Source organism: Quercus lobata, chromosome 12 (assembly GCF_001633185.2).
Source record: "Quercus lobata isolate SW786 chromosome 12, ValleyOak3.0 Primary Assembly, whole genome shotgun sequence".
NCBI lineage: Eukaryota > Viridiplantae > Streptophyta > Magnoliopsida > Fagales > Fagaceae > Quercus > Quercus lobata.
In genome coordinates, this window is record NC_044915.1 from 18,339,721 (window position 1) to 18,411,809 (window position 72,089).

Here is a 72,089-nt window from a genome sequence, read left to right on the forward strand (position 1 = left end):
CCAAATGCATACTACAATATCAAGTCTATATCAAGCTTATTTTCAAGCACACTACTGAGCTTATGCTTATTTTGTTTTTGATTTTTTTTTAAATTTTTTTTATCAAGTCCTACTGTTAACAAGTCTATTTAGGAATAATTTATTTCACATGAGCTTTACTCATTTATTAAATAAACAAAAATATAAGGTTTGAGCTTAGATTGTTTAAAAACAAACAAACGTGAGCTAGTTTTTTTTATCAAGTTAAATCCAAGCATTTTATGAACAACTTGGTAGCCCAATTGCAAGCAATGCTAACATTGTCTCCATGGTTTGGTCTTTCATCACCCTCCTCTAGATGATACCCAAAAGACTAAATGAGTTGAAGTCACCAATGAACTTGCCTTGTTTGCCTAACACAACAATAAAAACAAGATGATCATTGTTGAAGTATAGGCATAGAGGGATTCTATTTTCTAGGGTTTGGGTTTTGTTTAATACATGTGATCTAGAGAGGGTTGAGGAGATTGGAGAGAGGAAAAAAAAAAGGAAAAAGTTTAGTTACAAAACTGGTTGTAGCCTTAGGTTACAACCTTACTCAATAAAATAAGCATTACTACATATTTTGAAAATCTAACCGTTAATTGCATATTTTTTACGCTCTTAATACACATGTCAAATTTTATGTCAATTAAATATTATTTACTATATGATCTATAAACTTATATTTTATGCATAATTTTCAACTACAAAACTTGCAATTTAAATAATTTATTGATGGCATAACTATTGATCTTTAATTTTTTAGAAATTTTATAAGCATGAAGGATATAAAAAGAAGATGTAATCTAATAGCAAATTTGTCAAAATTCACCTCCAATAAAAAGATATTAAGTAAAGTTGTAAACTTTGGCTACAACCAATTTTTTAGCTAAGATTTGTCTAAAAAAAAAAAAATATAGAGCAACAAATATAAGTCTAATATAGGTTGATATGAATTTAAGTTTCTTAAAATAACATAATTACAAATTTTAGACTAAATTTAACTAAAATTGCATTCATGATGAAGTGAATTCTCTTAATAAAATGAATTTGATAGAGTTGAACAAAATGTCGATTTATAAAAGAGTAATACTACAACTACAAATTATTTTATAACATTTTTACAAACGAGTTCTTACCGGTTCTTATCTGACCCTATGCTAATAACCATTCACCATGTTAGTAAGTCGATAAAAAATGTTGTAGGATTTAAAAAAAAAAAAAAAAAAAAATCCTTCAAAGAACTGAATTAACATCATGGGAAAGGTAAATGCTATTCATAATTTATTCACTCTCTTTTTTACTCATTCCTCCCAATATTTCTAGGCAAAATGAAAATGAAAAGAATAATTGTAGCAGTAAAGCCAGACCCACCAAACTATAACTCTACGTCTACGAACCTACAGTACTAATATTACTATACCATCTTTTTGTCTCTCTCAAGACTTCCCAAAACTTTGAACCAATAATATCACTCTTCGTATCCAAACTCACATATGAATCTCTCACTCTACACCACACAAACAAAACCCAATTTCAAAAATTTCACTTTCCCATTAAAACATAATGTCCGTTACCTTATCGCCGTTAACATAAACCTCTATCTTCTATCTCCATGAAATGGCAAACAAAAAATGTAATCTCCCTCACTATAAACACTCCTAAGCTCTCTCTCACACTCTCTGCAAATTTTCTCTCCTAACTTTCTTGAGAAAAAAGAAATTCACATAAAAGGAAGCGAAAATGCATGAGATTATTCACATCCAGGGAGGTCAGTGCGGGTACTAGATAGGTGCGAAGTTCTAGGAGGTGGTGTGCACAGTGCATGGGATCGATCCAATGGGTCGGTACACCCAAGACACGGATCTGCAACTAGAGCGGGTCAACGTGTACTACAACGAGGCTAGCTGTGGTAGATTTGTACCACGCACGGTGCTTATGGATCTAGAGCCTAGGACTATGGATAGTCTCAGATCCAGCCTGCACAACTAGATTTTCTAACCCGATAACTTTGTGTTCGGGCAATCGGGTGCGGGTAACAATTGGGCCAAGGGACACTATACTGAGGGAGCTGAGCTCATCCTCGATTCTCGATGTTTTAAGGAAAGAGGTTGAGAACTATGACTGCTTGCAAGGTATGTAATCTTGGATTTGCTAGTGTTTTCATTTATCTCTCGGTTTAGGTTCTGTTTGGTTCCCAAGAAAATGAGTGAAAGTGTGTGTTTACTATTGTTTCTTTTTTAGATTTTCGTTTTCCTTTTGATTTGTGTTGTTGATACAAGCGCAATGACATTTTTGTTTGGAATATGCTTGGTTCTTGGGAAAATGAGGGGAAAAAGTGTATTATTGTCTGTTTTAAACTTTTATTTTCGATTTGAGCTTTGTTCCTTTCTCTCACACTCGAACTTTTTCAAAGTGAAATTTTGTAGGTTTGGAGCCTATTTGTTTCTCAAGAAAATGATTGAAAAAGTGCATTATTATATGATTTCTATTTTCATATCTTTTTTTTTTTTTTAAATATTTATTTATATAAATCTAATATAAGCTGTGTGTTGGGTTTAAATTGAAATGTAGGGTTTCAGGTATGCCATTCTTTAGGGGGCGGCATAAGGTCAAGAATGGGGACCCTATTGATATCAAAGATAAGGGAGGAGTATCCTGATCGTATGATGCTCACCTTCTCTATCTTCCCTTCCCCAAGGTCTCTAACACTGTAATTGAGCCTTACAATGCCACCCTTTCCGTCCACCAGCTCGTTGAGAATGCTAATGAATGTATGGTACTCGACAATAAGGCACTTTATGATATCTGCTTCCACACCCTTAAGCTCACCACCCCCAGCTGTAAGTTCTCCTTTCCCTTCTATACATTACAATTTACATTGCATTTTAGCTTAATACTAATGGTATTTGTGTTGGTGTATGAGATTGCTATTGCTTTTTATTGCTAAAATGTTTGGCCCGTGGGTCTTAACATGAGCGTTCTGCTTGGGGGCTGGCGTAACTTAGCTAACTCCCATTTCTGTTTACCAAAATAAAAAAAAAAAATGTTTGGACTCAATTCAAACTAATGACTCAAATGACTGTGTTAGGCTTGCTTTGGTGTGACATAGTTTTTCTCCATATTGTGTTAGAGAAGTTTCTCCCCACTTTTAATCAATATGAGATGATTTGTACAACTATTAAATAGGTCATCTGATTAAAATTACATGTGGGTAATATTCTGAATCATCACATAGCATTTTGGGGGAGAATTTTAGTTGCATTTTTTTGTTTCTTCTATGCTTTCTCGGTTGGTCTTGTCTATGGTGTTAACCTTTGGTTGTTTGGTTAGAAGGAGGTTTAGGGGTTTCAGATTCTATGTAGAATTAGACACACTTGGTTGCAATAGACAACCAAATCTTGCGGTAGTTCATAGATTATGATTCTCTATTTTTGAATGGGTACATTCCCAGATTCAAGGTAAGGATATTGTTCTTTATGCAATAGTATTGTCCAATTTTCAATTTGTTTGGATGGACTGCTTTAGTCACGTGATTCAACTTCTTTTCTTTGTACTTGGTGCACATAAACATTTGTTATATCACATGGGTCTCATTTCCCAAAGCTTTTAGACCAAGGGAAAAAGTAATTTATGTTGCAATTGTTTCATTGTTAATTTAGTATGCTTGGGTTGCTACATTGAGTTTTTAAAATTAAAGAACAATGATCTAGGACTTGTCTGTGTGAGTCATATTAATTTAATTACAAGAGTAAGTGAAAGAAAGGCTGAACTGTTTCATGCTTTGACCTTGCCTATGTTCCTGACTTCCATCTACCAATAACATAATTTTATTTATGATTTATTTTGTGAATTGAAAAACTGCCAATAAACTAGCACTAGGATCTCTTCTTTTTTGATTTGTTCACCTTGATGCAAGATGACCTAGCTGATTATTGCCTTCGTTTTTCCTGGGAACTAACTAGTTATGTTTGTGTGATTAGTTGGGGATTTGAACCATCTCGTTTCTGCTACCATGAGTGGTGTCACACGCTGCCTTCGCTTCCCTAGTTAGCTGAACTCCGACCTTCGTAAGTTAACTGTAAACCTAATTCCATTCCCATGACTTCACTTTTTCATGGTTGGCTTTACTCCTCTCACGTCTCATGGTTCCTAGCAATACTGGGCTCTGACAGTCCCTAAGCTCACTCAGCAAATGTGGGATTCTAAGCATATGATGTGTGCAGCTGATCCTTGACATGGCCGATACCTCACAATGTCAACCATGTTCCGTGGCAAGATGAGCACAAAAGAGGTTAATGAGCAAATGATAAATGTGCAAAACAAGAACTCATCCTACTTTGTGGAGTGGATTCCTCACAATGTGAAATCCACTGTTTGTGACATCCCTCCCATTGGACTGAAGATGGCTTCCACATTTATTGGCAACTCCACATCAACAAGAAATGTTTAGGAGGCCGAGTGAGCAATTCATAACTATGTTCCGCAGGAAGGTTTTCTTGCATTAGTACACTAGGAAGGGGATGGACGAGATGGAGTTCACTGAGACTGAGAGTAACATGAATGACTTGGTTTCTGAGTACTAGCTATGAAAAAACTGATTTGGTGAAAACTGATTTCTTAGATTCATTGATTTGAGTAAGATCCCTATATATACAAGCTAAGCAAAACAAGCAAATATGCTCTGTAACTAACTTAACAAACTCACACACGTACAAACAGTAAATAACCAACCAAAACACGTGTGTGACTAAAGCTAACTAACTCTAATAACAAAACTACAGGTTGTTCACTATACAGGCATGGACTAAACTACACTGCTGTTTAAGTAGACTTAGGTGCAAGCTTGATTCCTCTGTCTCTAGAGCTCGATGCTTGATTCCTTGAGGACTGAGCTGTTTGTTCATCATTAGTTGAGTCTTTAAGCTTTGCACTAGCTGCACTGACTAAGTCTTAAGCTATTTTGGTGCAATAGCTTCACTTTCTTCATTCCTTTGCCTTTGATACTCCCCCTCAAGATGGACTGAGGAATGATATATGTTAATCAGTCCCATCTTGGATATTAACTCAGAAAACTGCTTGTATCTCAAAGCTTTAGTCAACTAGTCTGCCAATTGACATTGAGTTCTCACATGATTCAACTTGATGACTTTAGCTAGAACCTTATCTCTCATAATATGGCAATCAGTGATTGGTCCTCTCATGAAACATTAGATTGGATCCCATGTGTAAGGCTAATTGACTGTCACAAAATAACAAGGCTTCTCTATCATGACCAACCTGCAAGTCTCTCAACAAGTAAAGAATCCACACAATTTCACTTGTTGACACAGCCATGGCTCTATATTCTGCCTCAATTGAAAATCTTGAGATAGTGGACTGTTTCTTTGACTTCCAAGAGACTAATGAATCCCTAATAAAGATGCAATACCCTGTAACTGACCTTCTTGTATCAGGAAAAGATGCCCAATTTGAATCACTAAACCCTTTGACATGGAATTCTAAACTTGCAGAGATGAAAACACCTTTCCTTGGTTCATTCTTTAAGTAATGCAAAACCTTCAAAGCAGTTGCAAAATGGGGCTTCCTTGGCTTAGCCATAAATTGGCTCAACTTGTGCACTGCAAAGGTGATGTCAAGTAAAGCAGCCTACCTACAAGCCTTCCAAACTGACATGGATCATCAAGCAGCTCACCTTCATACTTGCTGAGCTTCAAGGTTTGCTCCATAGGAACCTAAGTAGGTTTGCATCCAATTAAACCAGCATCCTCTAATATCTCCAAGGCATATTTCCTTTGACATAAGGAAATTCCCTTTGCTATTCTAGCCACCTCCAAAACAAGGAAATATTATCCTAGGTGTACAAGTACAACCAACCAACAACCCACAAACCCAAGCCCAAAGAATTTTAATCTTGTTTAAGAACCAACCTCTTTTCTTGGGTTCTACCGTTTATCCTAAACGAAAAAAACCTCTTTTCTAGGGTAATTTTTTTTATCACCCATGACTCAACAAGTAGTTCCTGTTTTTTATCCGGTACATTCTCTTCTCAATTCTCACTCTTGCGTTCCTTCTTTCTCTCTCAGTGTCTCAGTGTCTCACTTGTTAAAGCCCCTCAGCGCGATCCACCTTAATTATTTGCATTTTCAAAACTTCAACATTTAATTTATTATTTTCAAAACTTCCCCAAATTATTGGGTTAAAATTTAATTTTCTCAAAATTTTATATCATAAACTTATTTGACTTTAAAATAGGCAAAATTTGGAAACACGAGATGAAAGTGATGAAACATGATCTTCTCCATTTCATTTTAAATGGAGTGAGACAAATTTATAGATAGGATTTTATTTCATGAATTTAATTATATATGTATAGATGATCATTTTCTTATGAAAGCAAATTAATTAATCTTTTTAGGAAGAGTGATTTTTTTTTTTTTTTGGGAGATAAACAATAAACAATAGAATTTGTATTATTGAATCAAGGGTAAAAAAAACGTATAAAAAGGTAAAAGCTGTGCTGAAACAACACCTAGATGGCGAAGAAAACATTAACTATTTTTTTTTTGAGGATCAATACGATGAAACTTTATTAGAATAACTACTGATCTGAAAGTACAAAGGGAATCACATCCGGTGGAACATGCTCCATCCAGACTAACAATGGAAATGCAAATCTTGCTCTCTTTGCTAAGGCATGAGCCACACAATTACCCTGCCTCCTAATATGAGAGAAAGAGAAAGTTCGAAGCGAACCGGAGATAGACATTATGTCTTTCACATACTGACCAAATGCGGAGTGACCCACATCACCTGACTTCAATGCCTTATAGACACTTTCTGCGTCTCCTTCAAATATTGACTGTGCCATGCCCAATTCAACAATGAACTGGACAGCCCTTCTTGCAGCTAGGATTTCCACCAACTCCACTGTGCCGGGGTAGGGTATTTTTTCTGAAAGTGCAGCAATTACTTCGCCATTTCCGTTTCGCACCACCACACCTATCCCTGCCTCTCCTGCCTCCTCAAAAACTGCTCCATCATAGTTGGTTTTATACCCCTCGCCCAATGGTGGACTCCACTTCGTTGCAATCGCAGGGGACTTTGCCATTTTCTCCGGGAATTTCGACTGGAACGCCGAGAGGTACTGAGCTGCTGCATTGAATAATCTGCTCTTGTCCAAACTGGGTTCTTGGAGCCATACTTTGTTCCGGCGATTCCAAACAAACCAAGCCACAACCGCAAATAGTTCCAGCCTCTGCTTTTGTACTCCAATCAGGCTAATCAGTTCCTGTACTTCATTAAAATTCGGATACTCTGTTCTAACCCCGCTGAAACAGGGGAGCCAAACTTCTTTCAATTCTTCACAATTCCATATTGCATGGAGGGTGGTCTCTTGAGCAGAAAGACAGGCGCTACATCTCGTGTCTTCAAGGATTTTTCTTTTCTTCAAATTCACTTTTGTAGGTAGTGCGTCGGAGCAAACTCGCCAAAGAAAAGTTTTAATTTTGTTTGGCACCCGTAACTTCCATAGACGTTTCCAGAAGGCTTTCTGAGCTGAGGCATCCGACGCCGATGCTTCCAACATATTTTCCTCTTCACACAGCTGCTTGTACCCAGATTTCACTGAATACTCCCCATTTGTACAGCCCGGCCATATTAACACATCCCGCTGGTTTGTCAAGCACAAAGGAATGGACATTATGCGTTGGGCTTCAAAGGAGAGGAAATGTTAAGTTACCAAGTTCTGGTCCTAAGTTCCTGTGTCTTGGGATATAATAGCCGACACCTTGGCCCCTTCTAACTCAGGAACCCGTGGAGAAACTACTTTAGCTGACCCTCCGCCTGGAAGCCAATTATCATAGTACAGACTTATATTGTTGCCATCACCAATTCTCCATTTCATTCCTCCAGAAAGTACCTTCCTGGCTTTCATGATACTTTGCCATGCATATGACCCCGATGAAGTTGAGGCTTCCAAGACCGAACCATTTGGAAAATATTTGGCCTTGAAGACACGGAAGAAAAGAGAATTCTGATCCCGTAGTAGCCTCCATACCTGTTTAGCTAGCATAGCATCGTTGAATTTTTCCAGGTCCTTGAATCCCATGCCTCCCTCCACCTTTGGTTTGCAAAGAATTCCCCATTTTTTCCAATGGATCTTTCTTTGTTCCCCCTTCTGCCCCCAATAGAATTTTCGGATCATAGCCTCAATCTCATTGCATAGGCTCACCGGTAATTTGAAGCAGCTCATTGCGAAGGATGGAATTGCTTGCACTACCGCCTTCAATAGGGTTTCTCTACCCGCTTGGGATAATAGTTTTTCTCTCCACCCTTGTATCTTATTCCAAACCCTTTCCTTTATGTATCTTAAACTCTCCTTTTTATTCCTTCCTACCACCGCCGGCAAGCCAAGATATTTTTCATACTCTTTTACTTCCGAAACCCCCAAGAAATATGAAATCTCTTGTCTTCTTGCAACATTTACTGCCTTGCTAAAAAATATAGAGGTTTTCTCCCGGTTGAGCTTTTGACCTGAAGCACGTTCATATAAGGATAGAATGGCTTGGATTTCCTGTAAGTCCGACATGGTAGCTCTACAGAACACCAAGCTATCATCTGCAAAAAATAAATGTGAGATTTTTGGGCCATTTTTGCATAAAGAAAAGCCCCTTATTTTGTCATTATGGGCTGCCCTTTGAAGCAACCTATTCAACCCCTCTGAGCATAGCAAAAAGAGATAGGGTGACAAAGGGTCGCCTTGTCTAATTCCCCTAGTAGGTCTTATATCTCCCTTTGGCTCTCCGTTCACCAAAATCGAATAAGACACAGTGCTAATACACTCAAAAATAAGAGACCTCCACTTTTCACAAAATCCCATCTTCTCCATGATCATCATCAAAAACTTCCATTCAACTCTGTCATACGCCTTACTCATGTCTAACTTCATAGCCATAAAGCCATTCTTTTTAGATTTTTGTGATTTCATATGATGTAGGGTTTCAAAGGCCACCAATATATTATCAGATATAGCTTTACTAGATTGAAAGGCAGTTTGAGATTCCGAAATAACACATGGTAATAATTTCTTAAGTCTATTTGCAAGGACTTTAGAAATAATCTTGTAAAGAGTATTACAAAGAGCTATAGGGCGGAATTCAGAAACTTTTACCGGGCTCTTCACCTTCGGAATGAGTGTGATGAAGGTTCGATTGATTGAAGAAGGGATCGTACCAGAATTAAGGCAAGTTAGGATTGCCTCTGTCACATCCTCACCAACAGTTGGCCAGAAATGTTGGAAAAAAACTGGAGGCATCCCATCCGGACCAGGTGCTTTTAGAGGATCCATCTGCTTTATGGCTAATTCCACTTCACTTCTTTGATAGGGGGCAGCAAGTTCATCATTCATCTCTTTTGTAATCACCAATGGAGTTGCTTCTAAAGCTTCCTCAATCAAATCCGGAGAGGATGAGGTAAATAAGTTGGTGTAGAATGCTACCAATATATTTGCTATCTCCCCTTCTTCTTCACACCTTTCCCCAACCAGATTTTCGATCACTTCAATTCTGTTTCTTCGATATCTATGTGTAGCTTGGCTATGGAAAAATCTAGTGTTTCCATCCCCTTCATGTAACCATAGGGTACGTGATCTTTGTCGCCACATTTTTTCCTCTTTAGATAGAAGATCATTGATCTCCCTCTTAAGCCGAAATACCCTACCCATGGATTTTCCATCAATAGCTGCATCTTCAGCCTTACGTAGCTGCACCTTTTTTTCCTTTAGTTGTCGTGTTATATTTCCAATAGCCATTCTACTCCACCATGTCAGTTTGGATTGACAGCGCCCTATTTTGCCTTCAACCCGAGCCATGGCATGCCCAGTGGTTTCGTGTACCCATGCTTCTTCAACCACATCCTTGCATCCTTCTTCCCCCATCCACATGTGTTCAAACCGCCATGGTTTTTGACGGATTTTTGGTATCCCGTTCAAACAAATAAGGATAGGTTTATGGTCCGATGAACCACACTCCAAATGCATCACTTTAGTGGCAGGAAATTTTTCAATCCACTCCATCGTTGCTACCGCTCTATCTAGTCTTTCCCAAATAGTGAAACCATCCGGATGACCATTACACCATGTGTATTTTCCTCCCACAAAACCAAGATCTCTAAACCCACACTCATCAAGGACATCCCTAAAATCACCCATCTGTCTTTCAGGCCTCAATCTTCCTCCTTTTTTTTCATGACTGCGTATAATTTCATTGAAATCACCTGCACACAACCAAGGGATTGCATTCCTCCTTTTTAATCTCCGTAGGCAAGTCCATGATATATGGTGATTCTGTGTTTCTGGCTCCCCATAAAACCCCGTAAACCTCCATTCATCCTCCTTTCCAAAGTTCAAAATGCCATCGATATGATTTGGAGAAAAGGTGCCTAAGGAAAAATCGACATCCTTTTTCCAAAAAATTACAATACCTCCTCCTCTTGTTTCCCGACATACTTCGATCATGCCACCAAGTTTCAACTTCACACGTATCTCTTCTAGCCTTGCTTTATCAAGCCATGTTTCGGCTAAGAACACGACTGAGGGATCTTGTGCCCGGATCAAATCCCCAAGCTCCTGTTCTGTCTGAAGGTTCCCAAGCCCCCGACAGTTCCAACATAGTAGATTCATTGTTCTTGGCGGGGCTGACACTCAGCCTCCACCACTGGTAAATTCGTTTTGCTCTTCGAAAGAGCCAACCTTCTTTTCTTCTGCCCCTCACACCCTTCCACTTCCATGAAAGACCGTTTGATGCTATGGCCACTCCCTCCTTTTCCTTCATCATTCAAAACTTTAGCCTTCCTACTTAACCTTATCCATGTTCTGGTAGAATTCTGCTCACTGCGTGCACTGCCAGAAATTTTTTCACACACTACGGGTTGGAGTGTTTCCTTTGTAATATTAGGGTTTTCACTTATAGTTGGCACGTGCTCAGCACCCTCTTCAGTTTCAAACCCAGCGCCGCTTTCATATTTTCCCTCCTTCTTGTATGGAGCGTCCAGATCAGCCCCTTTATTATCATCAATAACTCCCCTTATTTCCTCCCCTGAAATTCCGATCCCATTTAATTCTCTGTCTATCTCTAATATCTGCTCATCCAATAACAATCCTTTAATTCCGTGATTATCTCCCTTAGCCGTTTCAGCACTTAATGAATCTGATGCAATCATTGAGCCCGTAATTTGCTGCTCTGTTGTAACTGTCTCTGCCCCCTGCACTGGTTTTGTAACGTCTGCCCCTGTTTCTGACGCCGGCGATGAATAATTCCCAGGCACCGATTTGGTTGGTTTTCCCTGCTTTCCTTTTTTATCTTCATAAAACCCCGGCACCACCACCACTGTCTTGCGACTCGCCGGAGCGAAGGCTGCTCTAATCCACGCTCCATACACCCGATCGTCATCTTTAAGCGTGCCTTCACTCTCCAGCCATCTGTCACAATCTTTGTCCGAGTGATCCAAACACCCACACCAGTAGCATATGTTAGGGAGACGTTCATATTTGAATGTCACCCAATGATCATCACCGTCTTTTATGGATAGAACTCGTCCCCTGCATAGAGGTAGGGAAATATCCACTCGCACCCGAACACGGAAAAAACTGCCTCGGTCGACCTCCCTATCACTCGCATTGCGATCCACTATCCCCATTGTATCACATAAATCCTCAGCTACTCCCCTGTTCAAGAAACCCATCGGAATGTTGTGGACTTGCACCCAAAGCGACACCGTATTTAATGGCATTGCATGTACTGGGACTGCCTTGTCCAGTTTCTGTAGAACGACCAAATGTCTATCAAAGCTCCATGGTTCGCTTGCCAAGATTTTTTCGACCTCCTCTGGATTATCAAACACAAACAACAGAATGTGGTCCTCGGCGCAACGTACCTTAAACCCGTTCCGTGAGCGCCAAAGTGGACTGAAAGTTCTGATAACAGCATCAGTATTCAAGGCTCTCTTCGTTAGGAATTTTGCCACTATTGTATGCTCATGTGATGCTCTATCCCTTTTCACTGCTAGTTTACCTCCTTCCCTGTCGTTTAGCGATAAGTTTCGCCAGTTGTTCATTAGATTGTCCATCCTAGCTATCAGTGTTTCCCAAACCCCAAAACAAACAGACCCCACTAGCCCTACAAGTAACTCTGTTACCTTAGGGAACAAACTTCTACCAAAAAGGAACAGCTAATTCTACTGACAAAGAGATAAGAGTTCAAAGTCTCCCTTCTCTATTGGCAGAGAAACTCACTTTCTTTTTTTAGATGTCCCGAAGAAAACATTAACTAAGGTACAAAAACAAAGACCAAAAGGGGAGCCTAGCAGGACCAACTCATGACAGGCCGAAGAAAAGCAACTCAAACATTCCTTTGGAAGGCCAATTAATGATACTACATAATTTGGTGATGTAAAACTGATGTTAATGATACTACGTATCGTTTATAAATTAATATGTTACCACTTACCAATCATATAATTAAAAGTAAAGCTAATATTTACTATGTTTTTAAAATTCATTAATCACATCCATTGTATTAAAATTTATAATACTTGTACCTTAGCATTTTTCATTTAGACAAAGGTACTTGTCATGTAAGGTAGCTCTTTGTACAATATGCGAGTTACAGGTTCATTTACAATAAGTCTACTTACACAATAAATTTCATTGTTACTTTTACAATTGTGGAATTGGTAATTAAGTTATAATTAATATACAATTAAAACGATGTCAATATTAAGTCTATGTAAAATAATACTGTCCTAATAAAATTTATCACCTAAAAAAATTGTAAAAATTGTTATTTTTTGGCATTGCACGTTCATTTACTATCTCCTATTACCAAAAGTTGATGAATGGTCAACCAAAGAATTAAACATAGAAGCAGGGACGGACCCAGGCCCCCCCCTAGGCCCAAAAAAAAAAAATTTTAGCAGCTAAAATTTTCCGAAAAAAAAAAAAGAGAAAAGAGCTCGGCCCTCCTCCCAAAATATGAACCCCTGCCCATCATCCGGCCAGCCCATGACCAATGTAAATCTAAAAAAAAAAAAAAAAAAAAAAACTCAACTCTCAGCAGTACAAAACCGAACCAAATGGAGAAAGCAAAAAAACGAAGGAAAAAAAAGAAAGGAAAGTGAGACTTGAGAGCCGTACCGGCCGGTATTTACCGTTTCGATGCTTAGACCGGTACAAAAACGCAGCTGTTTCGTACCGGTTTATATACCGGTTGTACCGGGGCCGTTTCTTAAAAAAATCTTAAAAAAAATTAGCTGTTAAAAGGAAAGTCACATCACCGCTATTTCTGCTAATTCCGATAATAAATTTCATTTTGCCGATAATCCATCACCTCAGATCTCTTCCTTTTCTTCATCATCTTCTTCTTCTTCTTCTTCGCTCAAATACTTCTTCTCCGCTCAAAGCTTGGACCAGTCTACCAAACGCTCTCTGCCTCTACCTCTCTCTAGTCTTTACTTATTTTACTTTTTCATTTCGTAGCCAGAAGCTCCTTTCAATTTTGTTAAGTGTGCCCTTGAATGACAACACAGTAATACTCCCACTGACAGCACACATTAACACTGCTGCTACACGTTAGGCTCAAATTTTGTACTACAATCCAATTTTTTTTTTTTTTTGATGGGATGTACTGCCATCCAACGGTAAACAAATAAATGAAGTGTGTAATTCACAGTAACTTTCGATAAGTACAAATGGTAATTTAAAATTTTCTACAATCACACTTTTTTTTTTTTTTTTTTTTAAGATAAATTCTACTATCATTTTTGTTAGACTTTAGATAAGTATAATCATTTCTTCTTAAAAAAAAAAAAAAAAAAAGAATAAGTAAAAACTTACAAATTATATAGATTTTGACCAACGTTTAAAAAAAAAATAATTTAAAAGTAAATATTCTTATATATTTATCTATATATATACTTAGAGGAATTTCAATTTAGGTAAGGATATATAAAATTAACAGTAAACCCAAAACGGTACACCAGTATTGATCGGTACACGAAATATATCGTACCGCTGGCCAAACTGATACAACCTTAGGTACGGTATTGATTTCCTTGCTTGAGAGTTGAGAGGCGAGACAGAGAGATTAGAGATAAAGAGGCGAGACAGAGAGACCCACCCCGTGACGCTGCTGCCGCCCACGCCCACACCCACGCCGTGTCACTGTGACGCTTGTGAGAGCAAGACCCATCTTGATTAGTTGATCTTGCTACCAAAGACCCACGCCGGCGAGACCTACTTGCCGCTGCCCACTTCAAACCCACTTGTCGCCGCTGCTCACAGGTATTTACTCTTATCTTTTCCTTCAAAACTTAATAAATATAAAATGTTTGTGATTTGATCTGAGAATCTGAGATTCACAGAAACTGTGCTTGTGCCTTGTGGACTGGTGGTGTTTCATGTTTGTGTTTTTACTGATGAACTAAACTAATATTGGTGATTAACTGATAGTGAATTGAATCTGTGCTATCGGTGGTTTTTTTTTTTTTTTTTTTTTTTTTTTGGCTTTTTGGCTTTGTGACTCTGTGTTTGTGACTCTCTATATAGATAAGAGAGATAGAGAGAGAGAGAGAGAGAGAGAGAGAGTAGAGTTTGTAGTTGTAGAGATTAGTTTTTTCTTTGTTGATTGGTAGTTGGGCATAATAGGGACAAGTGGAGTTGGGCAACGGACAAAAGGTAAAGTTAAAATCTTTAACTTTACCTTCTTCTTTTTTTTTTTTTTCTTTTTTTTTTCCCTGTAAGGTCAATTAGTGTCGGTAGTGGCCAGTGGGATTCATTGGGTTAGTGGGTCAGTGTTAGAAAGAGGGAGACAACACAAACACATAAATAAAGGCAGACCAAACACAAAGACATAAATAAAGGCAGAAGGCAGACCAAATACAAAGACATAAATAAAGACAGACCAAAGACAAAAAGAAAAAAACAAATCATATAATATAGAAAATTGTCACACAAATTTAAGAAAAAAATGGTGATTCTTATTTTATTTGTAGATCATGAAAAAATCAACTACAATGCTTGATTTTTTCAAAAGAAAAGGTTCAACTTCAAATTCTTTCGAAGTCAACGTGGAATTGCCAACAACTAATGTTGTTATTCCAATTTCGGAAAATGTGGATGTTCCAATTCTGAAAAATGTCAATGTTCTAATTCTGGAAAATGTCGATGTTCCAATCTCTCAAACACAATTTTAAAGAATTGATCTTGATTCTTTGGATTATGATCCCGAAACACGCAAACAAATATGGAATATCATGTTAATCAACGTGATGAAATTCGATGGGTTTACATTAAAAAAGGTCCACACCAACCTCCTCTAGAGACATTCAAAAAAAGTGGAAAGCGCAATCGTAGCTTTCAAGTTTCTTGGTTTAGAAATAATTCAAAATGGCTTGACTATTTACTCCTACAACAGATGCAGCTTATTGTCTATTTTTCTTTGTCTTTCATAATCCAAATGGGGTTGTGGGACCAAATGCATTCATTGTTGGTGGATTTAGATCTTGGAAAAAGGTTGGGGGCAAAGATTGTTATTTTCAAGGTCATATAAGAAAAGATCCTAACTCAGCTCATAGAGTTGCCGAGCAAATGTGTAAGGATTTGATGAACCAATCACAGCATTTGCAAAGGATAGTTAATCATTTCACTACTGAATAAATTGCAAATAATCGGTTGCAACTGAAGACCTCAATTTTTATTGTCTGGTATCTTGCCTTTCAAGCTATAGCTTTTAGAGGTAATGATAAATGTTTTAGTTAATTAAATCATGGGAATTTTTTTGAATCATTGGGTATTATGACTTTTTAGAATGAGAAAGTTACTGAAATAGTAGTAACATAGAGTTGCAAGCATGGTAGTAAATCAAACGAAGCAATGGCCAGGTTAAGCTGCAAGATAAAACTTTGAATTACCAATAAGCACAAACAGGAGGTTATATAATCGTTATGTTAATATTTTCCATTCTTCATAGAGAATTTTCTACAACAACCGCACGGGCATACGTAAAAATACAGACAGCACATACTCATCAGCTCATGCAAGCCCTCAAGCTTTTATTACCCCAGTTATTAATACTACTGGCTGATAGTTCTATGTCTCTCACCAGAAGAAAGAACTGCTTCGAGGGTGCAGATATTTAACCGCCTTATAAAATGGAATATGCACAATACTACAGGTGCTCAAAGCTCACAAGCCCTCAATGTTTGGAATAGAGGGAGATTAAAGGGAAAGGTGACCGAAATTTACTAAAATTTAGTATATTCTAGTTATCTTGCCATATCCTTTCCCTTCGTCTCCTTTCATTCAAACATTTCAAGTTTTTATTACACCAATTATTGGATTTGGATATACTAGCTACTAGTTCAATGCCTTTTACTAGAGGAAAGAAGTGCTTCAAGGGCAGAAAACTACCCTATAGTTAGACCCACCGTTGCATGTGAATAAGCTTGTTGGATCATCCTTAGGATAACTATAAGCATCGGGGCACCGATCCTTGAAAAATCTGGAAAAATTTGTAGGTCCACAGCTCCCAGAATTGCAGCAATATTCATTAGTTTTGAAAACAGTACAAGGGTTGTTACAGTACCCGCTAGAAGTTTTCAACTGAGTGGGGCACTGCCCGTTGATATCAGCAGTACATCTCATTCCATTCTTATTGCACCCACCACCAGAGGTGGCACTAAATTCCATAGGAACATTGAATCCATCAACAAGAGAGATGTCAACGAAATCCTTGTTTTGAAATTGGTTTAATGCGAATTCGGCAAGGGTGTTTGGGGCTGCACCATAGCCCTGACATTGAAGAAGGCCACCACAGTCACCGGTTTGACATCTGCCACGACCAGAACCATCAAAACTACACCCAGTTCGGGCCCAAATGCGAGCCCCTGCTGTGCCAGCGTTCACATCAAGGGGCCAAGACTGACGTGAGTTAAGCTGCCTACCACCACCAGGCACAGCTGCAGCCCATACTGTATAGGGGCAATTGTTTGTTATATCAAATCTGGCTGCATGGGCTAAGGCAATGAAAACAGTGACAAGAAAGTAGAAGGAAATGGGAAGGTTTTTGAAGAGGTTCATTTTGGTAAGTGAGAAAAATAGTGGTTTGTGGTTATGTTTATGAAGAGATAGGTATGGGTTTATATAAAGTTTGGGATTGGTTATTGCCTGGTGTGGTGAATTTACAGTGTGTTTGGCTAACGGGTTAAGCTTCTTGCATTGGATCCACTACGTACTGCCGACGCTTGTTTCTTACAAGTGTTTGTATTGTATTAGATTGGACCCATTGTGATGCGGACACTTGACTTGCTTTGGATAAGTGTATGTATTGTATCAGATTCAGTACTCCATCATATCCTTGCCTAATTGACTCTTTGTTGGAAAATTGGAAAGACGAATATGTCTTGGAGGGACTTGAAGACTTGTCAAATAATTTAGTATGACGTGCAACTGCTTGTGGAATGAGAGATCATTTGCTACGTACTAGGATGACGGAGGACCGCATAATAGTACTGTTGGTAGTTCCTCCCACTAAATAAAATACAGTCACTTGTTTTATCGTGTCGGATTTAGAGCTGTTCAAAGCAATTTACATTTCACTTTCCACCTTTAAATCCTTGATACCTATGCCACCACCTTTATCACCTATGCCAAAGTCCTAATTATCTTTTTGTGATGGCTTGACTTGAACACTTCTCTTATTCCAATGGATCCTAGGATATTCTCTTGGACTAATAATGCAATTGCGGAATTGTGGACCTTAGGTTTGGATTAATGGCATCTTGGAGTAGAGGATTTAACAAATTATTAGTTGAAACTAACTCATTTCTGGTTTCAACTTGGCTATCTATTTCCAAGCATATTCCACCTCTGATATATATTAAGGGTCTGTTTGGATAGAACTTATTTTGTTGAAACTAAAAACTGAAAACACTGTAGTAAAATAATTTTTAAATGTGTAAATAGTATCGTGGAACTCATTTTTAATGAAAAAATTGCTGAAAAGTGAGATTTGTGGGTCTCATATACTATTCACGGTATCCACTAATATGTTGAAAAGAGTTAAAAAGTCAATTAGTACGGCTACTGTTCATGATCAGTGCATGAATAGTAGCCGCACTATCTCCTTAAACGCGTGCCCACAAAAAAAATAAATAAATAAATAAATAAAGAAGAAAAGAAAAGGAAAACGCAACACAGTAAACGCTGTATCCAAACCCCTCTAAGTGTACGTTTGGATTCGGCTGAAAGCGTCTACGTTTGGCGTTTTTTTTTTTTTTTTTTTTTTTCACGCGTTTTAGGGACAAATTAAATTTATTGTTACGGCTACTGTTCATGCACTGTTCATGAACAGTAGCCAAAATATTTGACTTGTCAAACAATTTTTAGCCATATTAGTGGGTCTTGAGCACTGTTCACGGGATCCACAAACTTCACTTTTCAGCAACTTTTTATTAAAAATGGGTCACACAGTACTATTCACACATTTAAAAATTATTTTGTTACAGTATTTTTCAGTTTTCAGTTTCAATTTTCAGTTTTCAACTGTATCCAAACGGACCCTAAACCTCGATTCTGATTGTCACTTAATCACCATGCACATATCCAAGGAAGCAAACCAATGCAATAATGTTTTGACTAAAGGGGTTATCAACAACATATAAGTGGGAAATTCTTTATGATACTTGGTCTAGTTTTTTGTATGGCTGTTTTATTGGGAACAATACTGGAATCCCAAATTTTGAGTGTTTCATTAGAATTGTTGTTTGTTTTCATTTATTTTGTTGGTTAATATATTTTTATTTTAAGAGAGGTGGAAGAGGGAAAGATTAGTGTGACGTGAAACTTGTTAGTTTACGTTTTTCAGAACTGTGGGTTAGCCTGGTTGCAGAAAAATGTACAAAAATCAGGATCTTCATTGTCATTCAATTATGGTCCTATATAAATTTATCATTATGGGAATATTTATTCATGTAAAAACAAATCGTTTGGAAAAGTCCTACTTTGAGCAAGTTGGGTTTATATTGCTTATCAAGCTTTGTTGCTTCTGAAAATTGTCAGGTTAATGTTGCTTTCGAAAATTGATTAGCTTGCTATCAGACAATGTGCTAAGAAGAAAATTTTCAAATGGTGTGACCATTGGGACGATAAAGCTCGTATATAACTGGGGTACGGCGGCTTGATGCATTTGGGAATCTTAGGTAAAAATTGAATTACCACATCTTATATATTTAAACATAATTTTTTTTTTTTAATTTTAAATATTACTTAAATTCTATCCTGTTGTTTTAGATGCAAAATTACTAATTAACCATGTAGATTTTTTTTTTTTTTTTGAGCAATCTTATAGCACAAAAAATTTGACAATTAGAATTTTTTTTTTTTGGAAAGTCTATAGACACAAAAAATTTGACAAAACTTTTCACTCTTGTTGATGTGGCAAATTGATAGTGGTGAATAAAAATGTGATACTAGTGGTGGCCTAGACGAAAACTAGTAAAAGTTTGTCAATTCAACTATTGTTGGTGGATCTAGATAAGAACTAGTAAAAGTTTGTCAACTCAACTATTGTGGAAAATATTGTAAAAAATTTTTTATATTGCTTTTTTTTTTTTTTTTTTTTTAAGAAGTGTTACATTCACAAAATTTTCACAATAAATTCTCAAGTGTTAAGTTCTTACCAATTTTACTTTAAATTCACCATTAAAATTATTTTTTTTGTCCAGCAATAACAACCAGTAATGATTTGAAAATTAAGATTTGTTGTGAAAAATGTTGTAGACTTAGCACCTCTCTCTCTCTCTCGTACTTTTAATTTGATAAAATAAATATTATTTTATCTATTGGCTAATATGTTAGTTTAATTAATACAATTACAATGAAAGAAATAACCCTATTAAAATATGGGGCATTTTTCTACTTGGGGCCTTAGGTGACCACCTCATTTGCCTATATAATAGAGCCGGCCCTGAGCTGGAGCAAGCCAAATCAAGGACAGAACTGATTCGAAGTATTTTGCTGTTAGTTCTTAATAAACTAACTTCAAAATGTAGAGATGAAAGGAAAAGGGGTTTGATAGTTGTGAAAGTGCTAAGTCGGAGAGAAATTACCTAAGTATTTCGAAGATAGTAATAGAATATATAAAAAATAAATTATAATTGATATGATATTCATATGTATAAGAAATTTAAAGTACATACAAAGACATTTGTGGTGGGGTGTAAGTAAAATCTTTCTTCACTTCTTCGAAGTGAGGAAAACCCGTGTAGAGCGAAGTAAGACAATAAAATACAATGAGTAGGACGGAACAAAGAATTTTTGCCATTCCTCTGTGAATATGTACAAATAAATACTTGTGAACTTTAGTGGGAAGCCAAAATGTTAATTTAGAGAATAAGACTAAGATATGACATTGAAATTAGAATTAATTTCTAAAATATTAATTAATATAAATGATAAAAGCGATACATTAATAAATAAAATTAATTGTTCTACAAAATATACTAGAAACATAACATGTAATTGAATTGAAAATTAAAATATTTTCCTCAGGGATTTGCACAAGATTACAAAAAACCATCTATATACAAATTAACTTAGAACTCAATTATGACTCATTATTATAATCTTATTAGATTCATATTTTTCTATAATCTCAAATAGCTATTGTAAGGACCAAAAAATCTAGCAGTCTAGGCCCACTTAGAACAACGGGTTTGTACAGTTCAAATATGACCCAAATCAATAGATTTGTAAGAGAGGGAATCAAACAACAAGAGAGAGCCTTGCCCGAGGACGAAAATAAGGAAGAAAGGCTTAATATTATAGAATACGTGAGCAAATGTCTAAGTACAAGACTACTTGAGGAAGCCGATGACACACAAAAAAAATACACTACTCACTATCTTCTTTCAATGTTCTTCTTGTTACTCTTTTTTTCTTGATATTTGTGTCTCTTCCCTTTTTTATGAGAACCATCTTTTTCTTATATACTCCCTCCACTTCACATCCTAAATCCCCATCTTTACCTAACAAATTTCTCCTAACGACACCTGTCCTTTTAAACATATGAGGAAGGTGGTAGAATGAGTTATTTAGCTGTAAATTACACTGTTCAGGTCACTTCTTCATCAATGCAGCTGATAAAGCTGTTGCCACCATTTAATGCGGAGGCAACATGCTACTTCTTGCTGGAAACTTCCCTTAATCATGATTCTCTTTCTTCAGCCAATCCTTCCCACCTGAAGCTCCTAAGAACCTTTTGCCTCTTCTCCTTTTATCCTCGGGTAACCTTCCTCTTCAGACATGTAATGCCCCAATATCCACTCTATAGTTCTACAAACCTTTCCTCGGTCCTCAGGCCCCCACAGCTATAATAAATATTTTATACTGTGAAAAGCTATAAATAAATATGATCATTATATAATCATTAACAAAATGATTTAAAGGGTAAATTACACTCCCTTCTCTCTTGAGATTTTATGTAAACACACCACCCCCTTAAACGTTTCATGAAATGATAATCTCTCTTTATGATTGTATAAATGCAATAATTAAGCCTATATCTTCTCAAATTGTTATTTTATCAATAAAATATTTCTTTAAAAAAAAAAAAACACTCTCACCCTTAACTATGGACAAATGACACTTTCCTCCATGGTAGTTAGGGGTGTCCAAAACCGACCACGACTTGCCGGACCGACCAACCCGTCTAATCTCCACCCGATTTCAGCCCGAATCGACGCCACCATAGGTCAGTTTCGGGTTTCTACGCCCAAGGCTCGACGCAGGTTTGTCGAGTGGCAGGTTCTCTCCTCCAAAACCCGAGTCACCCGACCCGATGGAGGTTATATACAAATCCAGTGAAATCAAGCTCAAATCCGAGGAGATCCAGCAAGTTCTCAACCATATTTGGTGAGATTTAGCCAGATCTGGCCATTCCCAGTAGATTTCAGCTATTTTGAGAAGAGGCTTGCTTGCTCACTCCCAAGTGCAAGAGATCGTAGCAATATAATTCTCGGAGTACCGAGGTCGAACCACAAGGAGCGGGGTAAATTCAAAGACAATGTAATTAAAAAAACTTTTGGTGAAGATAAAGAATAATTTTTGTCTGGTAATTGTAAACAAGAATAACAATGATAACTTATTTAAATCAATAATGTAAATACTAGGGCATCAGGGTGTTTCCCTATATTGATATGAAATTCTTTGTGATCTAAGAAAATATCTATTTTATAATTGATTGTTCTTATACAATTAAAAATTTATGATTTGGTTGAACTAAGACAATTCAAAAACGCATGATAACCTCGATTGATATTGCGGTTAGAAAAGTTTTTAGAAAAACCCATTCACTTTAAATCCTGATTTCTATTTGAAACTATTAGAAATTCATCTAAACAATAAGAAAAACATGATTGAACTTATTGAAAGCATGAAAGAACTAATACATCAAAAGAAATCTAATTGAACAATCAAATATGTTGTAGATAAAATCCTAGAAAGAATCACATTGAATATTCATACCGTATAGAAGAAACATAACCCCTAGCCCTAACAAAGAGTTTAGGCTGCCATTGGAAAAAGAAAAATACAAGGTTTGGTCTCCAAAATTCGTTCTCCACAGCCTCCCTTCAAAACCCTAATGTCTAAGTGTCCAAAGAAAATAAAACATTTACTATTTTTAATTTCCGTCCAGGTTTATAGCGGTAACTTGTGAGTTAATTTCGGCCATCAAAAATTGAGAATTTCGAAAAACTCAAAAATGGAAAGTTGTAGATATTTAAATCACGGTACCAACCCATCTAGCCTTGTGTCAATTTGATTTTTGAGGAGAGAGATACACCCAAAATACTGATCAGTGCTCAAATCAGATTTTTCCTTTTCAGATTCTGCTTCTTTGATTTCTTTCCTTATTTGAAGCTTCCAATCATGGTAGACGATCCAAGCACTCCAGCTATACCTCCTTAGACATTTAAGCATGGTCCTTTAGCTCCACTTAAATTCTAGTTTGGTCTCCATTCTCTCACAAATTCCTGTAAACTCATCTTTCTCACATAATTTCTTGAAAGTAGAAAATTACACACAATGAATAGCATTTTATTCAAGAAATTATGTAAAGATAAATAATAGGGACTAATGCAAATCATGGCTTAATTATACAAATTAAGCATAATAATAAGGAGATAACGTCCATATAAATATACAACAAGTATACATTTTAAGGCGTTATCAAGGCTTGGCAATTTTGATGTAGATCTGGTGAGTTTTTACATTTTTCGGCGATGATTTTTGCAGATTCCGACGCTTTTCTTTTCAGATGTCGGTGACTTTTAAAGCTCTGACGACGACCTAAAACCGACCCACAAACCCAGTCTCCACCCAAGCCCAAAACCAAACCAACTGATTGACACCGGCAGTCGGTTTTGGGTCACTCTTCTTTCCAGCCGATGACTGGCGGGTTGGGTTCGGGCTGGGTTGAAAATCGACCTGGCCTGACCCGTGGACAAAAATAGTCCAATTTTGATCATACTTTGTTTATGTTGAGCAACACAATATTGTGAAAAAATTAAACAACAATAGAAATAAAGAGACACACAATATGGTGAAACAAGGAAATCCAATGGAATAAACCATCCTAAAGTAAAAACATTGTGGGGGCTTTAACCTATAGACCATAGTGGCAAAACATACCCACTAATTGAATTGAACTGTTTACAAGATAGAATAACCATATTCTAAATTGTTGCAACCTAATTCTATACTTACTAATGTTACCTAATGTGGTTTTGAATCCACAAACTCTTTAATAGTGACTTCTATTGACGTGAAGCTCTCATCCACCACTTCAAGTATTTACTTGAAGATTTGGTTCCATCAACTTGATATTCTAGAAATTGCAGCAACTTCTACACCATTAGATTTGAATATGCTTCAAGCTTGATCATCGGTAGAGGGTTTTGAGAGCAGGATGTACTATAACCCTAGATACATAAGCAGTAGCTCTCCAAAAGTATTTTTCACATTCTCTAGTGTTTTCTTATATACATTGGCCTTGTTTGCTCAAGACCCGAGTGACTTGATGGGCTAAAGGGTCTAAATTGAGTTTTCAAACTTACACAATTTGATCGATTGAAATATATGCTTGATTGATTGAGAAGTTATTGAATAGGCTTGTTGAATCTAATCAGCAGAACTTTGGGCAACTATCTTGACTTCAAAATATATTCTAAAGACACAAGACACAGTTTGTTCACGATTCCTAACCTAAACAATAGACTCAACAAAACTTATATCTTATCTTATTTTTTTCTTTTTTCTTTTTTCTTTTTTGAGAAACAACTTATATCTTATCTTAAAAAAATAAAATGATATCTAAATCTAGTAGTAGTATACATGTACATGTGCCTCCTAGATAAATAATGGAGAAAAAATATCAGCATCTAAAAGTTAAAGCTTGGCCACGTGTTATGATACATTTTGAAAAGTTTTGAAAACTGAACTCTCATAAAAATTAGCCATACAACTGGTATGATACAATATTGACTCTCAAACTCTTCTCTCTTATGATTTGTCGATAAATAACACTCTTCCTCTCAGTATGTATAAATTAATATATGGGAATATTATTTTTAAAAGTAGAATATTTAATTAATAAAATCCAAACAGTTACATTTATAAATTTTAAGGGAGCAGTGTCATTTCATGAATTATTTGAGAAGGTAGTCGTGTTAAGGGCCTTTTTTTTTTCTTTTTTTCTTTTTTAAATTATTATTATTATTATTATTATTATTATTATTATTTTAACAAAGCTTTGGAAACTATACCCAAAGTTCCAAGACAGAAGCCCAAAATAGTTTGGATCTACTCCATAACTCCACATGCTCAGGGTTCACTTTCGAGGCCCAATTCCACACTATATGAGGCTTATCAACAGATGAGGCCATGATCTGCAAAAGTTGCGTAGCACAACCCACAGCTAAACCCAGTATCTCACCACAACCTAATGTTTATGTCCCAAAAATAAAAAAGAAAAAAAGAAATGCAGTAGCAATAAAAGAAATAAATAAGCCCATCACTTCTTCTTCTTCCCTTTTTCTTTTACTTTTTTTTTTTTTTTTTAAAACAAAATAGAAATTCTACTTTAGCTTAATTTAAGTGTATATGTGTATGAAACTCCCTTCTGGAGACTTAAACCTCAGACCTTGCCCCCCATACTCCACACCTCACAAATACTTATATTTATGGAATGACCATCGAATCAAAAGTGTGTGGGGTAAATAAACCCATCACTTAGGCTTATAGTGAAGTGTGTGATGTGTCACTAATTAACACTTAAAGATGCTAGAACAAGGCCGATCAAGGCTCCAATCTTTAGCATCCTGATAGAGAAAGTAGAGAAGCACAGCTAGTTAATTAGGCTAAAAAAATCACTCCAAACCAGCCTGCAGTTTCAGAGAAAATGCCTTCTAATGAAGACTCCATCTTAGTTCTTTTCCAGTAGGAAATTAAGCCCTGGGTGGCAAGTACGAAACTTATGCAAAACGCTGCCATTGGTTGTAAGTGTTGTGTACCCTTGCATTGCACGGACTGATATAATTGTGCTAAAGAGGATTGGCTTAAAAAGGATAAAAATTGTTACACACAACCTTGTTATGTACATGCTCTTTTTTTTTTTCTTTTTTTTCTTTTTTTGAAATTAAAATTGTGAGTTCAAGACACGATGTCAAAACTAAAATTGTGTTTTCTACTTAAGATTTTAGTTCAAAATTAAAATAGATGTGTAATAGTGCGTGTAACGGATATTACTCTAGCCTAATTTGGTTTCAAGCTTAAGGCCTGAATTTGGTGCCTAGTATATGTCATGGGTTGACTACGTTGCCACTTTTTTTGTCATTCTTCTTCAAATATTTAGAGGATCATTTTCCGTGAAACCAACTTCATTGATTAATTTATTTTTTTAAAAAAGTGAGGTTAAAGATATAAATTTTTTTACTACATATCATTAATTTACAAATTGACATATCACCAATAAGACCAATCAAATTCATTATTACGTCATTATATATGTAAAGTTTGTATGGTAAAATTTGTAATGTCCTTACCAAAAGTACTTGTCAAGCAAAATGCAAGTTATAGATTCATTTACTATAAGCCTACTTACACAATAAATTTCATGGTTTCTTTAGTTAGTAAGTTGTGATTGATATACATTAAAAGTAACGTCAATGATAGTGTTATGTAAAAATGATATTGTAACAATTAGAATTTGTCACCTAAGTTGTAACTTGTGAAATTTATTGTATCTTTATCTAGCATAACTTGTTCATTAAATTTTCCCATTCCCAAAAGTTGATGTATGTTCAACTAAAGAATGGTTGTAAATCATTAATAAAACATAGCAGCAGCAACATAGAGTTCCAAGCATGGTTGTAAATCAAATGAACCATTGGCCAGGTTAACCTGCAAAAAAAAATTTTTAATTACCAAAATACAAAAATGGAGGTTATAATCGTTAGGTTAATATATATCTTCCATTCTTCATAAAGTTTTTTGCTACAACAAACTCACGTACGCGAATATGTAGAAATACAACATGCATAATACTGCATGTGCTCATGTAAGCCCTCAAGCTTTTATTATCTACAGCCACTAATACTACTGGTTGATAGTTCTATGCCTCTTACCAGAAGAAAGAACCATCAAGGGCAGAAAATTAACCACGTAATAAAACTGGATGTGCACAATTAATACTGCATGTGCTCACAAGCCCTCAATGTTTAGAATAAAGGGTGAATAGAGGGAAAGGTAACCGAAATAAACTAATTATCTTCCAATTGATCTCCTCTTTTCTCCTCTCCTCTCCCCTTGTCTCCCCCATCCAAACATTTCAAGCTTTTATTACACTAATTATTGGATATACTAGCGAACAGTTTTATGCCTCTTACCAGATCATGAGGAAAGAACTGATTCAAGGGCAGAACACAACCTTATAATTAGTACCACCTTTGCATGTAAATGTGCTTGTTTGATCATCCTTAGGGTAACTGTAAGCACCTGGGCAACGATCCTTGAAAAACTTGGAATAATTTGTAGGTCCACAACTCCCAGAATTGCAACAATATTCATCGGTTTTGAATACGGTACAAGTGTTGTTACACCCTCCCTGAGCTCTCAACTTAGCTGGGCATTGCCCATTGATATCAGCTGTACATCTTATTCCTCTGGTGCACCCACCAGAGGTAGGGCTAAAATCCATAGGAACATTAAACCCATCAACAAGAGAGATGTCAAAGAAAAGACATCTAGGTTTTGAAATTTGTTTAATGCGAATTCGGCAAGGGTGTTTGGGGCTGCACCATAGCCTTGACATTGAAGAAGGCCACCACAGTCACCGGTTTGACATCTGCCACGACCAGAACCATCAAAACTACACCCAGTTCGGACCCAAATGCGAGCCCCTGCTGTGCCAGCGTTCACATCAAGGGGCCAAGACTGACGTGAGTTGAGCTGCCTACCACCACCAGGCACGGCTGCAGCCCATACTGTGTAGGGGCAATTGTTTGTTATATCAAATCTGGCTGCTTGGGCTAAGGCAATGAAAAAAGATGCAAGAAAGAAGAAGTTAATGGTAGGTTTTTAAAGAGGTTCATTTTGGAAAGTGAGAAAAATAGTGGTTTGTGGTTATGTTTATGAGGAGATAGGTATGGGTTTATATAGGGTGTGGGATTGGCTATTGGCTGGTGTGGAGAATTTACAGTGTGATTGGGTAATGGATTAATTAAGCTTCTTGCATTGGATCCGCTTTGTGCACTAGACCTATTGCGATGTCGGACACTTGACTTATTTTCGACAAGTTTCAGATTCAGTACTTCATCATATCCTTGCCCAATTAACTTTTTGTAGGAAATTTGGAAAGACGAATATGTCTTGGCTGGACTTGAAGACTAGTCAAATAATTGAGTAATATGACGTGCAGCTGCTTGTGGTATGTGAAATAATAGTGTTGATGGGGTCCTCAGCTCCCAATAAATAAAATGCAGTCACTTGTTAATTTTATGTCACGTACATTGTGTTGGATCCTAGTTAGAGTAGCTTTTCAGAACAATTTACATTTCACTTTCCACCTTCGAATCCTTGATACCCAATGCCCCTTTATCACCTTTGCCAAAGTCCTAATTAACTTTTTTTTTTTTTTTTTAATGAAATTATCTTCTCTTGGACTAATAATGCGATTGTGGAATTATGGACCATTTGGATTAATGATAGTTAAGAGTAAGGTATTTAAGAAATTATTAGTTGAAACTTGAAACTAACTCATTTCTGGTTTTAACTTGGCTATCTACTACCAAGCATATTCCACCAGCTCTGATATTAAACTAGCTTGTTTCTGATTGCAGAAACATATTGGTAAGCCCATGGAAAGTAACCACTAATAAGTACATATCCAAGGAGGCAAACTAAAGCATTGATGTTTTGACTAAAGGGGTTATCAACAACTAAGAGGGAGATTCTATATGATACTTGTTCAGCTGTTCCAGTTTCTTGCATAGCTGTTTTTATTAGGAACAGTACTGGAATCCCAAATTTTGAGTGTTTCATAAGAATTGTTGTTTGTTTTCATTAAGCTTATATTTAGTTGGTTAATATATATGCATTCCCATCAACACTTCTAAAAAATTTAGCATTTACCATCTCAAAAACTAATTTTATAATATATAACATATCATTTTACAACATTCCTTCTATCAAAACTTCTATTTTTTTAACACTCTATTTAAATATTCTTTCTTTATTATTTTTTATTCATTTTTTATTTTTCCTCTCTGTCCTCTGTCTCTCTCTTTCTGTCCTCTGTCTCTCTCTTTATAAAACAAATAATTTTTTTTTACAATCTTGCTACAGTGGGCTGCTATCTCTAGCAGCCCACTGTAGCTGGATTGCATAATGAATAGGATTTAAGAGCTTTGATGGAGTATGCTTTTTGATCTTTTGATGCTAAAATTTAGCATTTATAGCATTTGAGAGTATTGATGGGAATGCTTGTAAGAGAGGATGAGGAGGGAGAGACTAGTGTGAGGTGAAACTTGATAGCTCACGCTTTACAAGACTCTGCAGAAAAATGTATAAAAATCAGGCTCTTCATAGGCGTTTAATTAAGGTCCTATAAAATTTATTATCATGGGAATATGTATTCCTGTAAAACAAATCGATTGGAAAAGTCCTACTTTGAGAAAGTTGGGTTTATATTGCCTTCCTTATCAAGCTTTATTGCTTCTGATCATTGTCGGCCAATGTATTTTTGCTTTCGAAAATTGATTAACCTGCTATCAAACCATGTGCTAAAGGAGGAAAAATATCAAGTGGTGTAACTCTCATCGATATAGTACAAATGTGGAGTTTATCAAAAAAATAGTACAAATGTGGAAATTTAGGGATGGCAATGGGTTAGGCTCTTTCTAGCAACTCTATGTCCAATTGGTCTTGGTGATTGCCCCTTTGGGTTCTTGACAGTGTGTCTTGTCCTCGGAAGTGACTGCCTAGCACTACATAAGTCCTAGACGTAGAATCAACAAATGAGGCACTAAACTGCTAAACCTACTACGTATATTTTTCATTCATGCTTCAGAAAATGGAACATTTTGCAACAGTGAAATTTGCAAGAGGACTCACATTTCACTGTTGCACAAAATTGTTTGCGGGACCTCCTATGTCCTAAGACAGTTTTTGGCTTCTCTACAGGATAGGATAGAGCTCAGTACAAGCAGAAGTACATTATTGAGTTTTGTCGATCAATGCCTTTAAGACAGTTTTTGGCTTCTCTAGATGACAGGAGTGAGCTCAGTACAAGCAGGAGTACATTATTGAGTTTTGTCGATCAACGCCTTTCTGGAAAAGAGAGTTGATCTTTATTATTATTGCAATGGCTCACTGGAGATGTGGACTCTTGACTCTTAAGCATATTAAAATATGTCGGCATCAATGGGGGGAAAAAAAAGGCAAATGCAGAGGTTATTCCTCTACACCAGTTTGTATGGTACATAACAAGTTAAAATAAATATCATTATATTATCAAGAGAGTAAACATAAGTTTCAAGGGAAAGAGGTAGTCCACATTAGAATATAAACTAATTTTTTACTTTCTTTCAAAACGAATCCCGTAGCCTGCCAAGATCAACATTACCTCTTGAAAGTAAAATTCCAATGTTGCTGCAGTTCTTCCAAGCAGGATATTTCCTGAAACTACCAGATAAAATAGCAGCAAGGCCTATCTCTCTATTAGGTTCTACTACAACCTTCAATACCTCCTATGTCCTAAGACAGTTTTGGGCTCTCTCCAGATGGTAGTTTCGAGTCCATGTAGGAGAGAGCTCAGTACAAGCAGTACATTGATGAATTTCGTAAACCAATGCCTTTAAGGAAAAGAGAGTAAATCTTTCTTATTATTAGCATAGGTCAAAGGAGATGTGATCTCTTGACTCTTGAGCATATCAAAACTATGTTGGCATCAATGGGAGGGAAAAAAAGAAAAAAGAAAGTAAATGCAGAGGTTATTTCATGACACCGGTGTGTATAGTACATATTACATAACAAGTTAACATAAATTTCATTACATCATCAAGAGGGTAAACATAAGTTTCTAGGGAAAGAGTTAGTCCAAATTAGAATATGACTTTCATTTTCTATATGAATCCCATAGTCTTCCCAGATCAACATTACCTCCTGAAAGTATAATTCCTATGTTGCTGCAATTCTTCAAAGCAGGATTGTTCTTGAAACTATCAGATAAAACAGCGGCAAGGCCTATCACTCCACTAGGTTCTACTACAACCTTCAATATCTCGTAACAAAGTTTCATGGCTTCTATTATCTCATTGTCCTCCACAGTTATGATGTCTTCAACAAGATCTCGCACTATGGGCCTGCACCACAAAATGTAAAGTCTGAGTTTATCTAAGGTCAATTAGCTACACAAATGGAAACATATAATTCATGAAAGCAATATTTACATTAGGGTAGGCAAGGGTTATGTTATTGGCAATCTGAAACTATATCTTTAATGCATTTTTTTTTTTTTTTTTAATTAAAAAAAATGCATCATCTTGATAACATGAGGTTTCTCTTTACCAGGTAAAATCGCCAAGAAAAGCTCGAAGCCCATCAGCTACAGTGTTGGTCTCAGGCAATGTTATTATCCTGCCAGCTGCTTTGGATCGAGCTGCATCATCAGCTCCCCTAGGTTCTGCAGCCAAAACTCGAATGGCCGGGTTGATGGACTTGGCAGCCAATGCCACCCCTGATATCAAACCACCTCCTACATTTTTTTTTTTTGTTTTTTTTTTGTTTTTGTTTTTTGTTTGACTAGAAGTCAGAACAAATCAGCACAAAAAGAAATTCACAACAAAGATGAAGCAGGAGCATAAAGGATTAAATTGACAATTTGGCTTTAAATGTAATTGAACAAACCACTTATTGGAACTATTAGAGTGTCTATTTGAGGGGCTTGCTCCAGAAACTCCAATGATATGGTACCCTGCCCACTGCAAGAACACAGTTAAAAATGTCATATTGAATTGACATTCAAGTTAGAAGTCCCATTTTCTCCGTGAATTTGAATTCCTTAGTTCTTTAGATATTGGAGTTTTTGGCAAGGAGAAGATGAAAAAAAATACAGGTGTTAAAGTCAGTAACTACAATAGTTTGTTTGCATATAATTTAAGGCTATATATACTTTTCTTCTCAGAATATTTAAAGGATTCTAATTTTTTAATAACGTTTTTTTCTCCATAAAAGGCTAGTGAAGTAAGAAAATCAGTGGCCAGGAAATCAAGTATGATTTTCAGCTTGGTCATCTTGATTGCCACACATACTCTCACTGAAAACTAACCAGTTTGTGTAGTTTTTGCTCCATGGTTGAACTCGTGCAGAATGAACCTAATATTACTTGTCAAATGAGCTTTTTACCTTCCAGTACCTTGCCTAGAACAAAAACTTTACATGGGTGTAGGTAAACTTAAAAGGTAAATCTTATACCTTATAATGCGCCAATCATTATATGGATGTACAAGAACTGCACCAGTTTCTTGCAACACCTTACTTGCAACACTCTCCCTTGACTGCATTGTGGCTTCACTCCAGATAACCTGACCACCGTAACGTATGACATTCTCAACTTTGCATTTTGGAGCACCATTTGGAATAACAATATACGCAGGGATTCCCCGTAGTTTCGCAGCCAAAGACAATGCTGCAGCATGGTTACCACTAATTTTGGAGGACATGATCAGGGGATATTCGGACAAACAAGTAAAAGAAATTATCCATGAGTAACTATCACTAATAAGTCAGGAGGAAACCTGCTGTGTGTTACTACCCCTTTAGCAGCTTCATCATTATCAAGAGAAAAAACAGCATTGCAGGCACCTCTGAATTTGAAAGCTCCACTGGAATAGCCACAAAAAAAAAACTAAATCCTTAGTAATTAAAGTGTTAAACACAATGGGGAGGATAAGAAGACCAAATATATACTAAAGAAACAAAATAAGTTTAAATTTTTACCATTTACAATTGTTTAGTATCTCACCCCTTTTGGAAACATTCACATTTAAAAAATAACTGTCTCCCTGAAACAGCATTCAGAGATTCAGAGGAAAGAACTGGAGTTTTGTGAATGAATGACTTGATGCGTACTTCAGCCTCTCTTATGGAGGAAATATCAGCCACATATTTTTCCCTCCTAATTTCGTTCTCTGCTTCCATCTTTATACCACCAACAAAATTACTGATTCTAAATCTATGTGGAGACAGGTTAAATAACTTCAGTAACTCCTGTAACAATTAAAGAACATCTTGATCATGTGCAACAATCCTTATCCCTATTGAAGCAATGACATGACACTCTGGGATTTCTTAATTTCTTTGATAAGTAACAGTTGGGAGAAAAATAAGTAACAGTTGGGATTTCTCAATGTTGTCCCTTGTATTGAAATAAATAAAAGGAACAAATAGTTTCATGGTCAGAAACCCCAACAGAACTAAAAAAAAATGCTTAATTTCTCATCTGCTAGTCTAGTTTCTTAATTCTTTATTAAGGGGGTTGGTTTATCTTCAGCTGGAAAAATTGGTTATTCACCCCCTTTCTTGATATACTTTACATCAGAGCAACATAATTTTCCAAAATGAAATTTATAAGAAAAATGCTAGGACGACAGCAAATTATACAACTTTTGCCATGACTTGCCACGTGACGAGTTGTGAGTGGTGGAGATAAAGTGGTCGGTTCACACCTCCACTACTCATAAGTCACAACTCACCACATGGTGAGTTGTGGCAAAAGTTGTTTAGTTTGTTGTAGTCCTAGCATTGTTAAATTTACAACATGGAGTTGGAGATGGAGAAAATGATTTCTTGATATACTTTACATTAGAGCAACATAATTTTCCAAAATGAAATTTATAAGAAAAATGCTAGGACGACAGCAAATTATACAACTTTTGCCATGACTTGTCACATGACGAGTTGTGAGTGGTGGAGATAAAGTGGTGGGTTCACACCTCCACTACTCACAAGTCACAACTCACCACATGGAGAGTTGTGGCAAAAGTTGTGTAGTTTGTTGTAGTCCTAGTATTGTTGAATTTACAACATGGAGTTGGAGATGGAGAAAATGATTTCTTATATTGCCAAATTAAAGTATTCCAGAATTCAAGTTTTTTGGTTTTGGCGAGGGCTTGCATTGGATTGTAGTATATAAGTAAATAAGTATGTGATTGGTGTTAAGACAAATGGCAAATTGGCTGACATATCATAACCAAGTAGATTATATCATAAATATGGGGCTTCCTATAAGAATTTTCAATATTTGCAGTCAATCAATGTCTTCAAATGACAATAATTACATTTTCCAGAGTCAAACACAATGCACAAAAGCCCTTCACATAAAGGAACCAAAGCATGAGAGGATGTATTCAGCAAACCATGCCAAGTCACCCCTCCCTAGATGCATATTTGAACTAACACACACAGCTAGACTATGAAATTTTCTCTAAAAATCCCATAACCTGAATCCAACATAAATTTCATGAACATATCACAGAATACAAATTAAGAAATCACTAATACTGATTCCACAATCAACCAAATTCAACCATGCCAAACGAATACAAATTGGAGTGTATAGCCTTTGGAAGCGAAATAAGCTCGTATGAATTTAACCCATTATCAGATTATTGAAAGCTTATCATGTTGAATGAAAGAAATACACCACGAAATGTGTCTAGTATTGGTCCAAATCAGTGAACCTGGCCCAAATGGCAAATGGGTGTGAAAGATTAAGCCCCAAAACCAGCTGTTCAAGGTTGTTTTCAACAGCTTACTTCTCTTTCCTAGTTGTTCAATGGGTAACTTTTTTACATATCAAAAATTCCAAAGTCGTAAATGAAAAATAAAAAGTACATGAAGAACTCATGTCAATCAAAGACAGGAAATAATGAATATTAAGAGCTTAGAGCCTCAGAGGTTTTTCAAGAACTTACAGTTTCTCCCAATAGACAAGACAACCTTTTTCTTCAAGTTTTGGTTGGCTTGCAATCATCCCACTCTCAGTTTTAGTTTCATTCTTTTAATTTTTTTGCACCATGCCTTTTATTTTTATTGTTTTGGCAAAGAAAACGAAACGACAGTGTCGAAGGTAAAAAAGTTAAAAAAAACGACACGTTTGTCTAAACGAAATTGCGCGATATTCCCATATTTCCAAACAACACAAAAACGACAAAGAATTGCCATATGGTTGTTCTATTAAGTATTATCCAACTGACTTAAAAAAAAGCTCTAGAGATGACTATTGTTTTAGCAGTGAATATTAATAATCAAATATCGGATGTCATCATTGTACTAATCAGTTTTATTGTCAGATATGATGAATATTAAGGAAGAAATTAAAAAAGAAAAAGAAAAAGAAAAAGAAAAGAAAAGATGAAGCTGTGGTCATTTATGCTTCACATATTCTGAGGACAATGAAACATCATAGCAGAGGAGGGTAGAGAAAGGACTAATCAGAGTGTCAAGATTGATGTTTGGAGGTCCTTCTTTACGAGGTATAGAATGGTGGAAATTAAGTTGAGTGAATCATCCTTATATCAAGTTAGTTGCTTCTATTATGCAAAGTAGTCCTTAACCCCCAAAGAAAAAAAAAAAAAAAAAAAAAAAACAGAGAGTGCAAATGTCTTAAGTGATAACATATAGATTTGTGGTTCAGTAGCATACTCTGGCATCTTCCTTGAACAAAACATGGGGTCAATGGAAGTGTGCGGAATTAAAACATTTGATTTTATCTTCTCTCAATGGAAATGTGCCGAAATAAACCGAAGTTTGAGCCCCACAAATGAGGGCCATCAAGCAAATGGGAGTGTAGCTCTGAAGAAACTTAAAAATATTGTTGCAGAAATATTTGGGTTTTGAAATGGAAAAAAGTACAAACACATTTTGCCATTGCCTATTTGGGCAATCTGAATACTGACATATCCCTGTATAATGTGGGAGGACATATCTGCACTCAAATTGCCTAAAAACATTTACTGCGAAAAAAATACAAACACATTTTAGACCTTACTAAGAAAACAAGTTGGACTTGGAGGGATTGGGATATTTACAGTCCCTTCCAGCATTAGCAGAACCTTCCTCATTGAAGGACGAAGTGATGGCTCATCAAGAACACACCAGAGTCCTACTTTAACCATTCTCTCCAATTGTCTTTTGTCAACCTCCTCATCGCCCACCAGTTTTCCTAGCTCACGAGCCTCAAAGCAATAGTTTGCCCATTCCTCAAGAATGGCCTCTTCTTCAGTACGATCCCAGTCAAGACTCCTTCTACAACATATAAGCTCCAACAACACAATTCCAAAACTATATACATCTGCTTTGACTGTCACTGGTTTGTTTCGATGCCACTCTGGTGCAACATAGCCCTTTGTCCCACGAATGCTAGTAAAGGTACTGGTTTGATTTGGCTTTAACAACTTTGCCAATCCAAAATCTGAGATTTTTGCACACCCATGTTCATCCATGAGTATGTTTTGAGGCTTTATGTTACAATGAATGATCTGTGACTCGCACTCTTCATGAAGATAAAGAATTCCTTTCGCTATGTTGCGAGCGATTTCTATTCTTTTATCCCAAGAGGGTTGTTTTTCAGGTGTGAAAAGTATATCTGCAAGTGACCCATTGCTCATGAACTCATATACCAAAAGCCTATGCTCTCCATCATGGCAATTGCCAAGTAAATGGACAAGGTTTTTGTGGTGTGTTCTTCCAATAGCTTTCATCTCTGATTGAAAAAAAATTTCCCCTTCAACCAACACTTCGTCTAATCTTTTGACAGCTATAAGCTTCTGACCATTCAATGTTGTTCCCTTGTAAACGGTCCCGAATGATCCTTTACCCAGCTCTTCCTTGAAACTATTTGTCATTTTCTCAAGATCTGAATAAGTAAATGATTGTGGAGAAACATCCATTCTGAAGCCAACATTTCCACCATTAGAGAGCCTTTTATATGCCCACACCCGATTTTTATAAATTGCAATTCCAGAAATCAGTGACATTATGAGTCCGAAAGCAGCAAGTGAGATGCCTATAATCAATATACCCTTTCGGGACTTTTTTTCTTGTCCTATGGGCACAATTTTATTTATGCTGGTTGTAGATACACCTACCTTGATGAATGCCATGTTTGTATCACTTGCCACTCTTCCAAATCTCAACGGAAGCTTTTGCTTTTGACACGTCCCATCTTTGTACGTAGCGGCTTCACAATTACAATCCTTCAAACATGCTGCTTGGCAGTTCTCACTGCTTAATAATGACAGAATGGAAAAAGAACTATCCTCCCATACAGTATTAGATACTGTTACCATGGTATATTTAACACTTCCATCTCTGCTTTCACAACTTTCTGCAGTGAAATTCCTTTCACAGCCTGAACTCCAATTCCCCTGGTGGACTCTTGCAAATCCAGGAAGACATAAGCAGTTAGATTCTCGATCAATAGTTTTACAAAACCCATTGAGGCCACACAGGCCCTTAGGGTCACACTTATTATCAGAAGATGACCAATTGACAAGCCAATTCCCATTCTTTTCCAGATTGTGTGAGTATAGCCTGAAGATCCCATCAGCGTCAATTCTCATAAGATGAACTGTATTGTTTCTTGGATATCCACCTTGAGTCAGATTTGATAGGTACGTGCCAGTGGAATTGAGCAGGTAGAGATGGCCATCATCATCAAGACACAGCGACACGTTATTGCCTTGTCCATATGTATTCGAACTCCAATAAGCATATTCGGCCTTTAATTCCAATAGTAATGGGTACTGCACGAGGTTTCCATCTGTCTGCATTACTAGTTGAAAAATTCCTGTCGATTGGTCAGATTCTGAAACACTCGAACGCAAACTTGTTCCAGCTGAGAGACACTGACCCTGTAAGATGGTATTCGTTGGGTCATCAAAACTCTGCCATATAATCTTCTTATCAGAATTATGGAGAACAAAGTTTCCTGAATCAAGCATTGATGCTGATGTCGCAGGTTCAGGAGGATTGGCAATGAACATCTTTTTGCCTTGTGCCGATTGCATGATGAGTCTACCATCAGTAGTGAAATTCAATGTAGCATTTGCGAGAACTGGAGGATCGTCTCGGTTGGCTGTCCAGACTACTGTCTTTTCAGGAATCCCAGCAAAAAAAACTCCAACAGCATAGCCATTGGCTTGTTTGTAGAAGCCAAAGGCATATAGACCAGAGCGTGACAACCATGAAGAATTGGTGGTAGGTGTTAAAAAAGAGCCTATTTTAACAATGGATTCTCCTTGTTGAGCTTCTGCAGTGAAAATTGCTGGGAGAAGAAGAAAAAGCAAGATAGTTGCCATTACCAATTTCTCTATCTAGTTTCCTTTCACTCTGGTTTCAAATGGAAAATGAACAATAATGTTTAAGAATTAATAATTCAATCCACCTCGAAATATAGTCAATAAAGCTATCTCATAAAGTCTGGTGTCGTAAAGAGTAAAAAACAAATTGGACGGTTTGGAATGGAAGATTTTGACACGAAAGAGAATCCTAACTAGAGTAATTATCTTTCTGCGAATTGAATAGTCACCGCTAGTATATATTCAAAAAAATCTGCATAGTAGAGAGAGAATAATTCATAAAAGTCTTTTTTTTGGGGATGAGCACTTAAGTCCCTTCCTTCGTAGACTAAAAAGTCTAAGCATGCATGTAAAGTCTATGCATGCATGTGTATATTCAAAGTCTCTCCACTAGTCTGCCAATGAATTATGAGTTTTCCATAGGACTACAAGGTTTGACCCCAGCAACACGGTTAATTGAATTTCAGAGTCAGTCTCTAGCAACACTGCTGTCATGATAATGATATTTAAGACTACCCCCACCAAAATTTCAGATCCAACATTGTCCTCGCTTCTGCATTGTAATTTACTAGACCTAAACTCCAAAATATCACACATGCTTGCAATTACAAGACACATAACTACACTAAACTCACACCACTCCACAAATTTTTAAAATTTTTTTTCTTGCTCCTAACATATCCCTTTTCACATTTTAAGAAAAAGTCTTAATTTTGTTTTTTCCGTTCTAATCACAATTTTTAGGTTTTTATTTACCGGATTCTTTAATTATCATGAACATAGGAGCCATTGTTCGTTCCAGCCTTGTTGATTCTTGATCCTCTTTTCTTTTACTCCAAAAGTGAAATAAAAATAAATTTGGAAGTTATACTTCCACACCCAAAAAAATATATATATATATATATATCAATATTTGCTTGTTGCACATTTCATGAAGGATTCCATGCACAACTTAAGGGGATGTAGGAATTGGAGACTTTCCTTATTATTGAAGACCAAACTAATGCATTGATTAATTAATAATTATAGGAGAAAATTTTGGACTTATTGGTAGAGGAATTTGTGGGAATGAAGCAATCAATTCAAAATTCAAAATTTTGATTGATTTTGTGTATGTATTTCTAGTTATAAAAATAGAGAAATGATATGTTTATAACATTTTTACAACAAATCATAAGTGGCAGGTTGTTACTGGTTGTTATTATTGGGATAAAAAAGTAATCTTAGTGTTAAGTTCAAATTTGAACCAATAACAACTAACCACCTATGATTTGTTGTAAAAATGTTGTGAACGTAGAACCTCTCATAAAAATATGTTCTAAGTGAATAAAGAACATGTTTCTCAAAAAAGAAAAAAAGTGAATAAAGAACGTGTATCCTTTTTAAGCTCTTACTCCATGAATGTAAGCCAAGTAGATGAACCACATAAACTTATATGATCTATCTTAATTGGAAATGAAGATAGAAGGGTGCCAATAGGATAATAATAAGAGAGATGCTACGTCTACAATATTTTTATAACAAATCACAAGTGGTTGATTGTTATTGGTTCAAATTTAAAACTAACATTATGATTACTTTTTTGCCCTAACAATAACAACCATTAATAACCTATCACTTAGAATTTGTTGTAAAAATATTGTAGGCGTATCATTTCTCTAATAATAAAATTGTTGATAAATTGGTATTATTATATTCATTTTTATAAATGTATCTTTGATACTAAGACTGACATGGCTGACGTGGCATACTAAAAATGACATCATGATGTCATTAGATCAATTAGAATTTAGAACACGTCACACAGTTTTAGGTGGAATTTTGCAGCCATCTCATTAACAGATGTATGGAATGGTTTTTTCTTTTTTCTTTTTTTCCAAACAATCTGAAACCTTAAGGGCGTGGATTTAAATTTTAAAACTATAAACGGCAAAATCAAAACCATCTTAAACTTTAAGAATATAAAATGCAATTTAGTCTAAGTAGTTCCGATATAGACAAAACACCATTGCTTCCTATATCCGTGTAGCCCAAAACAAAAGCCAGAGAATGCAATACTTTTAAAGTAACAAAATATAGTGTTACTTTATATTTTTAAGGGAGAAAAAACAAGCAATTGATTTTATATTTTTAGCAACATTTTTTTTCCCTTCACAATGGAAGTGTGTGACCTACGAAGTCATTCCCTTCCCTCGTTTGAGCCCCACAAGTAAGGGCCATTGGCATGTACATATATTTAACATAAAAGAAATTTAACAATATTGTGCAAATTATTCTTCCGAATTAAAGGAATACAATTACAAACACATTTTACCAGTAGCCTTAAAACTAGCTGAATATTAACACTTCCTTGTCTTAATGGAGGGACATATCCAGCTCAAATCCCCCTCAATAACTTTTCCCATGAAAAAAAAATAAAAATACAGACACATTTTATACAGTACTAAGAAAAAAAGTCAAACTTGGAGGGATTGGGATATCTACAGTTCCTTCCAGCATTAGTAGAACATTCTTCATCAAATGACAAGAGATGGCTCATCAATAATGCACTAGAGTTCCACCATAACTATTCTTTCCAATTATCTTTGGTTGACCTCCTTACCACTCACAAGTTTGCTTAACTCACAAGCCTCAAAGCAATAGTATGCCCATTCCTCAAGAATGTCCTCTTCTTCGGGAAGATCCCAATCAACACTCTTTCTATAACATATAAGCTCCAATAGCACAATTCCAAAACTGTATACATCTACTTTGGTTGTCACTCGCTAGTTCCGAAGCACTCTGGTGCAAAATACCCCTTTGTTCCTCGGATATTTGTAATTGTATTGGTTTGGTCTGGTTTTAGCAACTTTGCTAGTCCAAAGTCAGAGATTTTTGTGTAGCTAGATTCATCTATGAGAATGTTTTGGGGCTTTATGTCACAATGAATGATTTATGACTCAACACTCTTCATGGAGATAACGAATTCCCTTTGCTATGATGCGAGCTATTTCTATTCTTTCATTCCAACAAAGTTGTTTTTCAGGTTTGAAGAGTATATTTGCAAGGGAGCCATTGCTCATGTACTCATATACCAAAAGCCTATTCTCTCCATCATGGAAATACCTGAGCAAATAGACAAGATTCTTATGGTGTGTTCTTCCATTTACTTTAATCTCGGTTTGAAACTCTCTCTCCCCTTCAATCAACACTTTCTCTAGTCTTTTGACGGCTACAATTGTTGAACATTCCATATTATTCCCTTGTAAATAGTCCCGAATGATTCTTTACCTAGCTCTTCCTTGAAACCATCAGTCAATTTTTCAAGATCAGAATAAGTAAATGATCTTGGAGAAACATCCATGCTCAAACCAACATTTCCACTATTATTAGAGAGTCTTTTATAGAACCAGACACGATTTCTATAAATTCCTATCCCAGAAATCACTAATATAATGAGTCCAAAAGCTGTAAGTAAGATGCTCATAATCAATATGTCCTTTCAAGGCTTTTTTTCACGTACCATGGGAACAATGTTATATATGATGGGTGTAGATTTACCAAACTTGATTAATGCTATGTTTGAATCAATCAGTACTCTTCTTCCAAATCTTAATGGAAGCCTTTGCTTTCGGCATGCTCCATCTTTGTACAAAGCTGCTTCACAGTTACAGTCCTCCAAACATGCTGCTTCACAATCCTCTCGTCAATATCTGCTACATAATCGAAAAAGCGTTATCTTCCCAAACCGTATTAGATGCTTGTAACATGGTATATTTTGTAATTCCGTTTTTGATTTGGCAACTTTCTACAGTGAAATAACTTTCATAGCCTGAACTCCAATTGCCCTAGTGAACTCTTACAAATCCAGGAAGACACAAGCAGTCAGCTTCTCGATCAACGATAGTACAAAACCCATTAATGCCACATAGGCCCTTAGGGTTACACTTATTATTAGAAGATAACCAATTGACAAGCCAATTCCCATTCCTTTCCAAATTGTGTGAGTGTAGCCTGAAGATCCCATCAGCATCAATTCTTATAAGACGAACTATATCGTTTGTTGGATATCGGTCTTGAGTCAGATTTGATAGGTTTTTGCTAGTGGAATTGAGCAGATAAAGATGGCCATCATCATCAAGAAAAAGCGACACATTATTGCCTTGTCCATTTATACCATGTAAGGTTGAATTTAATCAACCATCTTGTTGGCTTTATTACGTGCCAAATTTGCTTGTATTTCAGCAATTAGTAACCCTGTATTTAGGTGGAATTTTTGTAAGGGTAGTGAGTGAGATAGTGTGATGAAATGCTCAAGATTGTGCAAGAAACACAGTGACTCGCGACTGGATCTTGTGGGTGACTCGCAGCTGCAAGCCGCCAGAAGATGCACACGTGCCAAGCATGCCAGAAATTGAAGTGTCATGCTAGCTGGAGCACTACAGGACAAAATAAGACAACTGGTCATTCAGTTACCTCGCGGCTGGAACTCGCGACTCAGTCAAGCCGCGAGTCAGCCCTGTTTTGAAAAACCTGACTCTTCACATTCCATTCTCACCCTAGTATAAATACCCCTTATACACACGAAAGAAAGAGAGCTTCTAGAGAGAATTTTGAGAGAGAAACTCTAGAGAAAAACAAGATTGATTCATCCACAATCTTCACATAAGAGACTCTTCAAATTCCTCTACTCTCTTCTTCTTCATTGTTAAATCCTTGAGAGGCCTTTTACCAAAACCTTTTCTCACCATATCCATTACTGTGAGAGGGCTGTTTGGTGTTCTGGGAAGTAGTTAAAAAGGAACCAATTTACATTGGTTGATGTTATGGTCAAGTAGCGGAATCCGGGAAGCTGGAACAGAAATAGTTTCGGCGCAACCTCGTTGGAGCAAGAAGCTTGGAGGGCTTAGATACACTGGATAGATTAGGCTTGGAGGGTCTATTGCTATTCATGTATCCCAACTATATTTTCTAGTAGATTACTTACTGCTTGGAGAGCAGCGGAGAAGTTTTACGCCGAGAGCTTCGGTTTCCTCTTCGATAACACATCGTTGTGTTGTCCTTGTATTTGCATCTCTCTTCCCTTAATCTTTGCCTTTTATTTTCTGTTGTGGATGTGATTTTAATTGGCTTAGATTGTTTACCAATTATGTTTATAGCTTGTGTTCATTTTCCGCACACTTGTTGTTTGTCATAAAGCTTGAATTGATTAGTTTGTAATTAGGGGTCTAAACGTTCAAGGGTGTTTTATACACTATTTTAACTTTCATACCAGAAGCACAATAAGCATGTTCAACTTTTAATTTAGGTATGTATGGGTACTGCACCAGGTTTCCATTTGCTTGCATTACCAATTGGAATATTCCAGTCGATTAGTTAGATTTTGAAACACTCGAAACCAACTTTGTTCCAGCTAAGAGACGCAAACCCTGTAAAATGGTATTGGTTGGGTCTTTTAAACTTTGCCATATAATATCCTTGTTAGAATTATATAGGACAAAGTTTCCCGAATGAAGCATTGATATCGATGTTGCACGTTCAGGAGGATTGACAATGGCTAACTCATTTCCATGTGCAGATTATAGGATAAGTCTAACATCACTAGTGAAAGTCAATGTAACATTAGCAAGAGTTTGAGGATTGTCTCAGTTGGCTGTTCAGACTACTGTCTTTTCAAGAATCCTGACAAAAAAAACTCCTACGGCATAACCATTGGATTGTTGGTAGAAGCCAAAAGGCATATAGACCAGAGCATGACAACCATGAAGACTTGGTAGTAGGTGTTAAAGAAGAGCCTAGGCTTACAATGGATTCTCCTTGTTGAGCTTCTACAGTGAAAATTATTGTTGTTGTTGTTGTTGTTGTTGTTGTTGTTGTTTTTTTTTTTTTTTTTTTTTTTTTTTTTTTTTTTGAGAAACTAGACAATGAGCCTGGAACTTTATTGAAAAACAAGCCTAATGAACATCAAAACTAGCCACAGCCATAATGTCCTCAGGCATAGGAGAGGTCTAAACCTGACAGCCATCTACGTATCTAGCTTTTTTGGCTAAGAAATTAGCCACTACATTTCCACTGCGGTGAACATGAATAAAAGAACAAGACAGAAAAGATGAAGATAAAGAACGAATATCCTCCACGATGTTTCCGTAAGTTGCTAGCATTGCATTTCCCCGAGAAACCGCGTTTATAACAATAGTTGAGTCTCCTTCAAAGGTGACACTGTGAAGACCAAGTTTTGCTACGAAGTTGACAGCTCACCTACACACCACTGCCTCCAAGTCTGAGACCGAATTCACCATCGAGACCACCATGGATAGGGCTCCGACTGGCTCGCCATGCCAATCATGAACTATAACGCCTAACCCTGCTGAGATTGTTACTCCAAAGACTGCTGCATCAAAGTTGATTTTATGAGTGCCACAATCAGGTGGGCATCATTGTTGCAGCAACACTGGCTGAGGCCTGGACTAATCCTCCACCTAAGTTGCCAAGAACTCCTAAAGCAACGAGCTTGCTATGGAACAAATGTGAGAAAGGGGATGAGCTTGCCGACCAAGTGGATGGCATTTCTTCTATTCCAAAAAGACCAAGTGATTACTGCAAATAATTCTTTCCGATAATCCTCGCTAACCTATAAAAATCTGTCAAGTAAGTCACAAAAACTCGGGGGGGGGGGGGGGGGAGGGGTGGAGTGCAGCTTGGGACCAATGGCATAAGGCCCACATCACTGCCACATCTTTACATTGCCAGAGAGCATGTAATGAACTTTCCAGCTCTCTATTACAAAGATCGCAGAGGTCTAAACTTACGATCCGTCGACAAGCCAAATTGCTTTTCGTAGGGAGGGCATTGTTGCAAGCTCTCCATATGAAATGCTTGATTTTGTTGGGTACTCAAAGTTGCCAAACACCCTTCCAAACTCTTTTGGGGCTCAAGAGCAAAACTCCCTGCACTACCTGAAGTGGCTAGGTTAGTGAGGAGTTTATATGCACTGCTAGTGGAGAAACTCCCATTAGGCGTGAAGGACCACACCACCCGATTTGCAGTACTTCTTTGGTTGAAAGGGATGCCCAGAATAAGCTGAATTTCATGTGGAAGGAAACTTTGCTGCACCACATTGGTTCTCCAAACACCCAAGTCCCTATTAATAAGCATCTCCACTTTGGTATCAGCTAGGAACCATTTATCCTCTTTAATCCAAACAGATTGGCCATTCCCAGTTCTCCACACCATTCCTTTCTGGATTACATCTCAGGCACTTAATATGCTCCTCCATGCATATGAGCTAGCAGCCAACTCTGTGGCCTTAAGGATAGAGCAATTTGGAAAGAAGCGGGCTTTAAACACTCTGAAACAAAGTGAGTCCAGGTTGCTTATCATCCGCCATACCTATTTGGCCAAGAGAGCATCATTAAACTTTTCAATCTCCTTGAAACCAAGACCTCCCAACTCCTTCACCTCACAAAGCCTCTCCCAACTAACCCAATGCACCTTCCTCAAATTACCGAAATAACCCCCACCAAAATTTTTGAATAAGCACTTCAAGTTCTTATATCAGCCCCTTAGGAATTTTAAAGCAAATCATAGTATAAGTTGGAATAGCTTGAATAACAAACTTAATGAGCACCTCTCTGTCTGCTTGTGATAGCAATTTTTCCTTCCAACCTTGTAATTTCTTCTAGACTCTCTCCTTAAGGTACGTGAAGCTTCTTTTCTTAGCTCGCCCCACCAATGCCGATAAACCCAAATATTTTTCATACTATTAAACTACCAGAACTCCCAATAAATGTTGGATTCGAGATTGGATGAGATGAGCAATGTTCGAGCTAAAAAAGATGTTTGTTTTCTCCTTGTTATTTTTTTTACCAGACCCCTCTCATACACCTCAAGGATATCCAGCACCTTTTGACACTCATTCTTTGTAGCCTGACAAAATAAAACACTATCATCTGCAAAAAATAGGTGAGAAACCTGGGGTCCATTCCTGCAAATAGCTACTCCCCTAATACTCCCATCAACCTCAGCCTGGTGAATTAAACTTTGTAAACCCATAGCATAGAGGAGAAATAAATATAGGGATAAAGGGTCACCTTGCTTAAGGCCTCTAGATGGCTTGATATTGCCCATTGGTTGACCATTCAACAAGATAGCATAGGACACAGTTTGTACACAAGACATAATTATTTTAACCATTCTCACTTCAAGACCCAAGTGTTGCATTACTTTCTCCAAAAACTCTATTTCACCCGGTCATAAGCTTTACTCATATTCAGTTTTAGGGCCATATACCCCAGCTTCCCTTGAGTTTTCCTCTTCAAATAGTGGAGTGTCTCAAATGCCACCAGGATGTTGTCTGTGATGAGCCTACCCGAAAGAAAAGCACTTTGGGAGTTTGGAATCGAAGCTGCCAAAAACTTTTTCAAATGATTAGCCACCACTTTTGCAATTAATTTATAAATGACATTACACAAACTAATAGGTCTAAAATCAAAAATAAATAAATAAATAAAATAAATAAATAAATTTAGGTTTTTGATTTTTGGAATGAGAGAAATAAAGGTAGTATTGAGTGATTCCAAGACACAACCTGTATTCAAAGCCTTGAGGACCACAAAAGTGACATCTTCACCCACAATGTGCCAAAAGGATTTATAGAAGATGGGAGACATACCATCACGGCCTAGTGTATTTAGTGGGGCCATTTGGCTAAGAGCTTGTTGGACCTCACTAGCAAGGAACTCACTACCCATAGCGTCATTTTCATCCTCATCAACAACCCGGTGAATACCATGTAAAATTTGATCAAAACACGAAGGATTAAAGATGGTAAAAATAGTAGCAAAATAGTTTTCAGCAACCCTACCCAAACTAGCCTCATCCTCCACTCAATTACCATCTTCATCCTCCAAACCCAAGATTAAGTTCCAAGGGTTCCTCTGATTTTCCCTGCAATGAAAATATTTAGTGTTTCTATCACCTTCTTTAAGCCAATCATTGCGGGATCTTTGCTTCCACATGCATTCCTCCTTAGCTTGAAGTTTTTGAATTTCATCCCTTAGAGTATGGATTCGGTTGGGATCACTTATATATGACCCGCCTTCCTCAGCTTCCTTTAACATTGTCATCTTTTTCCTTAGGGTGTTTTGGACATGACCAAAGGAGTTCCTGTTCCATACTCAGAGGTGATCTTGGCAATTAGATATTTTATGGTTGAAAACCCCCACTGTACCCAATTGACAAACATCCCCCCAGGCATCTTGGACTACCTATTCACAAGAAGAATCTTTTAACCACATGGCCTCAAAGCGAAAAGGCCAGCCTTTTTTATAGAACCTATTGAACTCAAAATCTGAACAAAGAAGGAGGGGTTTGTGGTATAAATGCAATGCATCCAAATGGTGGATGCGAGAGGATGGGAATCGCAAGATCCACTCCACTAAAGCAACACCCTTGTCCAATCGGATCCAAGTATTCTGATCACTAGGACGTCTATTTCACCAAGTAAATGGGAAGTCATTGAAACTTATATCCTTTAGCCTACAAAAATCTAGAGCATCACAAAAACCTTGCATTTGTCTCTCAGGTCTATCAAACCATCCTTGTTTCTCATCTATAAACAATATCTCATTAAAATCATCAATACAAACCCAAGGCAGATTAAAACGAATACTTAAGGTCCGAAGCAAAGACCAAGAGTTTTCTCGGTTGGTAGTCTCAGGGTCTCCATTGAAACCTGTGAACTGCCAGGCGTTATCAACTCCATGATCAATAATAGCATCAATATGACGAGGAGAAAAAGTTTGCACATCCACATTCATATCAATAGGCCAAAACAAGGCTAGGCCACCACCAGTATTCTAATGAGGAACTACAAACAAATTAGCAAATTGAATTTTTCTACCAATTCTTTCCAAATAAGCTTTATCAACTTTTATTTCCATCAAAAACACCAACTTGGGAGCTTTGTTGCGAACCAACACAACTAATTCATCTTCTGTCTGTGGGTTCCCAAGCCCACGACAGTTCCAGCTAAGGCAACTCATTGGGCTCGGTGGTGCTAGGACCCAGCAACCACCTTAACATTTGCCTTATCAAAAGCATTATGTAAGCCCATGCAACATTTTTTTTCCACCATTTGGATTAGCCATTTCAATATCAATACATCTATTATTAGATAGGGCAATAAAATTTGAACTGACAGTGCCTGATTCATGTGCTATTTTCTTCCATGTTCTAGGAGGGTATGTTGATGAGGGACTTTTGTCCAAGTTGGTGCAATCCATAAGGGGCCAAGAGGCCTCCTAAACCACCTTTGGGATCTAATGATCCAGGTTTGTGGGCATAGAGAATTCTTTGAAGTTTTCCTTGAGTGACAAACCCACCACCACCTCCTCCAACTGCACCGGGTTCAGTTCTGAGAACCTTCTGACACACTAAAAACCCACCATCGAATCTATCATCACCTTTTGCTTTGCTGGTACACCCTGAGAAGAACATGGCTTGGGCACCTCATGATTACAGACTGAGTTCTTTGCCTCCATATCTGAAAAATTATCGTTTCCATCATCACCCTTTTCACTAAACGGCTTCCCATTATCAGACTTGGAGCTAGATTGATCTCTGGAAGTACTTTTCCTCCACCACGATGCTTGGGTTCTCACTCTTCCTGATATGGTGGCCACAGTTTTACGACTAGGCCAGAACGGTTCCGCTTGAAGCCAGTCACCATACTGTTGGTCATCTCTACGGAGCATCCCTTTTCCTTTGAGCCAAACCTCACACTCCCTTTTCCTATGCGTTACCCGTCCACACTAATAACAAAAACTGGGTAACCTTTCATATTTGATGCCGACCAAACCCAACTGCCTACCCTCAGACCTCAACTTCTTACACCGTGGGAGTGGCTTAGAGATATCCATAGTGATTCTCACTCGGAAGAATTCCCTACCAGCCCCATCATCTTCAGGATCTGCCACTTGCACAACCTCACCAATCTCTTTCCCAATTTGTTCGCTGGTTTCATAAGACTTTTAACCCGTACATTATGGAACTGTACCTAAAAGGTGTTATGGGTATACTCCAAGTAGGGTACCAATTCAACTTCCTGAACTCATTGAAAAACCACCAGATTTTTATCATATGACCATGTTTCGAATTCCATTATCCGTTCAAGATCCATACTGTCATCAAACTCAAATAAAAGGATGTTGTCTCCAATATCTTTGATCTTCAGTTCACCACTGATTTTCCAGAGCGGCTTGAAAGTCCATGCTATCACGTCGACATTTAGCATTCGCTTAGTAAGGAACTTGCCCGCTAGACAATACACCAACTCATCTTCCTGTCTAGGGACATCAGCACCACCTTCCTCTTCCTTTATGAGGGAGAAGCAAGCCCACATCTCATCCAAAGTAGCCATGAGAGAAGAGACAGACAAAGGGAAAATAGACTAGAGAGTAGACTCAAAAACAAAACCAACCACTGAACAGACCACCGTCCTACCAGACCAACAATCTGGAGGGTACAAAGAACCTAAACAACGTTAGGGACAAAATTCCACAAATAGCAGGGAGGAGAAACCCCAACCATAGCCAAGATAGAAACTTTTTTTTTTTTTTTAATACAGTGAAAATTGTTGAGAGAACAAGAAAAAGCAAGATAGTTGCCATCATTGGACAATAGTAATTTCTCTATCTAGTTTCCTTTTACTGTAGTTTCAAATGGGAAGTGAACAATAACGTTTAAGAACAATGCCGGCTCAATGGTATAAGCCACTGATGCAGCCGCTTAAGGCCCCATATGAAAAAAAAGACCCTTAAATTTTAACCAATAGTATTAATTAAGCCGAAATATTAACCAATAAATAAAATAATATTTTCTTATCAAATAATAAATAAATAAAAAAAAGCAATGCTATGTTGACAACATTTTTACAAAAAATCCTAAATAGCAGATTGTTAAAGGCTGTGATTGATAAAAAAAAAATAATTTTAGTGGTAGGTTCAAATAGAAAACAAGAAGCAACTTAACACCTAAGATTTGTTATGAAAAATATTGTGAATATAGCACTTCTAAAAGAAAAGAAAGAAAGCAATCCACACAAAAAATTCACAACATTTTTCACAATAGTCGAGTTAGCAAACTTTTACTAGTTTTTAACTAGATTCACCACTAATATCACTCTTTTACTCATTACTATCAATATGCCACATCAAAAAATGTAAAAAGTTATGTCAAATTTTTTTGTATTTATAAACTAAAAAAAAAAAAAAAATTCTACATGGTTCATGTTAATTAATAGTAATTTTACATATAAAACAAGATAATCAATTTTCTCCTTAGACCCCAAATGCATCAAGCCATCCCTGTTTAAGAATTAATAATTCAATCCACCTCCATATTTAGTCAATAAATCTCAATGTGCATACCTTGTTGTGTACAAAGTGCCGAGTTATGGTGTCGTAAAGAGTTAAAAAAAAATGGGAACCGTTTGGAATGGAATAGTGAGAGAGAATCCTAAACTTGAGTAAATATATTTCTGTGAATTGAAAAGTCGCCCCTGAAGATTTGCATAGTAGTGAAAGAATTATTCATATAAGTCTCCTCTCTTTTTTGGATGAGCTCTTTAAGTCCCTTTCTTTGTAGACTAAAAAGTCTGTGAACGTGAATATTCAAATTCTCTCCACTAGTCTTCAATAGGACTATACATGTTAACCCCAGCAACAGGGTATTTAATTTTAGAGTTAGTCCCAACATAAGGAAAATTATTAGGTATTTTCGGAGTATCATTAATGCGTACTGCCCCCTCTCACATGAATTGTGGGTTCCACTAATTAAATTCATGGTGGGACCTATGCATTTATAGTACTCTGGAAGTACACAAAAATTTCCCCACCATACGGGCTAACTCTAGCAAGTAGCAACACTGCTATCATGAAGGATATTTAAGACTACCGCACCAACGATTCAGATTCATTCAACATTGTCAGCTTCGTTGTTCATTAGACTTAAAATCACTTAAGAATGGGATTCAGTTAGACACAACTCATTCGAGAAGTATAAACAAAGAAGTAGAAAAGAAGGAAAGTACAAACAAGTATACATTTTCCATATTATCAAGACCAAATCAAATTATTGATTATTAGAGGAAATCATGGGACCTATGGCATTTTCTTTCTCTTTCCCTCGTTGTTTTTTTTCTTCTTGTCATCGCGTTGCATCGTAACCAACAAGACCTAAACTCCAAAATATCACACATGATTCCCAACACAAGACACATTACCTACACTAAACTCACACCACTCCATACATTTTTAGATTTTTTTTTTTTTTTTTTCTTGCTCCTAACATATCCTTTATTTCACATTTTAAAAAAATAAAAAAAAATAAATAAATAAAATAAAACTTTTTTTCCGCTCTAATCACATTTTTTAGGCTTTTATTTTAACATATCCTTTAATTATACTGACCAGAGTCATTGTTCGTTCCATCCTTGTTAATTCTTGATCCTCTTTTTTTTTTTTTTTTTTTTTCACCCCGAAAGAGAAGTACAAACAAATTAAGTCTATGTTGTTCAATTTGATATAAATAGACAAAACACCATTGCTTCCTATATCTGAGTAGCCCATAACAAAAGCGAGAGAATGCAAATACTTTTTTAATTAACAAAATATAGTTTTGTGACTCAATGCCAGTGCCACCGTTCAGTCTCTCCAATAAACAGAATTTGGGTTCAAATACCCCCTTTGGCCCTCCCACTTGTCTTGACTCTTGAGAGAGGAAAAACAAGCGATTGATTTCATCCTTTTAGCGACATTTTTTTTCCCTCACAATGGAAGTGGGACGACTGTGGAGTCATTCCCTAGTTTGAGCCCCAAAAATAGGGGTCATCAAGCCAAGGGCCATTGGTATATACATAAATTTAGCATTTAAAGTACAGATAGTCCGATATTCAATTATACAGTGGGAATTTAGCATGAAAGAAATCAACAATATTGTTGTGCAAATTATTCTTCCAAACCGCCCCATATTTGGGTTTTGAAATCGATACAAGTACAAACACATTTTGCCAATGGCCTTAACACTAGCTAAATATATGCTAACACTTACTTATCTAATGGAGGGACATATCCAGCTCAAATACCCTCAATAACTTTTCTTATGAAAAAACAAAATAAAAATACAAACACGTTTTATATAGTACTAAGTAAAGAAGTGGGACTTGGAGGGATTGGGATATCTACAGTCCCTTCAAGCATTAGTAGAACCTTCTTTATCGAAGGACGAAGGGATGGCTCATCAAGAACACACCAGAGTCCTACTTTAACCATTCTCTCCAATTGTTTTTTATCAACGTCCTTATCACTTACTAGTTTGCTTAACTCACAAGCCTCAAAGCAATAGTATGCCCATTCCTCAAGAATGGCCTCTTCTTCTGGAAGATCCCAATCAACACTCTTTCTATAGCATATAAGCTCTAACAGCACAATTCCAAAGCTGTATACATCTGCTTTGATTGTCACTGGCTGGTTTCGATGCCACTCTGGTGCAACATACCCCTTTGTTCCTCAAATGCCTGTATTGGTATTGGTTTGGTCTGGTTTTAGCAACTTTGCCAATCCAAAGTCAGAGATTTTTGGGCACCTATATTCATCCATGAGTATGTTTTGGGGCTTGATGTCACAGTGAATGATTTGTGACTCACACTCTTCATGGAGATAGAGAATTCCTTTTGCTATGCTGCGGGCAATTTCTACTCTTTCATTCCAACAAAGTTGTTTTTCTGGTTTGAAGAGTATATCTGCAAGTGAGCCATTGCTCATGTACTCATAAACCAAAAGCTTATTCTCTCCATCATGGCAATACCCCAGCAAACGGACAAGGTTCTTGTGGTGTGTTCTCCCAATAACCTTCATCTCGGTTTGAAACTCTTTTTCCCCTTCTCTCAACACTTTCTTTAGTCTTTTGACGGCTACAATCTTCTGACCATTCCATATTGTTCCCTTGTAAACGGTCCCAGATGATCCTCTACCCAGCTCTTCCTTGAAACCATTAGTCATTTTCTCAAGATCAGAATAAGTAAATGATCTTGGAGAAACATCCATGCCTGTACCAACATTTCCCACTATTAGAAAGCCTTTTATATGCCCAAACACGATTTCTATAAAATGCAATTCCAGAAATCACTGACATAATGAGTCCAAAAGCACCAAGTGAGATGCCCAGAATCAATATGTTCTTTCCAGACTTTTTTTCTCGTCCCATGGGCTCAGTTTTATTTATGGTGGAAGTAGATACTACCTTGATGAATGCAATGTTTAAATCACTTAGTACTCTTCTTCCGAATCTCAATGGAAGCTTTTGCTTTCGGCAAATTCCATCTTTGTACGTAGCAGCTTCACAATTACAATCCTCCAAACATGCTGCTTCACAATCCTCTTTGATCAATATTGATAGAATAGCAAAAGAATTATCTTCCCATACAGTATTAGGTACTGGTTGCATGATATATATTTCATATTTCCGTCTTTGCTCTTGCAACCTTCTGCAGTGAAATTCCTTTCACAACCTGAACTCCAATTACCCTGGTTAACACTTGTGAATCCTGGAAGACATAAGCAATCAGCATCTTGATCATTAATAGTGCAGAACCCATTGAGACCACACAGGCCCTTAGGGTCACACTTATCATAGGAAGATGACCATATGACTGAGAAATTTCCATTCTTATCCAAATTATGCGAGTATAGCCTGAAGATCCCATCGGCATCAATTCTCATTAGATAGATTGTATCTTTTGTTGGATATCCACCTCCAGTCAGATTTCTTATGTTTTGTGCCAGTGGAATTGAGCAAGTAGAGATGGCCATCATCATCAAGACACAGTGAAACATTATCACCTTGTCCACCGGTACCTGAAGCCCAATAAGAATATTCAGCTGTGTTAGGCGTTCTCACTGGGTACTGCACAAGGCGTCCATCTGTTTGCATTTCCAGACGAAATATTCCTGCCGATTGGTCAGATTCTGAAACACTCGAAACCAACTCATTTCCAGCTCTGAGGCGCTGACCCTGTAAAAGGGTATTGGTTGGGTTATCAAAACTTTGCCATATAATCTCCTTATTAGAATTATAGATAACAAAGTTTCCTGAATCAAGCATTGATGCCGATGTTGCACTGTCAGAAGGACTGGCAATGTTCGTCTCTTTGCCTTGTGCCGATTGCAGGATGAGTCTACCATCGGTTGTGAAATTCAATGTAGCATCAGCGAGAACTGGAGGATTGTCCCGGTTGGCTGTCCAGACTACTGTTTTTTCAGAAATCCCAGCAAGAAAAACTCCAACAGCATAGCCATTGGCTTGTTGGTAGAAGCCAAAGGCATATAGACCAGAGCGTGACAGCCATGAAGAATTGGTGGTAGGTGTTAAAAAAGAGCCAAGGTTTACATTGGACTCCCCTTGTTGAGCTTCGGTAGTGGAAATTGCTAAGAGAAGGAAAAACAAGAGACTTGCCATTGCTGGACAATAGTTAATTAGTTCTCTCTGTTTATGACTAATACAGCTCCATAAATAGTCAATTAAAATATCGTAGAAACATGGTCTAATATCTGGGTGCCTTGTAAAAAGTGCCGAGTTTTTTTTTTTTTTAAAGTGTTTAGAACAGCAATTTTTTTTTTTTTTGATAATTATTTATTGCGGAAGATAGAATCTCATACTGACGGAATCTCATACTGACGGTTACGCGGTGAATGAATCGGGTAGCACTTGAGCTACAAGGCCCGATAGTAATAGAACCATACACTTGAGTAAAAATTAAAAATCTTTCTTTATTTTGCTAAACGAGTAAATCTTTCTAGTGTGATGAAAAGTCAATCTGCATAACACATGTATTGGAAAAAGAATCAATCACCAAAGTCTCTTTCTTAGTGGAATGAAAAGTCTTTGCGTGTGTGTATATTCAAAGTCTATCATCTGGTCATCCTAGAAACACGGGATGTCCTTATGCATGGCTGATATTTATTATTTACCCCTCCCAACATTTCAATTATTTCTACATTGTCCGAGTTGTTCATCCCATTTGAAGTTTGAAGAACTTTCACTTATTTGGGTAAAATACAAAAATCATCTTGATTGGGCCAATATAATTATTCAGTACTACAAAGACTTTTCAAAAATATCTTATTTACTCTCTAGTCTCTAAAGCGCAAACAACACTTCACACAATTTGAAAGTTTTTTTTTTTTTTTTTTTTTTTTTTTGCTGTAAGTCCTTTACTTTTTCCAACAACTTATTTTGCCCATAAATGTCTCACATTGATTGCATTATAATAATTAGAACAAAGTTTAGTTACATAATTGGTTATAGCCTAAAATTACAATCTTACTCAATATTTTTTCATTGGAATTGAATTTTGACAAATCTATCATTGGGTTATATCTTCTTCTTATAAACTTCATGTTTGCAAAATTTCTATAATATTAAAGATCAATAGCTATGCTATCAATAAACTGTTTAAATTGCAAGTTTTTGTAGTTTAAAATTATGCATAAAATATAAACTTATAAATCATATAGTAAATAATATCTTATTAACATAAAATTTGACATGTATATTAAAAGAGTAAAGAACATGCAATTTAACGGTTAAATTTTCAAAATATGTAATAATTTTTATTTTATTGAGTAAGGTTGTAGCCTAAAACTACAACCAATTTTGTAGCTAAACTTTATTCTAACAAATATATCCATAAAGGAGTGTTTGGGTAGCAATGATAGATAATAGCCTTTAGAAATGGAGAAGGATTAAACAGAAGGAGCAGGGACATTTTTAAATGATGTTAAGGGATGATTGTGTTTAAGGAGAAACTAGAACATTTTTGGAAAAACAAAATTGTAATACTTGGCATTAACTCAAATTTCAAGGATAATTTTTGTATTTACCCCAAGATATATTATTTAGAAAGGCAGGAGGAATCTCCCTAAAGAGAGAGGAGATGATTATAATTCCCTTCACTAGTTCACTTTACAAAGGCAAAGGAAGAACCTTCTCATCATCTTTTCTAAGAGCATCAATAGTGGGCTTCTCAAATGCCAAATTGTAAAGTATATTTGGCATTTGGGCCCAAATTACTCTAGCAATTGGATGGCTATATCTGGGACCGGCCGAAATTTTTTGGCATAGTGCTACAGTGCGATCTCACATATGAGATCGCACTGTAGCGCTATGCCATCCAAAAAAAATTTATTTTAATAGCACACAGTCCGTTCAACCCCTCTCTCTCACTCTTCCTACAGTACCGAGTTTTGCTCTCTCTCGCACCATCAAGCTTTTCTCTTTCCCTCGCTTTTCTCTCCGATTACCAAGCCGCTGTCTCACCAAGCCTCGCTTTTCTCTCCGATCACCAAGCCATCGCTGTCACCAAGCCTCGCTTTTCTCTCCGATTAATAAGCCACTGTCCGAATCACCAAGCCTCTGCCCCTATCGATTCACCCTCACCCATCTCCAAATCCGTTTCACTATCACCAAGCTTTGCTTTTCTCTCCAATCACCAAGCCGCTGTCCGAATCACCAAGCCTCTGCCAATTCACCGAAGCTCCGTCGGTCTCTCAAATAAAATCAAAATCAAAATCAAAATCAAAGCAATTTACTAGGTGGGTTTTGATCCATGTTCGAGTTTTTGTGTTTGTGTTTCTTTTCTCTTTCTGCAAGAAAAAGGGGGATTAAGCTTGTGTTTGTGTTTGGATTTTGATCTAAGAATTGCTGTTGATGTTTGCAGAGGTGGGATTCAACTTCATCACGAGGGGTTTTTGCTTGCTGTCGGATTAGCATCTTCAGAATGTTTGCTCAGGTTCAACTTCAATTACCAAAATCCCAATTTGATCAAAATCCCAATTTTATTAGATAATCAGTGTTCTTGTTTACTGATTTTTTCTTCAACAAATTAATATGTTGTATACAAAGGTTCTATCAGTGGTTTTTGTTGTGTTCAACTCTAGGGTTTTATTTGATTTCTATTTGTACATGTTGGCCATGTATGGGCTGTGTTTGTAGAGAGTATATTTTTGCAGAGAATATATATTAATATTTGGCTGTGTAAAGGGCTTGTATTTCTGTAACAAAAAATTACTGTTGTATATATAGTCGAAATAGATTGATTATTGGATTATATTTGGCAAACTTACTGCACGTAATGCACGGATTGTTCGCTTTCCAATCAGTATTCTCATTGTTGATAGTTGATACACCAACCTAACAACTATGGGAGCTATAGGAGGATTACATTAAGGAATTATATAGCAAATCCACCCACTTTCCTTCTCTCTCTATCTTAGAGGTTATTGATTGTCCCGATGATAAGAGGGTTTAGTTCCCAAATTAAAAGGAAGGAAAACCAAACAAACAAATAAATAAATGAGTAGTGGAGTATCAACATAAATAAATAAATGACTAGTCTTTTTCTCCATGCATGATTATTCAAGCTGTGAGTCTAGCAGAGTAAGCTGTCAACATATATTGTTTTGACTACGAGTTGTCAACATATATTGTAGGATGTTGCTATACATGAAAAGTTGCCACCAATCGTAATATGTGAAGGCTTTGAAGTCTTGTAGATTTGGTTAAGTTTGTATTTCTAATTGTAGTAATCACTTATCACAAATACTTGAACTCTTGGACTTTGTGAGTTGGCTCTAATTGACTTCATACACTAACTGTTTTAAGTTCCTTATTTAAAAGGGATGGATACACAAGAAGAGATAACACAATATGCAAATATCTCACAAATGGATGATGATTTTCTGGCACCATTTTTAAGTGAGTCTCAAAATACTTCAATGCATGGCCAAGAGTCTTGTCCGAAAGTTGAAATTGTCACCCCTAATCCAACAAAACGTGGTGGCAACTTCAGTGTAGATGAGGACAACCTCCTCGTCTCTGCATGGCTTAACACTAGCGTGGATGCCGTGTAAGGTACTGACCAAAGGATTGAAAAAATTTGGAAGAAAATTTGGCAATACTTTTGCAAGAATAATACTTACAGAACCACACGTTCTGCTTCCTCCCTCCAAAGTCGATGGGGAAATATTAATAGGGAGACAAATAGGTTTGCTGGGTTCATGGCTAAAATTGAAGCCCGAAATCCAAGTGGTGAGACTTACGAGGATAAGATATAAATTATATTGCAATGGTGTCACAATAATAATTTCCGAATAGTTTCAAGACACTAATTATTTTATTTTATTTTATTTTTAAATTTAGTTGAAAGAAGCAAAGGAACTATATAAAGTTTCACCAGCTCCAACAACCGGCAAAAAATCAGCTTTTGCATTTGAACATTGTTGGGTTGTGTTGAAGAACCAACCAAAGTGGATTATGCCTAAGGAAAGATCAAAGGGGCTCCCTCAAACTCCAAGTTCAATTGATCAAGTTTGTAGTAATAATGATGACACAATGGTGGTAGAGAGACCAATTGGCAGAAAAGCCAAAAAGTGTAAGCGAAAGAGAACAGATGGTGATAAGGGTTTTGAGGATTATTTGGCGAAAAAAATGCAATATATGCAAGAATCACATGAACAAGACAATGAGGCTCTTCGCATCAAAGCGGATAAGGTTCGAGTGGATGCGCAAAGAGATAATATTGAAAAGGAAAGAGCTGGTATTGAAAAGGAAAGGCTTCGTCTTGAAACTAGTAGGGAGACGCATAGAGTTGATATTGAAAATGAAAAGCTTCGTCTTGAAACTATTAGGGAGGAGGGAAGAATAATGACCTTGGATACAAGTGGCATGAATGACAAAGAAAGACTTTATTTTGAAAATCTCAAGGATCAAATCCTTGCAAGACAACAATTAGAGTAAATAGTTGGGTTTGACCCAAGGAGATGATGTCTTGTCATAACTATATTTTGGTAGTAAATTATATATGGGTTGGGGTTTGGCATATGTAAATGATATTTTGTTTCAACCTTATTTTGGTAGTGACTTATTTTAAGCGTAGGTTTGGAACATGTAGATGATGTATTGTTCCAATTTGATCAATTGGCAGTAGGTTGTGCCACTTATGTAATCACATCATTTTTGGTTATATGAAAAACTTATGTCCTTTCTATGTTTGATGATGTATTTTTGCTTATAATAAGATTGATTATATGGAGTCTATATTGTTATGCTGAAGGGTTTCATTTTTGCTTATAATAAGATTGAAAAACTTGTATGCTGAAGGGTTTCAGGATAATGGAGTCTATATTGTTAGCTTGAGCTTAAAATCTTCTCTCTGACTCTCTTAAATTCTTTTATGGTCATTATATTGAGAATAAACTTAATTGATTTTTCCTTTATTCGTAATTGCTAGATTTGAAGTGCTCCAAATGTTTGGTACCATCAAATTGAGCTGGTGGCTTTTTCAATTGCAATCTTCACTCTTGGATTCCAAATTTTAATTTACTGTAATTTGTATGTATTAAGTGAAGTAACTTACACTTGGTCCAACTGCTTAGTTGGATTAAGCTGAAAATATATAAGAAGTCTCTCACACTCTAATGCTTTTTTATTTTGTCTCGAATAAATTTATTTGGTATCACCATTTAAATTTAGACAAGTGCAGTAATTGAGCAACTTGTATACTGATCCAATTGCTTGGTTATTTCAGATTAAGCTACAAAACACATACACACACATATGCAGTTTTCTACTATAACCTTTCTTGTTATGAACTTCATTTGTTAGTTTGAGATCAAATGCTTTATTTGGATGGCTACATTTCAAATTCAGAGTAAACCACAATACAAGTGGTCCCTTAGGTTCATTGTGTTGGCTTAAACTGAATTTAATCCTAATTCATCAGGAGGGTGTATATTGAGTTGGGTTTCGTCTAGTTCTGTTAAATAGTCAAGTATGATAATTTCTACCTACATATAAGAGAAGCTGGACTATTCGGTGTCTTCTGGAATATTTAACTATTTTCTCATCATGCCATGTTGTTATGAAACTTACACATTTGATAGTTCCAGCCTTCCAGTATTGCTGCATATATTATGACAATGTCTTTTTGGTGTTGGAAACTTGGAATAGGGTTGATCAGTTGTCTTAGGCTCTGAGTAGGCCTTATTATGCCTAGATGCTTTGTGTATATACCATGCCTTTTAATTGTTGTGGTAGTTATTAAGCATCCTTTGGGGCTCATGATTGCTTGCATACTAGAGTTTTTAAATTTCAATGTTGACATTTTCTTTGATTAAGGGTGTAACTGTGTAAGTACTAATTATAGTCAGGAAACAACTGTTAGACCATCATGTTTTTGGAAATGAGTTTGTGATTGGTTTGCTTTTTTACTTTTTCTTTTTGGGATAAGTATGATTGGTTTGCTTTCTTTAAATCCTACTGTATTAAAATAAATAAATAAATAAAAGAGTAACATCTCAACCCATGTACACAAGAAGTGTATGTGGGCTGCTTTAAATATTGGCAATAGAATTTTTCAAGACCAAGACCTCATTCTCAAAAAAAAAAAAAATTCAAGACCTATGAATGATTGGGATTTGGACTCTTTGTTGTCTTTCATGTCATTGGTTTCTGTCCCATATGCGTATTAGTTGCTTGCCGAATCAAAGGTGGTGTCTTAAGAATTTCTTCCTACATTGGTGGTTGTTAAACATACTTGACTATTTAACATTACAACATATACAATACATGGTTCTAGTTCGTAGTGCTGAAGGAGAAGATTATGAGCCTTGGGGACTTTTGCTTTATTTCTTATCAATCTTTAGCATATACAATAGTGGTATCAACTATATGTTTTACGTCTTATCAATCTTTACCAGGGGTCTTTTGCTTTGACAGATTTTAAGCTTTGTTTATTGAATAATATATCTACTTGTTCCCTTTCCATAATGTAATCTCTGCTTGCTTTGCAATAATTGTGATAATTTCCTAACACTGTTATCTTCAAGGTTGTCTCCATGGGTCGCTCTAGGCTTCACAAATTGCTTTTGGACAACTCAGATGAGGATGAGATAATGAGGCGAGTTCTTAAGGGTTCAACATCACAACGTAAACGTCGTCGGTATATCGAATGTGATCGTTTGGCAGGCCATAAAAGACTTTATCTCGACTACTTTGCCGACACACCAGTATATCCTCCTAATTTATTTCGGAGGAGATTTCGGATGAGTTGGTCTCTTTTTCTCCATATTCAATCTGCAGTGGAAACTTATGAACCTTACTTTATCCAAAAAAGAGATAATGCCCAAAGGCTCGGTTTATCTTCTCTTCAAAAGATAACAGCTACACTTAGGATACTTGCGTATGGAGTGGCAGCTGATTTTATGGACGAGTATGTGCGGATTGGAGAATCCATTGCAATAGAAAGTATGAAAAAATTTGTTCAAGCGGTGGTTGATATTTTCTCCAAGGAATACTTAAGGTCCCCAAACAATGAAGACATTGCTAGACTTTTAGTCAATGGGAAAAGACGTGGATTTCCAGGGATGCTAGGAAGCATTGATTGCATGCATTGGAAATGGAAAAATTGTCCGACTGCATGGAAAGGTCAGTACTCTGGTCACATTTGTGAGCCAACCATTGTTTTGGAAGCAGTAGCATCATTTGATCTTTGGATATGGCATGCATTTTTTGGGTTACCTGGGTCAAATAATGACATTAATGTATTAGAACGGTCTCCTATATTTTCTGAGCTCGAACAAGGACGTGCTCCTACAGTTAATTACTTAATCAATGGCCATGAGTATACAATGGGATACTACCTTGCCGATGGCATATATCCGAAGTGGTCAACATTTGTTAAAACAATTCCATCTCCACGAGGACATAAGAACAAATTATTTGCAAAAGCTCAAGAGGCGAATAGAAAGGATGTAGAGCGTGCATTTGGAGTGCTTCAAGCAAGATTCGCAATTGTGCGTGGGCCTGCAAGATTTTTCTATAGTGAAACGCTCCAAGACATCATGAAAGCATGCGTAATTCTTCATAACATGATCATTGAGGATGAGCGAGATGTAAATGAAGCAGTGGAAGTAGATTATGAGCAAATTGATGACAATCCTACTATACAACTGTCACGGGAGAACACAAATGAATTTACAGAGTTCATTGAAACCCATCAATGTATTCAAGACCATAAAATTCATTCTCAACTCCAATTAGACCTCATTGAACATTTATGGCAATTACAAGGGGAGTTGTAGGAACTTAACTGTGTGAGCTATGCATGTGGGGTTTTATTGTAATTTGATATATGTACGAGTCTTCTAAAGACAACATTGATAGTTATGTATGTGGATTGTATTTTTTTTTTGAGAAACTATGTGGATTGTATCTATATATATGTATGTGGATTATAAAAGTTGGTAGGTTGAGTACATTGTTATTTGTCAGGTTGCATGTATATATATGTATGTGGAATTTAAAAATTGGCAGGTTGAATACATTGATATTTGGCAGGTTGTATGTATATATATATGTATGTAGATTTTTTAAGTTGGCAGGTTGAGTACATTGATATTTGGCAGGTTGCATTTATATGTATGTATGTTGATTTTTAAAGTTAGCAAGTTTGAGTAAATTAATATTTGGCAAGTTCTTTCTCAAAAAAAAAATGAAAAATTGGCAGGTTCTATAGATATATATATATGTGTGTGTGTGTGTGTGTATCTGGATCATTAAAATTGGCAGGTTGAATACATTAATATTTAACAGGATGCATCTATAAATATGTACGTGGATTTTACATCAATATTTGACAGGTTTGATGGAATATATATGTATGTGAATTTTTAAAGTTGGCAAATTTGAGTACGTTGATATTTGGCAGGCTCTTTCTCAAAAAAGAAAAAGAAAAAATTGCTAGTTGTTGAAATAGTTGGAAATAAATTGAAAAAAAAATTGGCAAGTTGTTGAAATAGTTGGAAATAAATTGAAATTGGAAAGAAATTGAAAAGAAAAAAAACTGGCAGGATGACCGTTGGAAATGCAAGCATTTGAAAAAGCCGGGAATAGTTGAATTTGAAAAGAAAAAAAATGACGGTCGGAAAAGTAATAATAAAAAAAGATTAAAAAAATAATATTTTAATAAGATGGTAAAATAATAGAGTTTTGGGATGTTGGGTGTATTGTAAAATGGTATGGTATAATTGATAAAGTAGCTTTTTGGGATGGTAAAATAAGATGAGATATGAGATCCGGATATGGATGCTCTAAGAGAATGATGAAAGAGGAAAAGGTATATAGTGTTTTCACTCCATACAATACCCAAGCCCCTTCAAACCACCACCGCAATCGACAAGATTGAGATTTTCTCAAGAAAATAATTGTGGCAACCTAGAAGCATAAGCATCTGGGTCATGTCGATCATTTTGAGCCCTGTCCTCGTTGTTTTGTCCTTGTCTCCCAACAATGTTCACTCGAACAACGCCGTGATGATGAACCTTTTAAAGAAGCACATAACAAACTTCGATAGTCTTGAGTGGATCAAGTTGAACCAATGCAACTGGAAAAACCTTCAATGTTACAAAATGAACTGGGTCGTCAAGATCCAAATCAAGGACATGAAACACCAAGGCACAATCCCAAAAGACTTCAAAACCTAACCATCTTGTCAAATTTCGAAATGCAATGAGATTATGAAATCAATCGTAGCCATAAGTCCAACTCACATCAATGGCCTTGTCCACTTGATGAACTAATGTAAGTGGAAAGCCAATGAAAGCATATCACATCTACTTCAAGAAAATAACCCTTGAATCCAGAATGAGAATTTTTGTAATCCAATATAAAAATAAAAGAAAACTACTCTAAAATTTTACTAATTTGAAAAACTGAATTTCCTTGGAGACTACAATGCCCTTAAATAGATAAAAAGAGCCCTAGGGCTACCAACTACATTATCCTATTTAAAAGTCTAGACTTTAAAGTGCCCTAATGATAGAACTATGAGTTTTTTTTTTTTTTTTGGTAATATATATATATATATATATATATTACAAAAAAAAAAAAGCACAAACCTTATTCATAGTGGTCTAAGGTTTTCACAAGTGGCACATTCCTTGAGAATTCTCTACATTTTACCTTCCATATTATCAAACATTTATATTTAGTTGTGTGAATCAAATGTTATTTACTATTTGATCTAATATTTTACAAAAAAATAAATAAATAAATAAATAATCACTGATCATTAATCATTTTAACATTTTGCAAGTATGAAGAATATAAAAAAGACAATGTAATATCTAACCTTTCATTCACATTTTTTTAACTCATTTTAGTGACATACAATTAAAAAAATTAAAGTTCCAAATACAATCAATAATGTTTAATGTAGGGTTAAGGGCCCAAATTGTATATTGGGCCTTGAGACTTAGCCCAGGACATGAATGGTCCAAGGAGAAATAAATAGTTATGGGTGATTCCAATTCAAAGTCTCATAAGTAAGGAAGGAGTGGAAGGTAGTCCGAGGAGGGATTCCTCCTCGGATATAATAAATACAGCTCAAATATGTATCCCTACAATCAGGGTAACCTTCCAAGAAACTCTAGTAATAGAGACGTGCATTATGAACATATGAGAAGGAGGGGAACCCAAAAATATCTAAAAGAAAGTTGCTACCACCGCATTGAATGCACTACAGCTACTTTTTTGGTCACATTTATGTGGAGAAGACCCTTGAACAGTGTTGCCTTAGCTACCACAACTCACAGAAAGTCAAAGAGGGTGTCTGAAAGGACAGGTACTCAAGTAAGGGCTCAAATAATCAACAAGTAGAGGATTAAGATGGTCTAAAGGGAGCTATATAATTTAAGAGATCCTCCATGAGGAAGGGATCGAAAAAATAGACAAAGAATATTGTAGCAATCAAAATTATATTTGTACTAAACTGTTTTTGATCTATATGAGAAACTTCCCTCCTCGAACAGGGAATTCATTCAGCTTTATGTTCCTTGTTTTTTGCTTGATGATCCTCTAAACCCATACTAGCCATTGTCAAATTCATTAGGCCTAGTTCTTTGACCCACTTTCTACAAATTTATTGTACTGGGCTCACTGAGCCAATATCCCATACATCTTGGGCTTGGGCTGCAAAACGTGTCCTTACATATAATATAATCAAAAATATTTTCTGAAATATTTTTCAAAATGAACTAAAGGCTTACGTGCACACTGTGTAGGACATCAGCTAGTAAGAAAAAAGTGAAAAAAATAAATTAAAGTAATTATTATATCAAGTTAAATGCAAAATATATGATGAGCTATAAAACAAGGTAGTTTTGATAAATTAAAACTACATCGTATTGAGTTGAAGTGACACTTAATGAACACATCAGCACAAGCATGGATGGAATGGCTCTCAATAAAAAAAAAAAAAATCAAATTTACTCCAAATTTTAAGGGTGTAATTTATAATTTAGTCAAAACACAAAATGCCATGGACTAGACAAAGTAAGGACCCAATAAATGTAATAATATATAGATGAAAGAGTGATGCTACCAATCTTACAAATAAATCTTACAATCTTTTTAAGTATTAGGAAGATTACAAATTTTACTACGTAAATGTTATAAACTAATGTGTCCACAATAACCAAATATATATATATATATATATATATATACACTCGCGTGCGCACACAACGTTTGTACTTGCAATTGTTGAGGTTCCAAATTTTGATCTGAGAGAAATCTCATTCTAATATAACCTATATGTATATGCATGTAAAAATCTCTCCTAAAGACTTTTTTTTTTTCCTCCTAAAGACTTAAACATTAGCCTTTATCTCACTTTACAAAAACTTATACTTGTAAAGTATATAGTTCAGTTCCAAAATAATTTCACTAACACGTAATTAATTAGCATTTAAACCACTGCCCAAATAGACTTGCTTTCATTTTTTGCAATTAAGCCAAGAAAATAAATAAAACCACAATGTGCTCCATTTACACATCCATTCCTTTTCACCCAAAAAACAAAAACAAAAACAAAAAATTCTTCTATAGGATTGACCAGGTCATGGAGGGTAGATCTTTCCAACTTTTACTTATAAAGTCCGTCGACCCTAAAGAAAGTTCAAATTATCGAACCATGCCTTTCCTCTGGGTGTCTTGACCCAGGATGGCAAGTCCACGTTAATTTCTTTGAATCAAATTGGTTCAATCTCAATAGGTCCTACTCTTATTATTTCAAGTTAAAAATAAATAAAAAGTCAATAGACTTTTTTTTGGATACAAAGTCAATAGACTTTTGACTTTTGAGCCAATTCCATGGAGTGGAGTTGAATAACTTTTGGCTGGCGTAATCTCCTCAATTCCCCCTTTTTTTTTTTGGACTGAAACGACTCAATTCTATTCCTACCAAACTTTACACCCTTTTTTTTGTTTGTTGAGAAAAACCTAAACTATACACTTTGAATATATAGACTTTCTTCGATTTTTAAAAATCAATTTGATCTTCTTTGTATTTTGTACGTTCCAGAAAACGTAGAACCCACCACACATTGGCAGGTATAACCAATGGTGAAAGTGTTAGGTTCTAAAGTCTTAGGATTTTATGTATTTAGAACTCTAATTTGTATTGTTGGCAAACCATGATCAAAACAATGTTTTAAAAGTGTTTTAGACTAGCTCAAAGTTGTGCATTTATGTAAAGTTGGAATCGAGTTAAAGCAGGAAAGCATTGTGCCTTTCGGCCTGGCTCGATCGATCGAAACTTAGGCAGAATGATTTTCTGCAGATTTGTCCAACTTAGCCCTAAGTGTTTTAAAACGTTTTTAGGGTTTCTTATTTGTCCTAAGTATAAAAGGCAAACCCTAGTCACGTTTTAGTGTTGCTCATAATTGCAGTTTGTGTAAATCTCTTGTGAGATCTAGAGGAGCTTTCCTTTACACAAACTTAGGGTTTTTAAAGAGAAGATTTATCTACGCCTTGATGATCAATTCAGTTGCTGCCATTGAAGTTTAAAGAAAACACAAGTAGGTGTGCTTGTATCTGGTGGTGAATCCAAGAAAGAAGGAGTCCGTGGATTCGGAGCTTGCACATGGTCGTGTCAGTAAGTTCTACTTGTTGGTAGCAATAAGAAGTCGAGTGTGGGGGCTTGTAAGTCTTATTGTATGAACTTCGATTCTTTCAAGATAGTGGATTCAAGTTTACCTTGAGGATAGCTAGGTCAAATCCTCCCCAGGTTTTTACCGGTTTGGTTTCCTAGGTGATCATATCTTGTGTTATTTATTTTCCGCTGTTTTGCATGATTTGATCTTTGTTATTGCGATAACCTAGACTTGTTTAATTGGACTAAGTAACAACTTGGCTAATTACCTAGGTTAAATCAATTGTTTAAGGGGTCTAAAAACTATCAAGTGGTATCAGAGCGGGTAGCTCTTTTGTTGTTGATCCTTTGATCACTGAGCTGATCCTTGACCCCTGTTATCATGGAACACAAATACTCTCTAGTTATTCCTCCTCACTTTGATGGGAATAATTATGCTTATTGGAAAGTAAGGATGAAAGCATTCCTGAAATCCATTGATGAGAGAGTGTGGAACTCCGTTGAATACGGATGGGAGAAGCTCACAACTCCTATTAGTGAGTGGGAAACTTCTCAAAAAGAATCAGTTGCGTTTAATAGCAAGGCTATGAATGCGATCTTTAACGCTGTTTCTATGGAGGAATTTAAGAGAATCTCTAATGTTGAGGTTGTTCATACTGCTTGCAATATCCTCCAGACTGTGCATGAAGGCACAAAGGCTACCAAAATCAATAAATTGCAGTAATTGACTTCTAAATTTGAAAGCATTAGGATGTCTGATGATGAATCTTTTAATGAATTCTATACTCAATTGAATGATATTGTTAATTCTGCTTTTAACTTGGGTGAAATCTATGATCAACCTAAAATTGTTAGGAAGATTCTTAGATCTTTAACTGAAGACTTTAGACCCAAGGTGACTGCCATTACTGAAAGCAAGAATGTGCACTCTATCTCTGTTGATAAACTTGTAGGATCTCTTCAATCTTATGAGTTGGATCTACCCAAAACTACCAAGTCCAAATCAATGGCTCTTACGTCAGTTGATGATGTTGAAGGTGGTGGATTTGATGATGAGCTCTCTGCTACAGAGATTGCCTACCTTGCCAAGAACTTTAGAAACTTTCTCAGGAATAGTAATAGAAAGGCAAGAGGCATAAACACTGCTAAATCTAGAAACTTTAGGAAGCATGATCCCACTAAGGTTAACAATAATGATAAACCTAGAGAAAAAGTAGGTCAATCTTCCAAAAGTTCCTTGGGCTCTCAGTGTTTTGAATGCCAAGGGTATGGACACATGAAATCTGAATGTCCAACCTATTTGAAGTCTAAGGGTAAGGCTATGGCTGTAACCCTTAGTGATGATGAAGTTTCTGATAATGAGTTTGATTGTGATAAGGATGGAAACTTCATTGCTTTCACCGCTACTGCTGTAGTTAATGAGAGCATATCTGTTGAAAAGAACCATTCTGATGGGGAACTCTCTGAAGATGCAGATCTTCAAGAGGCCTATAATAAACTTTACAAAATTGCTGCAAAGGATGCTATGAATGTTGAACTTGGCCTGAAGAAAATTGAATCTCTTGAGTTTGAAAAGAAAAATTTGCTTGTTAAACTGTTTGATGCTAATGAACTTTTGAACAATGTGAAAACTGAAAATATGCTTTTGCTTGATAAAGTTAAATCTTTGGAACTTGATTTATCTGTTGCAGATCTGCTAGTTCTAAACTTGATCAAATGCTGAGTGTTCAAAAGTCTTCTTCTGACAAAACTGGATTAGGTTATGTTGAAAGCATCTCTGTGTCTGCTCCCCATTTCACAAAGTTTGTTCCTTCATCTTCTTCTTCTGAACCTTTCGTGAGTGAGATAGTGAGTGAAACTGTCAAACCTCCTGTGAGTGAGGTTGTTAAACCCTTAGAAGGTTCATCATCTAGGAAGATTAGGGTTGATCTGAAAGAGTCTAAGTCTAGGAAGCCTACCCTATCTAAGGACAAGACACATGATAAGCCTGCATGGTTTTGTCACTTTTGTGGAAAGTCTGGACACATTTGTCCAAACTGTTACAAGCTGCAAGCTGCTAAGAGAGCAAACAAACTAAAAGTACCTATGTCATAAGCACAAGATCCTATGGTACTTATTGGTGAATTGGTAAAGGTTTTAAACCTTTATTCCAATCCTGGAGTTGGTAATCATTCTCATGTGAATAAGAACTTCAATGCTCATGGTGCATCTAAAAGGTTTTGGATGCAAAAGACTCGAACTAACTGAGTCTTTCTAACATGGTCCTTGTGCTTCATTGCTATACCCTTTGTGACCATTGTTCTTTGGTTTTGTTTTTGTTTTTGTTTTTTTTTTTTTTTTTTTTTGATTTGCATTACATAACATTCATGCATTTCATTCTAGATGTTTTTTTTTTTTATAATAATAATAAAAAATAAAAAAAAGGAAGAAAAAGGAAGCAAATTTTGTTTTGTACTATTCTTCTTTTGAGGACAAGGTTGGTCAATTTATTTTCACATAATATGTCTTTTGTACCTTGTTTAGTTTTGATGAGCTTACTTATTGCACTTTACTAGTTGAAATTTTGTAGTGCATGTTGTGTGGGAAATATGTTTATGGTTTTTTATTATTCTGTCTTAATCTTGAAGTCACATGTTTTTGAATGTTTAACTTGAACTTTTAGAGAAAGGCATAAATAACCATCTCACCACTATTCACTAGCCAATCATGAATACCTTAGTGTATATCATAAGATTTTGTGCTCGAGAAAGTATAGCACATGCACAAAAAGAACATAAGGTGAAACCTCGGTTTAAATTGCTTAATACTTAAAATTGGTGTGTACTATTAGGCTTGATGCCAAACTCACATGACTTAAAATTGGTATGTATATTATGAGGCATAAATACAAGAAACTTACATGATTGCGAGCTTATGATCTAGGAGATGTGGGAGTTATATGATATAACTCTTTAGGTGATAGTCTCTTTTAAATTCTTTGTGATGAATTTTGTAGACTTTGTGATTGATTGCTATTCACATATCACCTCACATGTATCTCAAGCTTTTGCTAGTTGCACACACTACACGAGTTACTATTTACTAAACTTCGTACATGTTATTGTATGTGTTTATGGTCTGACCAACCAAGTTTTGCAAATACTTTGAATTTTGTGCAAAATTAATTTGTTGCTTGAAAATTTGTGGAGAATGCAAGAAATTTTGTTTTGGGAATTTGGGCTTAAAATTCATGTTTTTGAAAATCATATCATCTCATACTCATGCATTTTGTTCTTAAATTTCAATGCTTTGAGTTGATTCTAAATGTTTTTCAAAAAACTGTGTTTTTCCTCAATTTTGGTGAGCCTCTGCCCATTTCGAACGATCCATTCTGTTTTTCGATCGATTGAAAATTTTTAAATACGTTTGAGAGAGTCTCTGTTTGTTTCGATCGATCGAAACTGATTTTCGATCGATCGAATTTGTTTCAAATTGTTTAAATAAAGTCTCTGTCTGTTTCGATCGATCGAGGATGTTTTTCGATCGATCGAATCTTGTGAAACATGTTTTTAAAAACATCAAATTGGACTTTTCCAAGGCACTTTTTCAAAAAAAATTTCAAACTTTTCTCCCTTCGACTTGGCTAAGGCTCCACCATCGATTTTTTGTCGTTTTCCTCCAAGATTTTTGCAAGGTTTTTGTCCTTGAAGGCCGGTAAGTCTCTTTTTCCCTTCCTTTTGCATTTTATTTCTTGTTTTCATGCATTTTCATGCATTGTTGTGGGTATTTTCGGCACTTTCTATATATTGGGGTTTTTGATGATTCAAACCTGTTTTGGTGAAATTGATCAATGGGTTTTTGTTCTAAGATGCTATAATGATGATTCTTGTAGTTTAATTTGATCAATTTTGTGGTTTTTGAAAAATTGAAAATTCTAGGATTTGAAATTGTTCCTAATGGGGGTTTTTGTCTAATTGGGTTAAATTGATGAAATTGGCTTGTCAAATTGATGTATTTGGTCATTAGTTTTTAATTCTATCATGTGTGATGATCAATTCGTCAATATTTTTCAAATTGATCAAGTGGTTTTTCAAATTTTGGGGTTTTTGTGTTAATACCTCAATGTTCAAGCCAATTTTGTGAATTTGAACTTTTTGGACTTAATTGCACTGCATTAGAACATGCATCATACCATTTAATTTGTTCATGCATCATATAGATTTTTATTCTATATTTTTTTGTGCTAACTTGCAGTCTACCCTTGGTTTTGTGTTTTTGTTCTTTTGCTTTGTGTTTTGGTCCTTATCTTAGCACCATGCCTAGGAAAACTAGAGCCAATAGGACCCCTTCCACTTCCTTTGTGTCTCCCTCTAGGGTTGAGGAGTTTAGAAATGATAAGTGCAGAGAGGCCTTTGAGACTTTGAACCGTAAGCGTAAGATTTGGGTTGAGCGATCTGTAGTCTTAGATGAGCTTGATCCAGCCATTCAGGCCAATTTTGAGTCTAGAGGTTGGTTGTCTCTCTTAGAGATAGATCATCCACCCCCAACCGCCCTGATTAGAGAGTTCTTCTCGAACCTCTCTTGCCACGTCTATGATTCCAACACCCTTGTTAGGAGTTGGATATGAGGTGTTGAGTTCACCATTACCCCTCGGGTAGTGGCTAAGGCTCTTGGGGTTCCGGTTGTTCAGGAGCCTGACTATTCCTATGATGAGTCACCCTCCTTAGATGTTGTCATGTCATACATCACTGGGTCATCTATCCAGTGGGGTTCTAATCCTCGGATCATGTCCGTTGAGCTTTCTGAGACTGCCTATCTTTTCTTTAGGATAGCGTGTCATTCATTATGGCATATTTCTCACTTCCACACCATCTCTTTAGAGCGATGTGTGTTTTTGTATGCCTTTGTTTCTGGAGCGTCTATTAGTTTTCCTCACTTGTTCCTTCGTTCTTTGAACGAGGTTCATAGGAGTTCTACCGTAGGGCATGCGCTTATTCATCCTATTTTCATTCATAGGATTTTTCTCTCTTTTGGTCTAGATGGTTTCCCGTCTGGTGAGCCTGTGCATGTTGTTGCTCCCATAGGTGCC

General features: G+C 36.3%; 4 protein-coding genes, 1 long non-coding RNA gene and 3 pseudogenes across 9 annotated transcripts; 3 read left to right on the plus strand and 5 right to left on the minus strand.

Moving 5' to 3' along the window:
- The first annotated feature begins 1,551 nt into the window (after nucleotides 1-1,551).
- On the plus strand, nucleotides 1,552-4,634 carry LOC115971146 (annotated as a pseudogene).
- A 9,303-nt stretch (nucleotides 4,635-13,937) lies between these two features.
- On the plus strand, nucleotides 13,938-28,559 carry LOC115971275. The gene is made up of 3 exons (XR_004087291.1): nucleotides 13,938-14,359; nucleotides 19,136-19,275; nucleotides 28,474-28,559. It is a non-coding gene; the product is annotated as an uncharacterized LOC115971275 (long non-coding RNA).
- On the minus strand, nucleotides 16,155-17,200 carry LOC115971273 (protein P21-like). The gene has a single exon (XM_031091092.1). The coding sequence runs from the start codon at nucleotides 17,153-17,155 to the stop codon at nucleotides 16,469-16,471; it is 687 nt and encodes a 228-aa protein (XP_030946952.1). The 5' UTR covers nucleotides 17,156-17,200; the 3' UTR covers nucleotides 16,155-16,468.
- On the minus strand, nucleotides 26,597-27,726 carry LOC115971274 (annotated as a pseudogene).
- Nucleotides 28,560-30,602: 2,043 nt separating the features above from the next.
- On the minus strand, nucleotides 30,603-34,697 carry LOC115971271 (serine racemase). 5 transcript variants are annotated; one of them, XM_031091087.1, is made up of 7 exons: nucleotides 34,609-34,697; nucleotides 32,658-32,867; nucleotides 32,431-32,517; nucleotides 32,108-32,338; nucleotides 31,541-31,614; nucleotides 31,202-31,388; nucleotides 30,603-30,996 (listed from the first exon to the last, which is right to left on the minus strand). In XM_031091087.1, exons 1-7 carry the CDS (start codon nucleotides 34,665-34,667, stop codon nucleotides 30,750-30,752), a joined length of 1,095 nt encoding a protein of 364 aa, XP_030946947.1. In that variant the 5' UTR covers nucleotides 34,668-34,697; the 3' UTR covers nucleotides 30,603-30,749. The 5 variants fall into 5 exon arrangements, with proteins under 5 accessions (XP_030946947.1, XP_030946948.1, XP_030946949.1 ...); XM_031091088.1 differs by having other exon boundaries at nucleotides 32,658-32,902; nucleotides 34,609-34,696; XM_031091089.1 differs by having other exon boundaries at nucleotides 32,658-32,833; nucleotides 34,609-34,695.
- An 822-nt stretch (nucleotides 34,698-35,519) lies between these two features.
- On the minus strand, nucleotides 35,520-38,166 carry LOC115972105 (G-type lectin S-receptor-like serine/threonine-protein kinase LECRK3). The gene has a single exon (XM_031092266.1). It carries the CDS (start codon nucleotides 37,993-37,995, stop codon nucleotides 35,674-35,676), a length of 2,322 nt encoding a protein of 773 aa, XP_030948126.1. The 5' UTR covers nucleotides 37,996-38,166; the 3' UTR covers nucleotides 35,520-35,673.
- A 13,821-nt stretch (nucleotides 38,167-51,987) lies between these two features.
- Nucleotides 51,988-54,573, minus strand: LOC115972232 (annotated as a pseudogene).
- Nucleotides 54,574-60,926: 6,353 nt separating this feature from the next.
- LOC115970333 (putative nuclease HARBI1) lies at nucleotides 60,927-62,171 on the plus strand. Its single transcript, XM_031089981.1, has one exon. It carries the CDS (start codon nucleotides 60,927-60,929, stop codon nucleotides 62,169-62,171), a length of 1,245 nt encoding a protein of 414 aa, XP_030945841.1.
- The last annotated feature ends 9,918 nt before the right edge of the window (nucleotides 62,172-72,089 follow it).

Bases quoted from the DNA above. Each gene is read 5' to 3' on its own strand.
- LOC115971273 (XM_031091092.1), bottom strand. From the start codon at position 17,155: ATGAACCTCTTCAAAAACCTTCCCATTTCCTTCTACTTTCTTGTCACT.
- LOC115971271 (XM_031091087.1), bottom strand. From the start codon at position 34,667: ATGATTGCAAGCCAACCAAAACTTGAAGAAAAAGGTTGTCTTGTCTAT. The intron at 32,868-34,608 runs GTAAGTTCTTGA...GTCTCCACATAG, and splicing joins CTTGTCTATTGGGAGAAACT to ATTTAGAATCAGTAATTTTG. The intron at 31,615-32,107 runs GTATAAGATTTA...GTGTTCTTGCAG, and splicing joins AATGATTGGCGCATTATAAG to TGGGCAGGGTACCATATCAT.
- LOC115972105 (XM_031092266.1), bottom strand. From the start codon at position 37,995: ATGGCAACTATCTTGCTTTTTCTTCTTCTCCCAGCAATTTTCACTGCA.
- LOC115970333 (XM_031089981.1), top strand. From the start codon at position 60,927: ATGGGTCGCTCTAGGCTTCACAAATTGCTTTTGGACAACTCAGATGAG.